The sequence below is a fragment of the Siphateles boraxobius genome, unplaced genomic scaffold, assembly GCF_051911475.1.
Source record: "Siphateles boraxobius isolate OS27281-9 unplaced genomic scaffold, OSU_SipBor_1 19, whole genome shotgun sequence".
Taxonomy (NCBI): Eukaryota; Metazoa; Chordata; class Actinopteri; order Cypriniformes; family Leuciscidae; genus Siphateles; species Siphateles boraxobius.
The window spans coordinates 34,386,214-34,458,302 of NW_027508799.1; the positions used below are offsets into that span (position 1 = coordinate 34,386,214).

Consider the following 72,089-nt stretch of genomic DNA (forward strand, 5'->3'; position numbering starts at 1 on the left):
GAGCAATATTTTTGTTTTTGTGGATTTTGCAGTTGAAGTAAATGCCGTTTGCACGTGCTATCCCTCCAAATACACGTCTGAGTACAGAAACCGACATCCGCATATTTAAAACATATTATGAAATACTATTATAACCTCTCAATCTTTTTAACAGGTTCTCTCACTGGTCAGCAAATATATGTCTGGATGTTAAAGTCTTCATCGAATTTCCCCCGGGATCATGAGCCTATATCTATCTGTCTGTCATTCAGTGTGTTGATGTGTTTTTCTGGTCTCTCTGCAGATATTTAGAGAAGTATGAAAAGGTGCATCACTTTGGAGAGGAAGATGAAGAGGAGCAGCCGGGGAATCCTAAACATTTGCTTCCGATTGGTGCAATACCCACGTCATACAACTACCAGCAACACACTGTATCAGGTACAGATGAGCCCTGTCTGCTTCTCTGAGGCTTTAGATTTATATATATATATATAATTACATACACATACACACACACACACACACACACACACACAGCTGGCTCAGAGGGTTAGTGTGAACTGGCGTTGCACCTGTGAAAACTGAATGCCACAAAGGAAATAGTATTTCTGCCACCACACTCATTTCAGACAGATGATATTTCCCTTTATACATGGATTGGTGTAGGTTGTATATTTTTTTATTCTTCGATACCCTTTGTAAATGCCATTTGCTAAGTCACTCATATTAGACTATGGACTAGTTTCTGTGACTATTTAAGCACAAAAGACTGTTTACGTCTGAAGTTTGCATGTTCTTTCTTTATGCGAATGAGAAGAGTGGTGCAGTTTGGTCTACTGCACGTGCTCAAGCATGTGTGACGTTCGTGTATGAGGAAACTACATAAGAACTTCACCAGTATTTCACAATTTGATTTGAGAAACTATCATCACATACACACAGAAACTCAAAGCTCGGTCTTCACTACAACCTGCCAAAATAAAGGTTTGGTTTTACTTCAAGAAACTATGACAGGAATATATTACTGTTGAACAACAGAATGTAGTTCACTTTGCTCTGCAAAAAAAAAAACGAAAGGAATTTCAGGTTTCATTTGATAATATTTTGAAAAATGAATTACATTGTTATTTTTATGCATTCATTTGATTACCATCATTTTTTTTAACGACTGTTTGAACAGAATCTGGAAATAATAAACATTTCATAGGGCAACTTATTCTTAAAATTAACTATTAATGTATTATGAATTCAGTTGATTAGATATCCTTTTTGATTTCATTAAACTGTTTAAACAGAATCCAGCAAAATGAACACAGAAAACTGATTTTGGGGGAAAATAAATATTCCTAAAGCCCAACAAACACCTAACTTCCATATTCTGATGTAGTGAGGAGTGAACTTTACATTTATGGTGTCTAAACAACCTGATGGATTCACACTTGACTGAGTCTGGTTTTGTATAAATCTCTGAGAACTACCTCTTTTTTGCCTTTTCTTTTTGACAGACTATCTCCGCCAAAGCTATGGGCTGTCGACGGATTTCATCCCTCCATCCGATTACAACAAACTGGTGCTGTCTCTCCTGTCCGGTCTCCCAAACGAGGTGGACTTTGCCATTAACGTGTGTACGCTGCTGTCCAACGAGAGCAAGCATGCCATGCAGCTCGAAAAAGAGCCCAAACTCGTCACGCTGCTGCTGGCGCACGCAGGAGTCTTCGACGACTGTACGTTTGCCTCTACGGTTACTAGAGTATTTACGCTTCGGGACTGCACGTGTTTTAACATTACATGTGTGTTTGTCTTTCAGCATTAGGCAGCTTTTCAGCTGTATTTGGGACAGACTGGCGGGAGAAAACGTCACGAGACTTTGTGAGGGTAAGAATTGCATATTGGGATGCATGCTTTTTTGCTTGCTTTTTACTGTAACAGTATAAAAAAAAAAAACAAGGAAATCCCGCACACTATAAACACTTGCACACGAGTATCAATTTTATTAGCAACGTTGTGATACTTGTTTGCAAGTATTTATAGTGTGCGGGATTTGCTTGTTTTTTTAGATTTTTGACCTGACTCATTTGGTCTTTTCTCCTACAGGTGTGCGATGGTTAGACATGTGCCGGTATTCGGTAATACGATAAATCGCGGTAATGAATATGCACGATATTGTTATCGCGGGTACTTCAAAATACCGTGAAAAATAATAGATCTGAATTTAGATTTTTAGATCGCGCATTAGCTTATTTTCCATCATTTTGCTGCGCAAAACACTTGCGCACTCTGATCTAAACAATCCCCACATGGAGAAGAAGCAGGCTGGGCTGCCAAAACTCACGCAATCGACACTTTTCACAAGCTCTCACAAATCAAATCAAGAATTGAACTGAAATCGTGAAAATTGTGTTAAGCAATAATACAAACAGTAGCCATGTAAACAATGTAACATAGTGTCACTAAACTTAATAAAATTCTGTTTAGTTACCAAATGTTTTGACAATCACAATTACACTTATTGTGATGCAAGTTGGTTTTTTTACAAACCAATTTTTTTACCCCCCCCCCCCCCCCCCCCCCCAATCCATCCGTTTCTCTTGTGCAATTAAAATATTGTGATAATACAGTATACCATAAAAGCTCACTCAATTAATCGCAGCATGAAAATTTGATACCGGCACATGCCTAGCGATGGTGATTGCTAATTGATTGATACTGCAATGGTATAACTCTCTTGTTGTATAACTCCTAACTCTCTTGTTGTCCTGTCTTCGTAGTTTTGGAAAGATGTCATTGAAGACAATGAAGTCAAAGATCTCATCTCAGACAAGAGCAGCACACCCCAAAGTATGTGTTTGTTCACGTGTCGGCTACTCTTGTTTCCTTTGATGTGGTGATGGCGTGGTTTCACTTTGATTTGTCGAGATGTTTTAATCGAGCATTACTTCACACTAAGCGTGCGTAGTTGTTTTTTCAGGTGGATCGGAGACGAGGGACGTCTGCACTTCTCTCTTCCACCCGACACGAAGCGTAGGCATCGGAGACGTAGAGGGCCAGCGGGTGTTGCAGGTGGCAATGATCCTGAGGAACTTGTCCTTCGAGGAGGCTAACATCAAACTCCTGGCAGCTAATCGCACATGTCTGCGCTTCCTCTTGCTGTGTGCGCACTGCTCCTTCATCCAGCTACGGCAGCTGGGTCTCGACACGCTCGGCAACGTTGCCGGAGAGGTCAGAGTTCACGATCTAAAAGATACATCCTAGTGTTGTTGTGATGACACATTTTTGTAGGCCAAACTGGAAGTTATTTTCATGCTGGTTCCATCAACAAAAAGCTAATAGGATTTTTTTTCATTGACTTTTGGGCCACATTTACACATAGCCGGGTATTTAGAGAAACATCATTTTCAAAAAAGTTGTCATTTACATCAATCCGCATAAATACACCGTCAAGCGCCATCATAACTATGCCAAACTGGGCGCTCACATGACGTTAAGCATTTTCTGGCTCATAATGTGAGGTTTGAGAACCTAAAACCCAGTTGACACGGCAACACATAACCGGCGTTATCAGTAATCTCCACTTTGGTCAGAGTTTTTAGAAGTAATCGTTTTCTGTGATAAAAATGGGGGTTTCCTGTAAATGAGAGGCCAAACCGCAGGGAAATATCTGCGTCTTCCCTTCGTGTAAACGGGGCTTTGCATTATTGCAGACAAATGAATACATTTACATATGCACTGATACAATGATAACTCCCAAAAATCAGCTTATTGAATTAACCTTTTGTCCTGGATTACGTGCTAACAAATAACCCGGCAACTCGAGTAAACAGCGTTAACAAGAGTTTAGATGCGTCCCAATTCGCGTACTTGTGTATGAAAGCGTTTTGTAGTATAAATAGTGTGAGTAGTGTGTTCACACTGAAAATGCCCAAAAGACTTTGCACTTTAAATATCTAGATAATGCACTTAATAAATTGAAAAAACAAAGTGTGGCATGTTGGACACTTCATGCACTCAACAATCGGACTCTGATGCTGGATGACAAATAACTGTAAAAAATTCATACCGTAGATGGTTGAGTGTATAGTGTGTATACAACTTTAATATAATAGAAAAATCAGGTTATTCCCTGGTAGTGATGTCAACCTAGTCATTATTGACAACCTAGTATAGTATTGCATTTTTTATGTGAGATGTGGTGTTAAAAAATGTAGCAGTATTTTGTCTGTACACGTTTTTATTGTTTTCTTGGGTCAAAAAAGAGTCAGAGTTTGCAATATATTTCCACCTCCCCTACCGTGCAAGGCCCACTCTGTCTGGATGAGCTTAAATCCTCAGTGTGTCTCACATCACAGATGCGCACTTCAGCAAGCCAACCGAACGCAGGTTAATACATGCCAGGTGCATTAATGGAAAAAAAACATTGACTTCAGGATGATTGAACCGGAATTACTACAATGCTCATTTCTAGGTTTTGGCCTACAAAAATCGGCCATGACTCTGTGCGGTTTTGTGGGCTGTTTGTATCAGATCTTTTGTTAAACAGTCTGTTTGTCCTTTTTCAGCTTCAGTTGGATCCAGTTGATTTCCGAACAACACATCTGATGTTTCACACAATCACGAAATGTTTGTTGTCACGGGATCGTTTTCTCAAAATGAGGGGTAAGTATCTTTTTGGGTGAGCCGTTCGTCCAGTAAAAGCTTGTGGTTTGCTGTGAAAGATGCTGAATATTTCCATTGCCTCCTGCAGCCATGGAAATCTTGGGGAACCTGAGCAAAGTGGAGGATAACGGTGTCCTGATCTGCGAGTATGTGGATCAGGAGTCGTACCGAGAAGTCATTGCCCTCCTGACGCTGCCGGACATCATGCTGGTCATCTCGGCTCTCGAGGTTTTGTACCAGCTGGCCGAGCTCGGGGAGATCACATGCTCAAAAATCTCCTCCGTGGAGAGAAGCATAGGTACCCGTTTGATATAATGATGTTTCTTCTTCAGTTTGTCTGTCTTTTATATATATAAACTTAAATGGTGGCGGTAATAACTTGATTTCATGACAGGTTTATTAAAAAATACTTTAAATTGTGAGATGTCACTAAAATGAATATGTAAAAGTGCATTTATTTAGCAAAATGATCCTCTGAGGTAAATGTAATGTTGCATTATTTGTGCATCTTTCTGCGGTTGAAAGACTGATTGAGGGAGTACATGACACATTTTAGTTGTACTGTTTATTTCAACATGCCTTATAATATTCATCATGTTTTTTTCAAGCTACTAACTGCAAGTAAAGAGGAAGAAATGATTGGTTTATCTGCTGCGCTACAGCGATCCGTCACGCAACATTAAAGAGCATGAAAACATTTATTGTTTGTTTTTTGTTAAACAATTGACAAAGCTGAGCCTTTTTCAGACCGGAAGTTACAAAGCTTATTGCCATTTATTGGATGACGGGCATTTATTGGATTTTTAGTGACTAAAAGATCACCCTTGAGATTTAAAAATCAATATCCAATTATCAAAATGAGAATCAATAAAGAATGAGAAATTGATATTAACCCAGCCAGAAGTGCTAAATAAACTTCCCTTTTACGGTCTGTGATTTCAGCCCTCCAAAACGGTTTCGGTTGCAGAAATTTTGTTGCATCCCTAACCATGATGAGCAGTGAACTGAGTAGTTTGTGTTCATGCATGTCAGATCTTCTAGTGCGGTTGGTGTCAGTGGACCTGCACACGTTCGGACCCGACGCCCTGACGGCAGTCAAACTCATCGAGCATCAGGCCTCCAGCTGTCAGGTCTCAGAGGTTCGACCGCAGCTCGTAGAGCACGTTCCCCCTCCTACGCAAGGCACTCCTGGCGCTGGTACGTATCATATGTTGTAATATTTCAAAAAATGTCCCAAGTAGTATTTTTATTTCTTTTATTTTATAACCATTGGGAATAAGTAATTTACATAATAAAACATACGACAGTAACAAAACGAAAAAAGTTTGTGTTTTAATAACTATAAAAATAGACAAAAAAGCTGGCATGGCATCAAAAAATATACAAACATCAAATATACATATTAAAATCAACTAGACAGATAGTCACTAGTCATTCATCCCCTTCACTGTGTCAGATTCTGTGATTTTTGCCTCCGAAATTCGTGTCGTGGACATGACTACATGTTGCTTCCAACCAATCATCGCTTGCCTTCTTTAACGACGTGCATGATGTCATTAAGAAGGCAGAACTAGTGACTTCTGTAAACAAGACAGTAAACAAACAATGGCTAATGAATTGGCGTGTTAGCTCAATGCTAATTCCAGCACTGCACTTTCATTCACCTGTTTTCACTCTGTCATGCTTGTCCCCCAAGGAATCCTCATAAACGCAGGATTATTGATGCCATAGCGCCATGAACCTTTCCTCCATTGCATAATTCAACCTAGATTCAACCTTTCTTTCATTGTGCCGTGTTTGAAAGCTGTGATACAGACACGGAGTCGGTTGAGGTCGACAACAACATGCTTTACGAGATAAAACGATCGATTCTTGCATCCCCGATGCCCATTGTTGTTTACGAATCAACATGACACTACATCAAACGGATTGTGCCTAAATCGTGTAGTCTGAACGCAGCGTAATGATGTAGTGTTGATTTTAAGCGCAGCATTGTGAACTAGTGCTCTTTTTAAGTCTTAAGATAGTTTAAAATGTCCCACAAAAATGGGTGAGTTAGTAAATTGAGGAATACACCTACAGTGAGCAGTAACTGTTAATGAGTTAATGTAATTTGTATTTACATTGTGTTTGTGGTTGTTTCGTTGCAGTGAACAGGGCAACGGTGCAGTCTACGCCTCCTCCTGGGATTGTGGAAGTAGATGGAGAGAAATTCACAAATCAGTGGTAAGACTGCATGTCTCTCGTTCTTGCACTTCTCAAATCTGTTAAATGTTCGGGTGATTTATGAATGCTTTCTGCTCTTGGTAGGCTAAATGCTCATTTCGAGGTTCATCCTGACTGTTCGGTCTCTCGCTCTGAGATGTACTCTGAATATCTGGCGACCTGCAGCAAGATGGCGCGGGGTGGTGTGCTGACATCCAACAACTTCTACAAATGCCTGAGGTGAGATTAATGGAACTGTTGGGCAGACGATGCTCTCCTAAATGGTATATGTTGAACTCAAACATAAAATCAACGCTTTGCTTTTGTGTTTCTCAGGACGCTGTTTCCTAATCACACGGTGAAGCGTGTTGAGGACACACGGCTGAGTGGGCAGGCTCAAATACATGTGGTTGGTGTGAGGAAGAGGTCGATTCCTCTTCCCGTCCAGCTTTATTATCAGCAGCAGGCCAGTCCTGCACCCGTTCCTAAACACGAAGCCCCCTCAGAAACCCCTCAGGCCCAGTCAGGTAGATATACAGTTAACTGGATTAATTACATTTCATACTTGTCGTTTTGCAGTGGCTGGCAACAACCTGGCTTATGAAACACTGTTTTTGTGGAGCTAACACAGAATTCTGGTGCCAAAACTGTACAACATGAAAGTTTTAGAATGTTATAGTGAGTTGCTTAGCAACAGACAGCCAATCATAAACTGCCTCAGTGCTAAACTCATTAAATATTCATGGACTTTGAACAGTCAGAGAAACTTTCACACATTTTTTTTTCAGTGTTATAATGAAAAACAAAAATTCAAACTAGTGATGCCAGTGATACAGAGAGAGTATTACTTCTCAGAAGCCTTCAGACAACAATTTGTTTATTAACCTTGTAAATATGTATAAAAGAATGTTAACATAGGGTCTTGTGAATTTTTTTTATTTTTCTGGGTTCCTTTTTAGTATTAAAAAAAAACATTATCAAACAGGATGTGAAATCAATTAAATTCATAAAACTTTAACAATTCATTAATATATTTAACATTTTAACACTAGTAGGTCACTATGAAATGGTTTATCTTTTCAGAAATTGTCTGTTTTCTAATTTTTCTGGATTCGGGTTTGATTTCCTAATACAAAAAGGGGTTATCAAATGTTAAATGCATAACTTTTAACAATTGAATTCTTTTTTTTAAATGAATCAAATTAAATTTAAATAAGTACTGCACAACAGGCTTATGGTTTAAATTAAAACACGAATGAAAATTGTGTGAAAGTTATACATTAAATTCCTGTATTTATGACTGGATTCGGGAATTCGGTCTGCCACTTTTCCATTGCTTAAATCATAGGCCCCTAGTTAACCCAATAGTTAGAATGAAACAAAAGTCCTTACAGTGTTGAATGTGATGATAACCCAGTTGCATCTTGTCTATTCATGCAGCGCTGCCCCCTGGTGTGGGAGTGCAGCTTGTCCGGGCACCAGCACCAAGCCTTACTGCCGGCCCGGCATCACCACAGGTGGCCTTCACCATTCACGGATCGTCACACGCGATCGCTCCCAGTGCTCCTGCGCCATCCATGACTGTTCCACGACTCCCCATGAACCCACCAGGAATAGCAACACTTCCCCCTTGCCCACCAGCCACAACCCCAGTTCCCATGCGACCCAATGACATCCTCAAAACAGCCATGATCCAGAGCTCCATCCCCACGGCATCTGCTGCACCTGCAGTTCCTAACCACAGCGGCACACCTACCCAGCACCCCTTGCTCCATCACGCCCCTCTTACACTGATCCAGCAGGGGCCACCACCCCAGGGACACTTATTTACAGGTCGAGTGCAAGGAGTTTGTACTTCATTGGCACAGCAACGCTCCCAAGAGGCTGTGGTTCTTGCACCGCCTCAATATGTGAGTGCGCCATGCACTTCCCTAATGGCAGGAGGGCAGGTTGTGACCGTTGCAGGCGTGACGAGCACTCGTGTCGCATTTCAAAACATCGCCCCCAAACCAGCACCTCAAGCGCAGTCGCCACAACCTCAACAGCAAACACAACAGCAAAGCCTAGTCATTGTCAGTCCAAATCAACAACCCAACACCGCATTTGCCCCAGCCATTCATCAAATTGTATTAACCAACCCCACTTCTCAGACCATCCAGACATCTCCCTCTTCTCCAAACACGCCAATCCCCAACCCTGCCCCGGCCCAGCCACACACAGTCAGTCAGATGCTGTCCGTCAAACGGCAATTTCAGCAGGCTCCGCCCCCTCCTCCACCCCCAACCCAACCTACCTCCACAGAATCCAGTCTGATCAAACAATTACTGCTTCCGAAACGTGGTCCTTCCACCCCTGGTGGAAAACTCATTCTCCCCGCTCCGCAAGTTCCCACTCCGGCGAGCACCAGGGCGCCAAGTCCGCAAGTCGTATACCAGGTGACCAACAGTGGTTCGGTGCCACCTCAACCGCAGTTGAACGTGCAGCTTATGCAGAGTCCTGGTGCCGTTCCCATCTCAATCCTACCAGGCCAGATCATTTCCACCTCTACTCCTGGTACACTCCTGCAGGCTGCGCCCAACAACCAAGTTACCTTCACTGTTGTGCCAAACTCTGGCTTCCCCGGCCAGGTAGCGCAGACTCCGCCCACAATTGGCCTGCAGTTGACTCCGCCTCTGCCAATCGCAGGAGCCACGCCCATTCCACCTTTCCGAGGTGACAAAATTATCTGCCAAAAGGAAGAGGAGGCCAAGGATGCCACAGGATTGCACGTGCATGAACGCAAGATCGAGGTCATGGAGAATAATTCGGTCCCCGATGGTTCGGCCAAAGCCAGCAATGGGGAATCGGCAGAGGTGGACGGACCGAAGCTGCTCAACGGGAGGAAATTCGACTCGAGTCTACCTCCATATCACTCAGGGAACAGCCAACCAGAGGCTACACAGGCGCCGAACGGCCCCCAGGGCGGCAGTGAAGGCCCTGGAAAGCAGACGCCCTGCGACCCTAAAAAGCTAATGGTGAACGGGGTGTGTGACTTAGAGCGATCGGACGCTGGTTCCCATCCAAGCAAAAGCATTCCAAATCATAAGGCTTCCAAACACATGGGGAACGGTGAGGTGTTGTTGCCTCAGAAAGCGCACGGGCTCACGGACTCTCTCATGGACACTGCCAAAGCAGAGCAGGCAGAACGCCTGGCCAACGGGCCCAGCCACGGCGCTGAGATCTCCAACGGCCCAAACTCAGAGACATTGGGCGTGAGGCAACAGCACCCACCTCATAACCACTCCCCACCTCCACCTCCCGCTAACGGCACTATGGAGAGCCGGCCGCTGAAGAGACCGCTGGAGGACGGGGAACGAGGTAACTCCGGCATCCCCACGAAAATGGGTGTACGGATAGTGACCATCAGCGACCCCAACAACGCTGGCAACAGCGCCACCATGGTGGCCGTGCCGGCGGGCGCAGACCCAAGCACAGTAGCAAAAGTAGCAATAGAGAATGCAGCACAGCAGAGACCAAGTGTGCCCTCGCCGCTTCCTGAAACCAATGCTCAGGTAATGTGTTTTTGTTTATTCTGAAAACAACATTTACCTGGCTTTATACAATATTCAGGTTTCCTTTCTGGAAATGTATGCAAATTAGTGCATATTTAAAAATATTATATTTCAGAGAACTTGTAATGCAAAATAATGTCTTGATGTGCTTGAACTACTCAGTCGGGATATTTGGGTGAATCTGAAAATTGCTGAAATAGCAGTGAGATTTTTCATTTGTTTCACATAGTAGAAATGAGAACTTGCAGGGGGCAATGGGCCATAATGCAAACATTCTTAAATGGGCTTTATTTTCTGTATGCAAAATGTAGTGTAGCTATTTTTCTGTTTTTGGACTGACATGTGACCTTTTTTGCCCTTGTATCCTTTTCTCTTCAAATCATTTTTTTGTTTGTTTTTTTGCACTAAATGTAGAAGTCCTGTACAATACTTAAACTTGCATCATCATGAATTTTTATTAGCAACGTATCGGTCATCGGCCCTCCTCAGGATTACAAATCATGCAAAAGTATCTGGAAATTTCAAATCACTTGTTACATTTGATTAAAACGAAAAAGCTTAATTGAGCTTAAAAGAAATGTCCAGTTCGAGTGGATTTATACATCTCGAGTTTATATTGGATTTTTATCCGACGCACACATGAATAATTCAGATGTGCAAGGCACTATATTTTCTATTTCTTGAATTTCACACAAAGTTAAACATGCACATTTATACCGTGCTCATCTATTATTATTGTTATAACTATGTGCCATAGTTGATGTTTTCAGACTGCATAATCAAATTGAAATTAACCTTAAGCCTTCTACACGCTGTACAGCAGCCTGTGTCAGTTCAGACTCCGCCTCCAGTGGATCAGGCTTCACAGGGAGCCAATCAGAGTTCTCCAGCACCCGCCCTCTCTCCAGATCAGGCACGCAAACCTGGACAGAACTTTAAATGTCTGTGGCAAGCATGCAAACGGTAGGAAAATGTGTGATGCGCTTTGTTTTAGAGATGCTGTTCTTGTCAGTAATGGTTAATGTGACTAACACTTTTTTTTTTCTTTAACATGATGCGTTTCAGGTGGTTTGACACGCCATCACAGGTGTTTTACCATGCAGCTACCCAACATGGCAGTAAAGACGTGTACCCAGGGCAGTGTCAATGGGAAGGCTGTGAACCTTTCCCTCGACAGAGACTATCCTTCATCACACACCTGCAGGTGAGATCGTGTCTTTCTGTTTAATTTATTGCTGTGATCAAAGCTGAGTTTTCAGCATCATTACTCCAGTCTTCAGTGTCACATGATCCTTAAGAAATCATTCTAATATGATGATTTGATACTCAAGTAACATTTCTGATTCTTATCAGTGTTAAAAAACAGTTGTGCTGCTTCATATTTTTGTGTAAACTGTGATACACTACCATTCAAGATTTAAAAATATATATTTTATTCAGTGAGAATGTATTAAATCAATCAAAAGTGACAGTAAAGACTTACAATGTTACAAAAGATTTCCATTTCAAATAAACGTTCTGAAAGTTTTGAACTTTCCATTCATCAAAGAATCCTGAGTTATAGTAACACTGTAATGTCAGTATTAAAATAATCACAATTCCACAAAAATATGAAGCAGCACAACTATTTTCAACATTGATAATAATCAGAAATGTTTCTTGAGCAGCAAATTGGAAAGATTTCTGAAGGATGATGTCATTTTAAATATATCATTTAAAAATATATTAAAATAGCGATATTGTAAAATAGTACAACAATTTCTGTTTTTACTGTCTTTTTGATCAAATAAATGCAGTGTTGGTGAGCATAAAAGAAATCTCAATAATTACAAACTTTTGTCAGGTAGTGTGTATGTGTGTGTGTGTGTGTGTGTTACTAATCTGAGCGTGTGTTTTGCAGGATAAGCACTGCTCGAGGGAAGCGCTCATAGCTGCACTCAAACTGGAGGAGCAAACACAAGGCAGCAACCCCAACACTTCCAAGTGTGTAGAACTACTTTAGCTCTTTTATGCTAGCTTATGGTCGTAGATGATTGTGACAGACATTTTCCCTGTGTGTGTGTGTGTGCAGGTCTCCTCCAGCGGCGGTCAGCAGTCCTCCTCCCAGACCACAGAAAGCTCTCGTCAACCACCCCAGTGCAGCTCTGATGGCGTTACGTCGGGGCTCCAGGAACCTTGTGTTCAGGGACTTCACAGTGAGTACAACAACAGGGGCATCTCTGCTGCTTTCAGGCGTGTGTAGACAGGAACTCTAGTTGATGTGTTTTTGTTTATATTTGTATTTTTGTAATTTAATTTTTGCCATGAAAATAGCTTTGAATGCATTAAATAAAATAATCTGGATCTAATGTGTTTTTGTTTTCTCTGTTCAGGACGATAAAGAGGGACCAATGACCAAACACATTAGACTAACTGCTGCCTTAACATTAAAGAGCATCGCCAAGTACTCGGATTGTGGACGGAAGTAAGTAAACCGTTTGCGTTCTGTGGCATAAAAGCATAATCATGTATGCCAAAATTGGGTAATACTCTGTAAGATAATGTTTACATAAAAAGAAAATCTAAACTTTTGTGTCAAGTACATTTTGGGTCATAATTCACACTAAAATAAAAAATAAAGATAAAAGAAATTGCGTTTTGTATTTGAGCCCATTGCATTTACTTAGAAAAGTGTTCTCCTAATTCTCTTTTCTGCATAGCCAAAATATATATTTAAACTAAAGTATTTAATTATCATTCACTTTTTACTATATAGAGAATCTGATCATTCATTTTATATACAGTACAAAATTGCTAATTTGCAGACATTTTGTTAAAAAATCCACATTACTCATTAATGCATTAACTAATATTAACAAACGAGAACTTGTATAGTTTTACCCATAATGCAAAAATTTTTGAATTAGTCTTAAGCCCCATTCAGACGGGATTAACTTTACAAGGGTAGATGGAGTAATGTTATTTTACCACAGGACGTCTAATATTAATGCCCAATTCACACGGGATAAGAGATCTCAGTAAAACTAGCAGAATCGGGCGAGTAACTCGATTTACACACCGCCGTCACTCCTGTCGTCATGTGTATTACGTTGCTTCCTCATATCAGGTGTGCACACATATACACATATAACCTATATTTATATATATATATATATATATATATAACAGTTATGTCCAGGCGAACAATGTATTAATTACCTTCAGATTGGATTGTGTTTGTAATAGGCACTTAGCTAACGCTAAAAGAGGTTTCATGCTTTCGATCTTCTTTCTGATCTGAATGGTGTGTGTAAAACACTTGAGTTTTGCCAAAGACTTGTCCCAGCGTCTAGAACGCAACTGAATGCTTTTTCAAGCGTCTCCATACTTGAAAAACCGCAGAAAACTACTTTTAAACACGAAATATTTACGTACATGTTTACAGCGGGTCTATTCGCACAGGATTATTATTACCTGAGGTAATTTTTCCAGACCTTTTTACTAAAAGTAAAAGTCGCCGTAATCTTTTCTGACATTGTCCGTAATGATAACTGAGATGCACATTCGGACGGGACTAAAATCACAGAGAAGCTCTGGTAATTATTACTGTACCCCACCTCTCCACGTTAAACTAGTCCCGTCCAAATAGGGCTTTACTGTATTTATATTTGTATTATTATTAATAATACCATAAGAAATGTTGTTAATGTTATTAATAATAATAAATATTTTCATTTTTGTGGTGTTGCATGTATAGGCACTTTATGATTTTATTGTATCTTTTTTGTCTGTCTGTAGTGGTTTTTGATAATGGGCCCAAAATGCAACATGAATGTGAATTAATCATGTGTTTGGAAGCTGTCTTTTTGTTAAAAATGTTAAAAATAAATAGACAATAAAAAATAAATAAAAAATATTTTCTATTTTGGTGTGAAATATGATTTTTGATGTTGAAGATTCAACTGTTCCAGCATGTACATGTATTCCAGCATCATGAAGCAGACTTGATGAATGTAATGTGTGTGTGTTTGTGTTCAGGCTGGTGAGGCGGCATGAGAATCATCTGTGTGTGTTGGCGCTGAGCACTATGGAGGTCTCCACCACGCTCGCTAAATGCCTTTACGAACTCACGCGCTCTCTGCAGGCCTGAGCTCAGCTCAACCCAAAAACCTTGGGAAGCAGATGAGAAGAATCCGGTTTCCCCGTTCTGCTGGTCGCCAGCGTTGTTGGGTCACGGGGCGATACCTCTCGTCTCCCTAAAACACCTCCCTCTCTCTCTCCATTCCCAGTCCCTCTCAAACTGCCACGGGTCTTCCACCAGCCACTCAGAAACCAGCGCCCATTTCACTCTTCTAACCGCCTCTTCACGCCTGGCCCAACGAGCACATTTTTATAGTCCCGAACGAGCGCCTCTGATTGGATGGGGGGTTTGTGGGCGGGGCAAGTGGACAACGGGGCGGGGCGGGCGGAGGTGTGGCTAGATTCTTTTTCTTTGTAACTTGATAGCTTGGTTTTCTTACTTGAGCCGATTATATTTTCACTTATTTATTATTGAAATAAATACCAATATGAGTAAATGAGAAAAAAAAAAACGTGTAAATATTTGTGAATAGATATAAAGTTAAATCACCCTCCTTTCATGCCGCTGCTGCCCACTGGTATCAGAAGCATTACGTTAGTAGATTCAGACTCACTTTTTTTATTTCCACCCTCTGGTTACTCGTCTGAGATGTGATTCTGTACTCAGCAGTGGATGAATGTACTTAAACCCTGTAAATATTCTGCGAAGGTACTGATGCTGTAAAGTTTTGGGAGGGCTGGCTGAGGGCTACAAGTTTTTCTTTGTGGAACTGTGATTTTGTTTTTTTTTCCTCCCCTTTTTTGTACTATTATAACTTGTAGAACTCATTTTGCTGGCTGAAAGAGTATGAAATAATATATCATATGTCATTTTGTAGAAGAGACAAAAAACAAATATTGAAGGTATTCCCCTCAACCTGTATTCACTGTAACCGTCAGAGTACGAGCCGCCCGCCCGTACGTGAATCTTTTTGTATTTGTAAATTGGTTTAAATACATGGAGTTTTATACAGGTTTTCTCCTGTGTTCTTTGCTTTCTGTGCAGGTATGATATTTTCCTCCAGACCTTTTTTCTATCTTAATATAGTGTGGGATTTTATTGTACTATTTTGCGTTTTTCTTTTTTTCTTTTTTTTTCATCCATTCTTACGACCACGCCACATTCCGGCTCCCGGACCCCAGGCTGTCCTCTCTGCTGTGTGTTGTGTAACCTTTATTACTGCCTGTTGTGTTTAGCATCCCAGCGGGGTCGTGACCCCAACACCCCCCCCCCCCCCCCCCCCTCCATCATTTCTGCAGTGTCTGTAGGGTGTGCGATGATACATATATCTAACAGTCTGATATAGATTGGCTTCATTTACTTTGGTGACTGTTTATAGTTTTTAAATAAAAGACTGAACATTTTTGACACCCTGTTGACATGCCTTTTTTTCTTCAGACCCCCTCCCCCCCAATCATTGTTTCAGGTGTGTTTGATCTCCAGGAGCTAAACTGAGAGCCAACATTATGCAAATGGAGGAATTCGGGTGCAAAAACAGCTGGGTAAAAAATATAGTGCACAAAAATCCTGAAAAAGATTTGGTCTGCCATGCTGTAATATTGATGTTTGATTTGTTGAAAGTGATTGTGCATTGTTTCTCTACTGGTCCAGGTCATGGAAATGTAAAATATCTCTATTTATAAATATATATAAATATATATATAATGAAGCACCAAATACACCATGATAGTTGCCCTCAAACGCGCATTATTATCATTTACGGTTCGCGGTTCATTTACGGAGTCATTTGTTAGAGCAGAAAACATGTGCACTGTCAAAACTACATTGTTGCTGGAGGAACGAGTCTAGGAAACACGTAAGTTTATGAATATTGATTAGGCTTATTGTAAAGTGAACGGCCAGAGATATTAAAAATTGTGCTGTTTTATGATATACCCGTCACGTGATGCGGTTAATCTCTGGCAGGTGCACGTGATTCCGCCGCTTCGTCTCGTCACTTCCGTGTTTTCCAACGTTTTAAAAAAAAAAAATTCGTTGTACTAAATATTTTTAAATAGACTCATTATAACTTAATTTTTTTTATTTAATAAGCTAACTAAAATGAAAATTTGACAGTTATTATTTTATGAAATATTGCCGTGTTATTAAGAATTTATCCGAAAGAAATTTTAGAAATATTAAAAAAAATTACGTGCACTCCAATAAAATAAAATACTCTGCCTCTGCACAAAATAATTAATAATAATATAAATGGGAATTGGTATAAAATAATTTAATGCAAGATTTCTTCCAGTAGACGTAAAGTTCACAGAAATGTAATTCACATAATTCACAACAGGAGGACGTTCAATAAGAACATATTTCTACAAAACAAAATAGTTTTTTATAAAATATTTAATAAAAAAAAATATATATATATATTGTTTCCCGTGGTCATAAACAGTTATATAAAAAAATATATTAAATCGCAAAATTTTGGCTAGTTACAGTTGCAGAAATAAATTGCATTAGTGTTATTCCTACAAATCGCCACAGGAGGGCGTTCAGGCTCGCATTTTTAAATGTCTATAATAAGAATGTATTTCTACTTAACAAAATAAGTAATTTTCCAGGTGTCTTGTTACTACACATGGTCATCAACAACTTATTATTTAATATTAAGTCAATGCAAGATAAATGACTGCAAGGTTTTCCTCTGACTCGTTTGCCGTTGAAATAAGATGGTGATTGTAATGCACACAATTCACCACAGGAGGGCGCCTGCCCTTTTCTTTAAAATATATGAATAGATATAATAATAGATATAATAGATGAAACGCAGTAATACACAAGAGAATGATACAATCGATGTTGTCATATTTTCCCCTCATATCTATCTATCTATCTATCTTATGTAAGAATAATATTTATGAATCAATATTAAGCAGTGTAATTTACACAATTCACCACAGGAGGGCGCTCGGTTAAGTTCTTTTGACTCGCAAGTTTTAAAAATATATATATTTTCTAAAGATGTTTTACAATAATAGGAACGTTTTCATTGCATAGAATAATCAATCGTTTAAAAAAATGTGTGAATAAATGCAAAAGAATTTAATGTCAGGTTTTTCTCCAAAAGTAACAGCAGTGTAATTCACACAGTTCACCACAGGAGGGCGTTTAAACTCGAAATTAAAATGTATTACAGATGTAAAAATATATTCCTATTAAATAAAGGGTGTAATTTGACAGATGTTTTGCTGATTCACGAGGTAATGAACAATTTATTAAATATTAAATAGATTTAAATTAATTTAATGCAATATTTCCCTCTGACTCGAGCTATAAGCTAACTGTAGAAATAATTAACAGCAGTGTAATTCACACATTCACACACGGTTAAATTCAACTTGCTTGCCTTTTTAAAAATGTATTATTTATTTTAACAAAACACGTGATTGAAGGCAACATCACACAGCGATACAGTCCATGAAAGGACCTTTACAGATCTAACAATATACTTCCTTTGAAAATACATGTTTGCCCGATGTTTTGTGACTGCACAGGACATTAAATGAGTTGTTAAATAATTGTGAATAAATGTAAAATAATAATTGACTCGGGATAGGCATATAGCCGTAGAAGCAAATCAAAGCAATGTAATTCACACAGTTCGCCACAGGAGGGCGTTCAGACTCGGATTTTTAAATGTTTACAGATATAAGAATATATTTCTACTTTACAAAACTGGTACTTTGACAGATGTTTATGATTATGAACAACTTAATAAATCATATTAAATCAAAGCAAAATAATTCCGGCCTTTTGTTGAGTCATTTATATATTTTCTTTTTTTATCCCAATAATATTGTTGATGCTGCACCTAATGATTAATCAATAAATAATGCACGGTTTGAATGTGGGTCGAGTTACTGACGTAGAAATAAATTTGTGTCATTCCTTCAGTTCATAACTGGAAGGAGTTCTGACATACGGTCTTTGGTTCAGATCATAGATAGGCTGTAAAAAAAAAGACTAGTGTTTGTTATATGCTGCAGCAGTGTAATTCCCGAAATTCACCACAGGAGGGCGTGCATTTGCATTCCGCTAACGCGATTTCTATTTATTTTTAATTGTCTATTATTTATTTATAATTACTATTATTTTGCATACTAGTCCTCCATAATCCACTGCAAGTCAATTGCAGCTCTGACTCCACTGAACATGATTCATCCTGAATAAATAATTAAGATTTAATCCTTGTCAAACATCATAGTCTCTTTTCATCTGCTCTGAGACTCGTTTTTTATTTTAGTTTTAGTGGTTCTGAATGATTAAGATTAAAATCCACACAAAAAGAAACACTGAGAGGAGAAGCCCCACTGGCTCAGAGGTTTAAGCATCACTTCTTCAAGAGGGGAATCCTGGTTCAAATCTCACTTTGGTGGTGGAAAACGCTTTAGTTTAGATTTATTGGTTTGAATGATCAAATGAGACAAAACTCCAAAACATGGTTCAAATCTCACTTCAGAGATGGCAAGCTCTTCTCTTTAATGTGGAGAAGCCTGGTTCGAATCTCTCTTGTTGTTAAATAGGCTTTAGTTTCACATGTTTTGTCAAAATAAAAAAGACAAAACTCCCAAGAAGTGTGTTGAAGCTTCAGTGGTCTAAGTTTGAATCTCACTTTCATGGTGTAAAATGCTTTAGTTTTTTCACAATAAAAAAGACAAAACTTCGACAACAACAAAAAGCAGGGTGAGTGTGGAGTTGCAGAGGCTCAGTGGTTTGAGCCTCGCTTCTTCGTCTGGGGGATACTGGTTTGAATCTCACGGTAGAGATGACAAGTGCTTTTCTTTCATTGTCTCTGAATGATCAATTGAGACAAAAATAAACCCCTAAAAAACACATTATGGGTCTCTCTGCTCCAGTGGCTCAGTGGTCCGACAGTCGCTCCTTGACGTGGAGAATCTAGGTTCGAATCTCATGCCATTCCTAATGAGAGGAAATCTTTAGTTTCATTGGTTCTGAACTAATAAGACAAAACTCCTCCCAAAAAGAAAAGCTTATGAGGAGAAGCTCCAGTGGCTCAGTGGTCTGAGTGTCGCTCTGTCGTGTGGAGAATCCAGGTTTGAGTCCTGCTCTATGTGGTAAAAATGCTTTAGTTTCACAGGTTTTGTCCAAATAAAAGACATGCCCCCCCAAAAAAAAAGAAGTGTAACAGTGGAAGGTCCAGTGGCTCAGTGGTTTGAGCATGCTCTCCCTGTCGGGAGGTTCCCGGTTCGAAACCGGCCTGGACACTGAAGCGTGGTTGCGTTGAGGAATGGTCTCCTGATCTGAGACGGGTGTGAGGAGTGATTGGATCAGACAGGAGGACGAGAGATGGTTGGAAACGAAGGGGGGAGGCAATATCCTAACTCCTCCCCCTGGGGATTTCTGGGAAGACAACCAGCAGCGATGTTGTTTTACACCAAAATGTTTACTTAACTTAAAAAATATCCAGTTATCCTGAGACTAAGTCAACAATTTTCCAGCTGGTTTTCCTGGATAACCAGTTGCTCATCAAGGATCTTGTCTCCAACTCCTCTTCATTCCTTCATCAGCTTGTCCTCCAATCACTCATTTCTTGAAAATCTGACCAGGATTCAAACCAGTGACCTCTGTAACCATGAGGCAGCGCTCATACCAGTGAGCCACAGATCTCTAGGCTTTGACTTGCTGGAACTTATACTTCACCTTCACTTTAACCACTAGCCCATCAAGGCCTGGGACTCATGAGTGAATATAACACATGTGATTTCACAATATATGGTAAAATTGATTAGGTCAGGTTTGGTTAAACCAGTTTTTCTGTTGGATGGTTGTCTGTGGCTATAGAAACATCATCATAAAAGCGCTGGGATTGTCATTATCACGTTCATTAGCATCATGATTCAGTTCACTGACACTGACGGCTCAGCGAGTGTTTTCTTTCTGATCTAGAATAACCAGTGTCTGAAACAGAGAAGATTTCAGATGCACTATAGATTTGCTTCTCTTGATATGAAGTTTAGGCTGCATCTGAAATGGCAGGTAATTGTTTTGAGAAAGTATTTTGCGACTGCTATAAAAGTATGTTCTATGTATGTAGTATAAAATGTGTTCTATGAATGTAATCCAGACATACTTTATCAAGTTGTCATCATGTGACCTATCAGTCGCTTCACTGCCATTCACAAATCCTCTCCTGTGAGCATCATGTGTGCACTTCAGAATCTCACAGGTATCCGCATACTTTATCCCTACTCTTTTTGGAGTATTGTGCAAAAAAAATATAAAAAAATATTAAAAAATTATTATATATAATACAAATAAATATAAAAAATATAAATTTTACTGTAATTTCCATAATAAATAATAAAAATAAATAAAATATAATCAAAATAAATAATATTAAATATATATATATATTAAAGAATTTGAAAAACAATTATGAGTACTTTGAATTTGGAAATACTATTGTCAAATACTGTTTTTCACCTACTATATGTCTTTTTCAGCATTTCTGAGAGCTTTAATAACTTTCCACTTTTGCGCAAGTTAACAAGCCCCTTAATTAAGTTTAATGAGAGTGTTTGAGGAAACGATCCTCTGATCTGAAGTCAGTAAATGGACGCAGGACGGGATTCTGAGAGCTGGTTTATTTCATTGCTTCTGGGAGGATAAACAGACACAGTGATTGAACTGCATAAACAGAAGTACAGGACTTAAACCTGGATATGACAACAAAATCATCTCAGCTCACCAACAAACTACCCGTGTTCTTTCCACGTAAGATTACGACTGAATCACACACACACTCATACACACACACACACACACACATTCAGCTGGGAATAATAAAGCTAATGCACATGTACTCCAGATTATTTCTATGCTTCTAAAAGAAAATGGGCTTAGGTCTAAAGGATGACTAATGAGAGAGAGAGAGAGAGAGAGAGACAGGACAGGTCCAGTCGTACCACTTGAATCATTAGCCTTAATTTTTTTTTTTGCTACTTTAAACTTAGAAGCAAAATGCAATAATAGCAACACCATTACAGACCGTAACCTCCCCCCCCCCCCCCCCACACACACACACATACACACATATACCCATAAGACACAATCCAATAAAGGGCATTTGCACTATATCAAATCCAAATTAAACAAAATATGTCATCTCTAGAAAAATCTTCATTCTTGTATGCAAATGTGTTAAGAACGGCTCCAGTCAGTGACACCGCGGTGGAGGAATTGCACTTGTGCATTCAGCAGAACAGAGACCCTCAGCTCTACTCAGATTTGTTTTTGCGGGTGCGCTTGTATTTGTCAACGTATGCTTTCACCAGGTTGGCCACTTTGTCGGCATTCACCTCACCACTCTTGCTGTGGCACACCTGAGAGAAGGAGCAAGACATTTGCTGTGTGCATTTTTGAAGCCCCGTGTGCAAGATTCATCATTTTAATGCACATGCACATGAATTTAAGGAATAGATACACTAAAATCAAACTGAATATGCAGAGGTGCTTCTGTGATTTGAGAAATGCGGCAGCGAGAATCAGCGAATGTGACTACAATAACAAAATTCATAATAATAAAATTAATAAAATATATTAAAATAATATAAAATGTATATTACAAAAAATATAAAAACAATATATAATAGAAATAAATATATTAAATAGATTTTACTATAATTACTATAATATTTTTTTTAATAAAAATCTAATAAATAATATAAAATACAAATAATTAAAAAAAAATTAAAACAATAATATATAATATTATTTTAGTGTGACCTATATAACCTCAAATGATCTACTAAAAATCTAAACTTACTTTTTCCACAGCTTTGCGTACAATCTCTTTATATTCCTCCTTGTTGATTTCGTTCTTCTGATAATATGGCTTAATCGCTGCTTTCACCTCATTGACGGCCCGCTCTTGAATCTGCAATTTCTGCTTGAAAGGGGAAAATGTACTTTAGGGAGTGCAGCGCAGGATATGGACATTAGCATGGAGCTGTTAGCTTGATCATGAACTCTTGCCTTCTCTTTCTTTGAGCTGTCGGCGTGGGCCTTGCTGTGAGTTGGTTGGGTGGTGGAGGACGGCTGGGACGCACTGACCGTCCCGATAGGATGAAGTGGCCCTGCAACTACTTTGGTTGGCATGGGCTTGAAAGAACCTTTGCCTTGTATAGAAAAACTGGGCATCACCTGCTGTAAAATATGGAAACGTTACAACCAAATCAACTAAAACAGCACAAAGCATTAAAATCTTGATATTCACAATGCTGCCTAATTTGATATTACTAGCACAATCAGTGCATTTTTTTTATGTCATTTTTATGGTTTTAGTTTTACTTATGGCGAGTTCACACTGCACGATTTTCAAACTCTTCAGATCACAGTTCTTTTCACACTGCATGACTATCTGTGGCAGCATTCAGTTACTGCCGTGTTCACACTGCACCTTGGATCAGCGACTGCGGGTTTCACAATTGCATTACTTTAAAATAGGAAGAATCGCGACAATTCAGTCTGGTCCGCAAACACAAGCGAGAAGTGATGAGGAAATAACGCAAGATCAAGTGTGCACAAGACCTGAATTGTTATTAAAAATTATAGCCTGCAAGATCAATGCGATCCAAATTGTCTGTGTGCTGAAAAGGCGGAGAAAAAAAAAGATTATGGAGGAGGAAATAGTTGGGGAGACGAGGGGAGCAAGGATTGTGTGTTCTGCAAAGAAAGTTGGGGGTAATTAAATAACTTTGCAATGTGCTGCTGGTCCAGCAAATGTTTGTGCTTTGTTTCTGTTTTATACAATTGTAAATATATATATTAAAATTCTGATATTCTTGTCTATAACTCCTCCCTGAACATCTCACTCCACTGTATCTTGCTCTCTCATTGGCTGTAGGTCAGAACACATTTCACACAGCAGGATTCTGAATCACAGACAGGTCCAGATATTTAGCATGCCAAATATCTCACAGGCGTCGGCGACTCATCGGGCGATTCTCTCAGATCGCTAGCCTGGCAAGCCAGACCCACATCAAGATGTTAGGTCTGGGAACTCACCATTGGCATACTTCAATCCGAGGGGCGGGATAAACGGTTGTCTTTCAAATTCCCTCTGCACGCAATAGGACAGCGCTACAACCAACCAGAGCAACGAACGGTTGTGGCTGAGTGAGTCCCATGCGTTTTCCCACCAGCGGAGCTAGATGATATATTAAACTTTTGCCGTATCCAGGCGGCTAAACTACGAACCATCTTCCTTTTTTAAAAATGACTTAAGTGCCAGTCTTTGTTCTTTTCTCAAAGAAAAGCTTAACTCCAAATCCTCCAGAGACACGGCCAAAGCCGATTCGAAAGCCCGCAGTTCGCCAGCATCTTCTTTCTTTTCAAGTAGCAGGGAATTGACGCGGAACGTCACATCTCTGCCATCATTATGTTAAACCCGCCCACCACCTCTATACACAATGTGATTGGGCTGACTAGAGTTTGGTTTTTCAAGCTGAAAAGCCAACGGAGAGCTGCTAGACTACACTGGCTAAATAAATGCAAAATAAATGTTGCTGCCGCTGTGGTGCGTCTAGATTTCTAGGCTATCAGATAGCATCTTTGATATTTCACAGTGTAAGATTGTCGCGTAAACGAGCACCGATTTGCCTATGATTTCGGGCATTTGTCGACAAATTTAGCAAACCTTTCGGTGAGTAAAAATAATCGGGCCTAAAATCCTGTAGTGTGAACTCGGCTTTAACGATAATAACCCTGGCGCTCACCTGAGATGGGTGGCTGTCAGCCGGTACTATGGTGAAGCCGGCCTGCACTGGTGGAGGAGGTGGAGGAGGCGGAGGCAGTCCCTGCACGGCTATGGATGGGACATGTAGGAGCGGGCCGGCGGGGTGCAGCTGTACTGGTCCGGGAGGGGGTAAACTGAACTGAGGAGGCTGTAGACCCACAGCTGGAGGTCTCGGCAGAAGAGGACCCATGGGGTAACGCAGGACCCCCATCACACCGAGCTGATGGGACATCAGGGTGGGGGGCAGAGCTGGAACAGCCTCAGTTGGCAGGGGTGCATTTGGCTCATTCTGTGGGTGATCTGAAATATAGAAAATGGACATTAATGTAAATATGACCAAAACATATTAACCCATTTGTGCCGGATGCTGCGCGGCGAAACATTACACCTAATGCCGGTTACTGCGTTGCGTCATCCTTTTCATGACGCGTGCAGCTTAGAACGCACTGTTATTGGTTCAAATACACATCAGGTGGGTCTTGTTGATTTTTTAAAGACCACGTGATCACCCAAATGTACTGTGGTTCGCTGAAAATCACGTCAATCAATCAGACATACACGTGCATTTGTTTTGGATCGCGAGCGAGAAAATGGCAAAGACAGAGTGTGTGTGTGTGTTTGTGTGTTTGTGTGTGTGTGTGTGTGCGTGCGTGCGGGCGCATTGGGACATGTTGGTGATGGAAACTAATCGGTACGCTGAACAGACGCGCGGTCAGACTCCACCAACACGGAGATGAAGACATTTGTCGGGCTGTGTCTCGCCTTCTGTATTTTTAAACTGCCAGCACGCAGGGATCTCTGGAGGCAAACAAAATGGTTGTACCAGACCAACGTCCCCAAGGCCATGGCAAGGGACCGCTTCGACATGATCTGGAGGTAATGATTTGTGTATTGTTCTTATAATGAATAACTAGCATAATAAATAGTAATACAATAATGGCATAATGAATAAATAGCATAATAAATAATAATATAATTATGTGATGATGGTTGATAATGCTAATAATAAATACAATAATGTTAATATATAGATACAATACTGGCATAATGAATAAATAGTTAACGTAGTGTAATAGCGTAGTGCTACGTCACACGTAGGCTCACTATTTGCCGACGCTGGTCATGTGTGTGATGCTTGTGACGCACAACAACAGAAGCTTACGCTATTACACTAGTGAACACACTCAAGGTCCACAGAGAAGGACATGAATAGTTGAAATAAAGTCGTTTTTTTTTTTTTTTTTCGCACAAAACGTATTCTCGTGGCTTGATAAACTTAAGATTGAGCCACTGTAGTCACTTGGACTATTTTAACAATGTCTTTAATAACTTTTCGGGGCCTGCAATTTCAATCCTTCAAGAAGCCTATGGAGGAGTGATCCAGCTCTCAGATTTCATCAAAAATATCTTAATTCGTGTTCCGAAGATGAACGAAGGTCTTACGGGGTTGAACAACATGAGGGTGAGTAAATACTGTCAGAATTTTCATTTTTGGGTGAACTAACCCTTTAATTGTATCATATGCATTTTCAGATATCTCCATCTCCAAGATAACATCGATGCATGAGCCAGAGATGTGAGCCATGGAGCTCAGAGACTGAGACTGTTCCCAGTTCTACCTCAGGACTTTCCCCACCTCTCTCTCATAACAAGATGCCTTGTTCAGTGTGTTGGCATATTTAAAATGTTATTTGTTATATTTTATATAATTGAATTATATATTTTTTCTTCCCCATATGATTTTGAGAATTTAAAAAAAAATGTGTTGTTATGTTAGTGCTAAGGGAGCATGTTTTAATAAAACCAGTGATTCTTACCTTTCAAATGTATTTTATTTCATGTTTCTAAGTGCTACAGAGGCTTAGATATTAAGGTTTTGGTAGACGTTGACAATTCTTAGTATTTTTTCAGAAAACCCACAGGAGATAAGGATATTTATCCTAGAATAACATAGGTTTTTATAGGCGTTCTTAGCAGGCGTTTTAGGAGTAAATGGGTTAAAGGGGAAATTCACTACTGGAAAGATGGGCTTTTAATTAAAGGAATAGTTCACTTTAAAGTGAAAATTCCATCATAATTTAATCACCCTCAAGTTGTTTCAAACCTGTATGAATGACTTTTTTCTGCTGTACACAAAAGAAGATATTTTGAAGAATTTCGGTAACCAAACAGTTGATGGACCCCATAGACTTCCATAGTAGGAAAAAAATATTGGAAGTCAATGGGGTCCATCAAATGTCTGGTAACCGACATTCTTCAAAATATCTTCTTTTGTGTTCAGCAGAAGAAAGAAATTCATACAGAGTGAATAAATTATGACATAATTATCATTCTGAAGTGAACTAATCCTTTAAACTTGACTGTCTATGTAATAGAAATTTGTGCTACATGACTAGAGAAAAAGAGCTGAAGAACACTCATAATGCACTTTTGAAAAGCAGCATATTTATGCTTTAAGGATAAAACTAAGGATATTCACACTGATGCAAAAATTCTAAATGTTTTAATTGGAATGAACTATGCCTTGGTGACGCTCATGAACAGAGCATTCTTTATAAACAAATAATTAAATCGATAAAGTTTTATGATTTCAATTGATTAGACATGCTTTTGGAAAAAAAATCTAATAGAAAAAACTGAATTTGAGAAAAAATAAAACTTTCATAGGGCCCTACATCTATTATCAGAGAGTGAAAGTACATTTCCATTCAACCCATCGGCCGCTTTTTTATGCATTGGCGTCACATACAAATCATATGTGAAAAACGTTTGTGTTGGTGAGAACAGGCTATTATTTGTATAAAGACATACCTGCTTGTTTTGGGACACCTGGTGCACCTTGATCCTCCTCTTGTCTGTTCCAAGTATTGTTTCCGCCACCTCGGTCCCTGCGCGAGTAGTAGTTCTGCACATCGGCGGGAAGAGTTCGCCGCACGGCCCAGCTCGACGCCGACGACCACCCCGACCGATCCATCGCCGTCTCGCCGCCATCAGACTCTTTTCTCTTTCCTCCGGCTCTGTTTTCGTTGAAGCGGCTATAAGAATCCGTGTTATTTGCGGTCCCTGAGAAAGAAGTGCGTTGCCTCCAATTATCTGCTGGCTCGCTCTGCTGGCTGGCCGACCAGTTTGAACCTCCTCTCCCGCCGCGTCCAGCGCTCCAGCCCCCCCGACACCAGGAATCGGAAGGTGGATCTCCCGAATTTTCATCCTTTCGTGGCTCACGCCCTCGAGAATCAGCATCCGGCCAGAGTTTCTCCCGGTCTTTTACCCAGTCCGGGTTCTCGCTTCTGCTCCGATCAGGCGACGCCTCATTGAAGTTGCCGTTGTCGGATGAAACATGCTCTCTTGATGACGAATTCCCAGGTTTTTCCGTATTGTTCCTCCAGTTTGAACTGCGGAAACCTCGTCCACCACCTGTGCTCCGCCATCCATCCGTTCCCCAAGACTCCCTCTTGCGAGGAGAGTGCCCGCCGTGATCCGAGCGTTCCTGGGACGGGCTCCGGCGTCCGGGTCGGGTTCTGTTCCTGGAACGGCTACGTCGCCTGTGACTTCGCTCCCGGCTACGACTTCGGCTACGGCTTCGATTCCTCCGGCCTTCCCGCTCTTCCTCTTGCCTCTCGCGGCTCCGAGATGTGGATCGGGTCTTGATGCTACGGTCCCGTGATCGAGACCTTGACCTACGTGACTCTTCACTCTTAGACTCCTTGGTAGGCGACCAAGTGGTCGTAGGCGAGTGAAAGCGAGACCTACGGGATCGTCCATCCCGGTCCCTTTTGTCGGAGCCTTTCGCTTCTTTACAGCTGTCAATCTTGGGCTTTTGATCGGCAGTCTGAGCCACGTTCGCAGTGGGATTTATTTCAGCTTCAGCAGCATGAGCTTCACTCTCGGATGCAGGAGAATCGCACTCCATGGGGATGAGGTCAGTGTTGTCCTGAGGACTCCTTGCATTAGTGTCCTTAGTTTCTGGAATAGCTTTCTCTTCAAGTGCTGACGGACCAGCGCTCTGATCCTCTTGGAAGGTACTGGATTCCTGCTTGTCGGCATTGTCTTCCGTGGTGTCAGGCTCCGCTTTTTGATCCGCAATCTCTTGGAGAGTTGGAAAGCTACTCGATTCTTGCTTGTCTGCATTGTCTTCTGTGGTATCCGGCTCTGCTTTTTGATCCGCAAACTCTTGGAGTGGTGGAAAGTTACTTGATTCCTGTTTGTCAGAATTGTCTTCTGTGGTATCCGGCTCCGAATTCAGATCCACAATGTCTTGGAGAGGTGGAGAGCAACTCGATTCCTGTTTGTCGGAATGGTCTTCCTCGGTGTCAAGCTCCGGTTTCACATCCACAATCTTGTCAGAAGTTACTGTAGGTGGTTCAGCTGTTGATTCAACTTGCAGAGGTGATTCAACGTCCTGGGAATCAGATTGAGACTCTTCCAGTTCAGCAGAGGAACGAGATTGGCAATCGTCCTCCACAATTGGTGGAACATTCTCCAATTCAACTTGGTCTGAATCATCTGTCTCCACTTCTTTCTCGCTATCATCTCGTAAAAGTATCTGATTATCTTCATCTACAACCATACTCTCAGTTGCCATTTCTTCTACTTTTACCGTTTCATCATCCTGGTTATTGGCCTCAGTAGGACTCGTCTCATTCTCCACCTCCATCTTCTCCTCTGTATCCACTGGGTCTTGGTCGCTATCGATCTGATCAGGACTTGCTTTCCCGTCTGTTTTTGGTTCCTCAGATTCTGCTTCCTCATTGACTCCATCTTCTTCATGATTCTCAACCTCCTCATCTTCAAGTCTCTCCACAATCTTCTTTTTTGGACGTCCTTTCCTCTTTGCTCCAGACCTCGGATTGTTCCCCTGCTGTCCTCTGCTAGTAGAAGCAGGAGTATCGTTTATGGTTTGTGGTGTAGAAGAGGTTGTGTTCGAATCTGTCGGTTGCAACTGTGCAGACGAGGAATCCTCTGCCTCAGCGCGATTGTGACGAGAGGAACGTCTGGTCGCAGTAGTTTCTGGTTTCACAGAGGTCTTTGACCCAGAACCCCTGGTTCCCTTTCTCTCCTCACCTTTGGGACAGGTGACGGCACAAACTATGCCATGAGGACCTAAGAAACAGGAGATAAAATAAGTGTTAACTGTAATGAAAATAAAAAACTAATAAATAACTGAGGGAAGAAAAATTAGAAACTGAAAATAAACCCGGCCACAAATTCATTGGAGTTTACATTTCGATATAATAATATATAATAAAACTTCTACTATTATAATTATGGAAAATTTACAACCCACCTGAGAAATTTAAGAGCGTTAATCATTTTTAAAGAACACTATTTAGCACATTAACTTTGGCAGCCCTAACACACTAAAACTGAAATAACAACAAAATAAGCTGAAACTCGATAACAATGAAATAGGAAATTAATGCAAATTAAATAAACTAGGTTTCAAATTCAGTAAATTTCAAAATAATAACCAGATTATTATGCATGTTTTTTAATACAACTAAAAAACAACTCTGTTTCAAGTGAACTCACCTGTGTGTTCAGAAAGCAGCAGATTCAGAGAGGAGGAGACTGCTGACAGAAGCCGATGTGAGTGGAGTAACACCCTAAAAGTCAATAAACAAATGTTCATAACCCAAAATAACAGACATGCACACAAAGGAAATAGCAGCTAAATGGTACAAATTCTAAATTTCAGATTTTCATTTACACCCATAGAATGAGTACTATAATTGGTACTTGTATGTAATATCAAAACAAAAGCTGAATCAGAATAAAGTAGAACTACCCTAGTAAACAGGAAGAGATCATCTTAACGTCATGCATGTAATGAGATTCAAACTGGCGGTTTCAGCAGCTCTTGCCATTTTTGAGTGCACTATCCATTGGATTGTCAGTGAACAGACTGTTTGAAACATGCTTCTCACCTGGGCACACCTGTAGAGAGGACAGGTACAGAGGCAGAAAGCAATCTGCGTTTTCTCTCTAATCTCCTCCACTGAACGCCATCTGGCCCCTCCTCACAAACCTCAACAGATCCTGCCCTACAGCGCAAAACAGAAACGGTGAAACACTGTAACCTTTTACAAAGTCTTGATGTTTTCAGGATCTACTATAACAGGTTGCCCTCCTTGAATGTTCACTATTTTCCCCATATTCTCCATTCTCCTATAAGTGTGTTTGGGAAATGTCCCGCCCCTTACCATAACAGCCAGTTTCAACACATTACTATCTAACTCAACCAGGCCAGTTTCCTTTATTAAAAGACCTTTATTCTGCTTTTGAATTATTTAAATGAGGAATATTGAGACGTGTTCATTACCAGAAAAAAACTCAAGACTACAATGGAGGAGTTTCAGGGAGCTCAGAAACACTGACACTGATATAGAGAATAACTCCCGCTGGAGGGACTTTGTAACTTTACAGAGCTTTTCATGCTCAAACAGCAACATTACACACTAAAAAAAGATGAAGATGGAAAAGCATAATAGGTCCATTTAAGAGACACTGTTCAGTCAAAAAAGAAACAGAAGACACATGATGTTCACTTACATGATCTGTGTCAGCGTGCCGAGCGTCGCTCCCTGTTGGCTTGGCAGTGATGAGTGAAAATGCTGAGTGAGCAGAAGAGAGTGGCATGAGTCTCCACTCACCTGCACACATAAACACTGTTTAACACATTTCCCCTGTCAATCATATGCAAACAAAAGACCAAAAGGAGGAACACAACATTGCAATACTAACCTTTCTGTTTTTATTCACAGCATCCGAGTCACCTGCCGGGGAATAGAAGACATTTATTTTGGAAATCTCATAATTCACTAAATGTTTATCAGTTCTGTTATATGGAGCTCAACACTGCAACCAACTATTAAAGAAATCTGAGTAAAAAGCTCTACACCTCAAACCAGAGCTGCATGATTCTGGATAAATTCAGAATCATGTTTAAAATAGAGATCATGATTCTCCCACGATTCTGAATAAACAGTTAAACAAAACATGGAATTTACTAGAAGTTCTGGCAAAATGTTAATTTCTGCAGAATATTTAATTCATTTTGATAACATTTTTTAAAACTCTGTTTGAGTGAATGATTCAATGACTCCACCTGTTGCATTACTGGATGAATCAGCGTTTTTGAACGAATCTCTTGAATGAATGATTCAATGACAAATACATTTTAACAGTCACTCGTCTCCACCTACTGGAGTAACGATGTAATGATACAATCTTTATTTGAAGCATTAAGTTACATTCAAAGGTTAATTTATTCTATTTTTTAGTGATTAATCATGCAGCTCTCCCTCAAACATAATCTAATGTGAGTCGTTTCTACGGGAAATATTCTGGTTTATGCAACTTCTCCCGGAAGGCATCTTTGGCAATATCAACACGTCTCATAGTTTGTGAAAAATTAAATGAAAACATTTACGATGGAAATATATGGGTAAATATATTGTGCAGTACAATACAAAAAACATTGTTGCAACACACATTACATATACCAATAATTTAAGATTTCACGTTGAAATTTACATTAATGTTAAATTATGTTCATGTTAATTCACAATAATGCATTAATGTATTATATAACCAGTCCAATGTAGTGTCTGTTCAATCAACAGAAATGTGTTGTATTAATTATGCTGGAAGGCACTTTGATCAATGGCAGTTGTTTTAAATGTGCTATAGAAATAAAATTTGTAATATATTGTATTGTAGCAGAGCTTAAGTTAAATTTTACCTGGAATAACCTTTCATATTGAAATATCAACATAAGCAACTGTCGGAAAAGACAAGAATCAATATTTAAGCACATACCTTTTCTGTGGCATTTCTGTTTGGCATTAGCATTTTCATCTTGCGTTCTCTCCAGAGTTCCTGTCTCTGTCCTGTTAACGACACAATTAAATATTAAATGTGACCCTGGACCACAAAACTAGTCACAAGTCGGATGGGTATATTTGTGGCAATAGCCAACAATACATTGTCTGGGTCAAAAATATCGATTTTTCTTTTATGCCAAAAATTATTAGGATATTAAAGTAAGGATCATGTTCCATGAAGATATTTTGTAAATTTCCTACTGTAAATATGTAAAAAAAATAAAATTGTGAGTGAATGCAGCACAATCACGAACATAAATGAACAACTTTAAAGGCGATTTTCTCAATGTTTCAATTTTTTTGCACCCTCAGATTACAGATTTTCAAATAGTTGCATCGCGGCCAAATATTTACTTCTGCGGCCAAATATATTATTTATTCAGCTTTCAGATGATGTATAAATATCAATTTTAAAAAATTTACCCTTGCGACTGGTTTTGTGGTCCATGGTCACAAATGATTAGATGAACAGCAAAATGAACAAACGCAAACGCAGCACTTACACACAGACACGACGCATCCGTAGACCGTCCGGACTGGCGCACGTGTTCAGCTCTGGCAGTCTGAGCGCCTTCACGGGAATCTGAAACACGGAGGAGAAGCTCGGCTGAGTTTGATCAGGAATAAGAGGCTCTTACAGGGACGTACAGGACATCAGGAGGACGTCTGACCTTGATGCGCTGCTGCGAGGAGCTCTGCAGGTAGATCGCGCTGAAGGGTCTGCGGTCCACCGGGCAGGACTGAACCATCTGTGTGGCCCGACACACACAACATCACACATTTACATTTAGTCATTTAGCAGATGCTTTTATCCAAAGCGACTTACAACTGAGGACTAAAGCAAGCGAGTCATCGTGAAGAGGGAAGAACAACGCAAGAAGTGCTCAAAATACAATGTTCAGGCATTGCTCAGAGTAGCAAAAGCCAGATTACAGTATGCAGTGTATATTCCTTGGGTAGTATGCAGATTATATATAAATACACACATACACTACTGGTCAAAAGTTTGGATTTCTATAAGTAAGTCGCTTATGCTCACCAAGGCTGCATTTACTGGATCATATGTAATTTAAAACAGAAAATTAAATTAAAATGGTTAAAAAACACATTAAAATAAATAAAATACAAACAAATTATTTTATGTTAATAAATACATGAGTGAATAAATAAATAGAAAGATAATTAAAGCATCTAACAGTACAGTACTATAATGAGGAGAAGAAAATTATGTAACTATTTCTTGAAATTATTTGTCACATTATAAATAAAATTGTTGTGATTCATTTTAAGGATGATTCTTAGATGAACAAACTTCAAAAGAACAGCATTTATTTGAAACAGAAAGCTTTTGTAAGATTATAGGTTTTTACTGTCACTTTTGATTAATTTAATATGTCCTTGCTAAATAAAAGTATTTCTGTCTTTATCCTTAGAAAAAACTTTTTATCACAGTAATCAGAAATGTTTCTTGAGCGTCAAATCATATTAGAATGATTTCTGAAGGAACGTGAATACTGGAGTAATGATGATGCTGAAAATTCAGCTTTGATCACAGGAATAAATTACATTTTACAATATAGAATGTACAATATATTGTATAGCCTATTGAATATTGTATGTATACAATATTCACATAGAAAACAGCTATTTTAGATTGAAATAATATTTCACTGTTTTTACTTCAGTTATGATTAAATAAACGCAGCCTTGCTGAGCAAACATTATAAAAATCCAAACTTTTGACCAGTAGTGTATGTGTGTGTTTATAGATAGATAGATAGATAGATAGATAGATAGATAGATAGATAGATAGAGTGTGAGTGTGAAAGAGTGCGAGTGTGTTTTGAGTCTGTCAGCTGACCTGAGCCCAGCGGAGGATGCAGGCTGAACAGTAGACGTGTCTGCAACAGTCGGGTACGGCTCGATCCGTACGTCTGGGGCGGTTCAGACAGATTGGGCACCGCTGATCCTCCTCATCCTCCAAACTGCCCTCTGAAAATCACACAATAAGTTTTATTAAAAAGCTTCAACAAAATGCAACCACATAATTTTGCATTAAAACACGCAATGCATAACAGTCAAATTTAACTACTCAGTCCTATTAGCCTTGTTCACTTGTGTGTGTGTGAAGTCGATGAGTATGAAGACACACTCACCCTTTCCTGGCCCCTCTTGCATCTTTGGCTCCGGGTCACAGCAGCTCTGAGCCCTGATTTACTGTACCACCACATTAAAGAAGAAACAAAATAAAGTACAATTCAAATATATTAACATCAATATAACCACCGCGTAACTCTGTCACTGTGTCTTTATTTGCTCTGTTTATTTACTCTCTCTAGCTCTGTCTCAGCACAGCTGAAGTTTGAGTAGTTCATTAGCCATCTTTAGAGATAACAGAGGCCTTTAGAGCGTTTTATACTCATTTAAATCCGTCTCATATGAATAATTCGTAAGAACAACACACCTAGACACACACAGAAATGTTTACATGTCCTGTTTATAAGTTCAGACTCTTGTTTATCAGTGTGACGCGGCTAGCTGTGTTAGCATCTGCTGTCATTAGCGCGCACTCACCTCCGCGCACGTCGCTCCACTGACTTCAGATCATATAATATCACGCAGGACGCTCCTTAGTGCAAAAACATACACTTTTCGGGCACTTTCATGAGCACTTACGCTCGTAATTGCGATAGATTTAAAGGCGCCCAGCCACATGTGGGTCAGAGGCTGCAGTTCCGCCTCTTCACCGCTGTGGGGCGCTGCTACGGGGCATGATGGGAGACTCACTGCGTCATCACGCAGGGTTTAAGGTTCGCAGAAGTAAAATTCAATAGAACGGCGGATGCTGAACTTCTTCTAAAAAACAACTAAAAGTCTTAATTAAAAACCAAACCATGTTAAAACCCTACTCAATACAAAAATATAATTAAAACACGTCACAAAACAATGAAGGAAAATAATGGAAGCCTATTTCCGCCACATAATAAAAAAAATGCTTTTGTAAATCATAATAATGAAATAAAAGTCAAAATGTTCACATTCTAAATCATATTTATGAGATGAAAAGTCGGAATTATGACAAACTAAGTCATTTATGAGGTGAAAAGTCGATATTATGACTTTAAAAGTCATCATTGTGACATACTAAGTAGAAATTATGATTTAAAAACAATGACAACAAATCGAAATTATGACAGCCCACTAAGTCAAAACCGGTCAAAACCTTTTTTAAGTAAAAAAATAGGTAAAAACATAAAAAGTCGAAATCATGACATGATAATCATAACTATGACAGACTTTTCAATCTCATAATTATGACTTTATTATGTTGTAATTTCGAAGTTTTATGTCATAAATACATTTTTAAATGTATCAATAGAGCAGATTGGTCCCTTAAACATAAATGACTAAATCTGACCAATCAGAGATGCCGTCGCTCCCGCAGGGATCTCCTCCATGATGTTCAGTTCTTCCTTTGTTTCTTTTCCACTGAATTATTTTTCTAATGTTCCTTGACCTCGCAGCTCGAAGCGCGTGTCCGTCGTGTGACTTAAGAGTAAATGTGGTTACTGATGTCAGCTTAAAGTCTTAAGTCTTTATGTTCAAAGGATTGGGTGATTACACTTCATAATATAAACTGTATATCATAACAGTAAAATTAACGAGTTCGGTTATGTAACGGAAGAACAACATTCATGCAGTACACAAACTACCCAGCAGAGGGAGACACTGTCCATAGACGCGAACAAGCAAGTTCTCGCTCTGTCTCATTTCACAAATCCCCTGTTAAACTTCCACTATCCTTATATGCGAATATAGATTTATAGATTTGTATGACTTCTTCATACATTGGTTTTGATGAAACTTCAGCTGTGCATTTGTAGTAAGGCAAATAACATGGATGTGACTACTGTGAGTCAAAGTTATAGCGCCACCAACTGGCAGAAGGAAGTGTGTCAATTTCAAAATGCTTTTCAAGACCCTCTTATTTGTATCCGATTTTCTTCAGTCTTCGTCAGAATAATGTCAAGACATCGCAGATGTACACATGTGAAATAATTCTAAAACACTGTTTTCATGGCAATACATCAAACTTTAATATTTTTGAATGCTTTTGCGACTCTTAGCATGTTTTATTTTATTTATTTATTTTTTATTAAATGCTTGAAGAAGAAGAAAACGTTAACAACAATTATCATCATTGTCATAACATAACATAATACAACTATACTCCAGAGTCCTTCAGTCCAGATTAAAGTGCCAAACATAGCCATAGAAATATACACTAGATGTCGCCTTGGCTACGGCAGTTCATTGGAACGAATGCGTCAATAGAGCCGCCATATTGGAACAGGGGAGCCCCCGGGAGCCCCTCCTCTTTAATACATCAGCGTCAATGTAGGAAAAGGTCTAACGGAAATAAAATCACCATAAATCGTCATGAATGCGATTTTCTAGTTTTTTTGGTTCGTTCCAACGGTCAGACATGTATTTATCATTGAGTCCAGAGAAATTATTTTTTTATATATGTATATAAAATTTCACATTCTTGTGAAACGTAATCCCCTTGCTGTCTGGTTTTTAGATTTCGTTCTTGTGAACATCCATACGCAGCACAAAAGTCCGGCATCATCCATGAATTCGAAGTACAGGCGGAGATAGCAGCATTACCTAGCCATTTAAATTTTATGTTACCCATAGACGTTACCTAGCTACTTCCGAGCTACTTCCTTTGACTAGACCCACTAGACCCCTGTTCCAAGATGGCGGCGGTTCACTGTTCTTGTAGTGTTTAAGTTTTTTAGAGAACTCAATAGATTCAAAATACATTTTCCAATTCAAATTTAAATCTTTCAAAAAGAGGATTGAATTTAGAAAATTTACATTTATGAATGTGGTATTTAGCTAACAGAAAATAAGGTTTATAAGATTCTTTTCACATTAATGAAAACCAAAAATTACATTTAAATTCAAAGTTAGGATTCACATAACATTTGGTAAAATCACAAACGCCACACCCAAATGTCACTGTGAGACAGCAGTTCCTAAATAAATATAAAGTAGTGTCAGGTTTCTCTAAACAGAAAGAACAAAGGATATTAATATCATTCTCAAGATTCTTAACATGCTTCCAATTGCATGAAACTCGACACGTGTAAGCAAAGCCTTAGAACATTTTTAACGTACTCCTAGCAAGTTTATTTGATTCACTCTAAACTTTTCCAACATGATGCCAAGACATTAAAGATGCTGACCAGATATTGGAAATCTGGAACAGTGTTGCCATGGCAAGGGATTAAAGTAATGTCAAAAAGGGGAAACAGGAAGAGTCTCATTCTTCTAAATAATTCATTATACACCAATTATTTCTATATAAAACAATACAATACAAAACAATATAAAATACACATTTTCTTCTTCTTTTTTTTTTATTCAAGAAGTATGTATAAATGAAACATAGGCAGATTAGTGCAATTTGGTTATTTTTACATTTACATTTATTCATTTAGCTGACGCTTTTATCCAAAGCGACTTACAATTGCTATATTTCAGAGGTTGCACGCCTCTGGAGCAACTAGGGGTCTAGTGTCTAGTGTCTTGCTCAGGGACACATTGGTGTCACACAGTGGATTTGAACCCGTGTCTTATCCACTGCGCCATCACCACCTCTAATGTAAATAATATACATATTTACATTTTTAGGTTTCTTTTTTTAACTGATTTTTAATTGCTGAAATCATAATGTTCAGACTGATAATAAAATTGTTCAGACAATCCTTTTATCAGGTATTGCATTTTGATATGTATTTAGACATGATCAAAAACAACTTTCTGTAACAATTTAGATTTTATTTTTTGTTTAAAATGTTGTTGAATCTCAACTACCTGTTAAACAGTCTGAGCATTTCATCTCTCTCTCTCTCTCTGTGTGTGTGTGTGTGTGTGTGTGTGTGTGTGTGTGTGTGTGTGTGTGTGTGTGTGTGTGTGTGTGTGTGTGTGTGTGTGTGTGTGTGTGTGTGTGTGTGTGTGTGTATGTGTGTGTGTGTGTGTGTGTGTGTGTGTGTGTGTGTGTGTGTGTGTGTGTGTGTGTGTGTGTGTGTGTGTGTGTGTGTGTGTGTGTGTGCGTGCGTGTGTGTGTGTGTCAGTTACACTTTTGATGGTTTAGACTAGAGTTTATCCCTTTCGTATTAATACATTTTATCATATACATATTATGAATACATAATAATATACATATTTACATTTTTAGGTTTCTTTTTACTCTCATTATGTGCAACGCCACTGACAAAAACACATCATTAAATTAAAAAAGTAAATAAGTGTAATTTTAATATCCTAAAATGTTTAGTGTGACCTTGTATGAAATAAAGATCAATTTATAGCACAGTAGGTTTGATCTGTGCTCATGTCTGAACTTGAAATTATATATACACAATCCTTTACAAATAACACACACACACACACTCTCTCTCTCTCACACACACACACTCTCTTTCACACTGACACTCTCTCACACACACACATCTATATAGGTTTCTTTGAACTCTCATTATGTGTAACCACTGACAAAAGCACTTCTTTCAATTAAAAATAAATGTAAATTCTTTCTATAAAAAATATTAACGACACATAACTGGGTTATCTTCAACCTTTAATAGACATTAATTACATGATATACATAGTGTTTCATTGAAACAAGAGCGTATCATTCGCAGGAATGGCCTCTTGTACATGAGGAGCGCTTCACCCCTCTCGGCTTCGACTACAGCATTTAGTAGTGATGTAAAAGGTATGTGAGAGTGTGTGTGTGTGTGTGTCGAGGCCGACTACAAACCGAATCTTGAGCTCAGTTTGACATTCACAGCCAGATGAAGAGGGGCCGATCGGGGCCCCGACACACACCGAGCGACATCTAAAGCCATTTTCATATTTCAAACATGTTGAGCAAAAGTTTAACAAAAGAAGAAGAAAAAAGAAAAATTGACAGCATATATACAGTTCATTTTGTGGTATATACACATATATACAATATATATATATATAAATATAGTAAAATAGATTAAATTACACTGATGTTTTTCCATAAATAACGGCTGGAGAGTAACAGGTTGGATGACACATGAGGTTTGAGCCGTTGGAAGCACAGTGAGGTGTGTGTGTGTGTGTGGCCTATCAATTCACCACACTAATAACGGCTGATAAGTGGACGACACACACTCCCCGTCTGTTGGTCTCTCGTTCAAGCTGCCGATGGCAAACACTGAAATGGCAAGTCAAGTTAAAAACGAACGGTCTCATTTCCCCTCACCAACAACGTTCTGACATTTGATTCTGTATGTAGTTCATCCGAAGCAAATGACAATCAGACCGTGAAGCTTTAAAGTCAACGTGAAACACATTAGCAGCTCATTCTACTTCTGTTATGTGCCATAAAACAGGATATTCAACTTTTTTAAAAACCATTAGTCGCTATTATTGTCGTAACCTTCAGTTTATAAGTGTTTAGAATATCCTACAAAAGTCTAAAACAGTGATTAAATAGTTATTCAACTATCGCAAACATCATTTTGATGTGATGTCAGTTGAACAGTGATTTCAGAGAACGTGCAATGATGAATCGTTGACAGTTACACTGCAAAAAAATTATTTTAGTCAGTATTTTTGTCTTGTATCTTGATTTAAGAATGTTTAGATATTTGTACTGAAAAACATTTGCTGGAGAAGCAAAATTATATGATTTTTCATTGCTTTATTTAATGAAAAATATATACAAATGAAGTGAGTTTTTTGCTTAAAACAGGGTCAGAAAAATAATCTTAATTCAACAAGATTATTTTTCTGACCCCATTGGCAGATATTTTTAGCTATTTTAATGCATTCTCAGTAAACAAGACTTAATATCTGAAGCTCTGAATATCAGTAAATGCGTCTTGATTTAAGAATGTTTAGATATTTGTACTGTAAAACAAGACAGAAACACTGAGGAAGAGCATCATGTTTTGCAGTGTAGATCAAGAACGTGTAGTTTTTGAGCTCGTGTTGACTTTAAGGCACCCTTCGCTGTCGTCTGGGTTTGAATAAGTTACAGCAAATTCATACAGCCGTTCCACCTGCCTGAAATCACCAACTAGCGATCAATATTTGTTCATTAGTAGATCTACACGACAGGTAAAGGTGACTCAAGTAGTACAGTATAAATGGCATTGTAACAAATGCGTTTAAAGCACAGCCGAAATGTGCGGAATAACAGTTTTTCACATTTGCTGAAAAGGAGTAAGTGCTTTTCCACATACAAACACCGATATTTTTGGCAAAGGTACAAACGGATGTCGAACACGCGTGCGTCTCCGTTTGGTGTTGACTGGTTTTGGTTTGCGAGTACTAAACCTGGAAACGGTGAATAATGCACACGCTCCTGTAAGACGTACCAACGAAACTCAACACAATAGGAAAGCAAATCGACAAAAACAAAAAAAGAAGCAAAACAATACGAGTGGATCACCATCTGTGTGGCCTAACAGCATACTGTACAAAGTTCAGGACATTCTCTCAGAATGGGATGTTTGTCTTTGCTCTGCGCTGATATTAGAGCAGCTTCTTCTAGTTCTCAGTTGCAGAGTCAGCGGATAGGCTCCGCCCCTTCTGCATGTCAATTAGCGTTAGGACACGCCCACTAGTGGCCGTCGGAGTGGTCGTCTGAAGACCCTGCGTTGTGGATCCAGTCCAGGATGATCAAAGTCATGCTGCAGATCATCACCACGATTCCCATGATGAGGAACAACAACGCCTGAGGAGAGCGAGAGTGTGATGAGAGTCTGTCATCCTCAAGAACACACACACACACACACACACACACACACACACACACACACACACACACACGAGTCTCTTACCCCGATCTTCTGCACTGATCTCATGGACTCCTTCTCCACCAGTCGGATGTAGAAGGCTGAAGGCAGGATGAAGATCAGCATAGCAGCAGCAGACGCACCTGAAGAGAGACATGAAATAAAATATGCTCAACTCAATTTAGATAGTTGACAAGGCAACGTTTAGAACTTTTAAGTTGAAGTACTAAAATAACTAAAACAGAAATTAAAATTAATAAAAACTATATTGTAAAAAAATATTTTTCAAAGTTGTAAATAGAGTTGTAAAATGAACAAGTTTCATTTTTAATATTTTAAGTTGAAGTACTACTAAGTAAATTTATATTTATATTATAATTTATATTTTTTAAAATAAACTATTATTTTTAAATAATTTTTCAAAGTTGTAATTATACAATAAATTCACAAGAAAATCCTATTTTAGACTTTCTACTTCAGAATTTCATGTTTAATTCAATCTGTTATTCCTTTGATGCAATTTTCACTCAGAAGATGCTAGTAAATTTCACAAATAATTACAAAGTAAAAACTTTATACACAATTTGTTTGTGGTTGTATAGACGCAGAACCAAATGACTAGAACTTCAAAATAATGATGAAAACCGCAAATAGTATATTAATGACACAAAAATGACACATCATATCCTGTGTCCCACTCACCGATGAATCCAAAGATGTCCCTGATGGTGGGAACGAAGATGACGAGGATGTTGACGCAGACGAGCAGGGCGACGGTGATGCAGATGTGACGAGGCCAGCTGAAGTCTTTAGAGGCTCCGAGCAGATGATTGACTGAGGTGCGGATCTGAAGTAGAGAACACACCTTACATCAGCACACCTGCAGCGTTTGTGTGTGTGTGTGTGTGTGTGTGTGTGTGTGTGTGTGTGTGTGTGTGTGTGTGTGTGTGTGTGTGTGTGTGTGTGTGTGTGTGTGTGTGTGTGTGTGTGTGTGAAGAGCTGGGAATGTGTGGAGTACTCACTGGGAAGAGAACCACGGGCACGGTGAGAGTCACGGCGGTCAGCACGGCGAAACGCACGATCAGAAGCACCACGTCGAAACTGTAGACCTTTGAGTAAGTGTGCAGAAGCTCGGGTTCAACGGCCTCTGTCAAACACAAAAACACCACATCTTTACTTCAAACATCACTGAGATTACATTGTTGTTTTATGATTAGATTTTTAATTTTTGTTTTTGTTTCAGTAATTTTGTTGTGTTTTTGGCCTTTTTTAGTTTTAGATTTTTTTTTAAATATGCATATGTTTGTATTAAATTTGAATCAACTTAAGTTGTTTTAGTATTTCAAGTTGTAAAATAAAAAATAAAAGCACTGAATGAAATTGATAAATGTTGCCTAGGCACCAAGCTGAAATAAAATAAGCTTTTTTATATTTTCCATTTTCATTTTAGTAGGTTTTAGTAATTTTGTTGTGTTTTTGGCCGTTTCTTTAGTTTTAATTTTTTTTTATTATGTATATACATTTTTAATAGGTTTTAGATGTTTTGGTAATTTAAGTTCTAAAGTAAAACATAAATTAATAAAATAACTAAATGCAAATGAGAAATGTTGTAGTTTAAACAAAATTTACTTTTTAAAATATAATTTTATTTTTTATGACCTTTTTTAATTTATTCATTTAGTCACTTTTCATTTGAGTTCTTTAATAACAAATAAATTTGGGGGGGCTCTAAACTAACAAGAAAATAAAATAAGCTCTTTTAAATATCTTCCATTTTCATTACAGTAATTTTGTTGTGTATCTGGTTTTAAGATTTTGATTTGTTTTTAAAATATGTATATTTTTAATAAGTTTTAGTTTTAGTTATTTTAGTACGTCAAGTTCTAAAATAGAAAATAAATAAAGGCACTAAATGGAAATAAGAAATGTTGGCTTGGAAACTAGCTGAAATAAAATAAGCGTATGTCAACAACAAGTTTGTGCAGAACATCAAAGAACTCATCCCACACAAATGTTTATTTTTCCTTCGCTGCGTCTGAGAAATCCCTCCGTTGCGTAACATCTCCAGCTTAACGTCTCTCACTCGTTCCCAAAACCTAAAAACAGGTTCACCGCTGGCCTTTTGCCGGATCAATCCGAAGCCATTTAATGGACACACCTCCGTTTAAAACAAACAGCCTCACTGTACATTTCAACCCAGTGCTGGACTATCAAATGTGTCGTAACGTGTTTTGTAAGCCGTTCAGGCTCTGATGTGTGCGTGCGTATGCGTTCTGCTCACCGTTGAAGGTCAGGTATCCGAACAGTGCAGCCACCAGATACATGATAAACATTCCCAGGAACGACACATTTGCAACGTTCTGCATCTTCCTTCGGGAGCGGCTGCAGATGGAAAGTTAGAGAAAGTGTTAGTTTGTCTTAGCGTTTCCATGATTCATACTATAAAAAATGTACAGAGGTTAAACTCTCAAAAAGCATTAAAGAGGACATATTATGCTGTTTTCCATGAAAAAGTCCCTCCAGCGGGAGTTATCCTCTATATCAGTGTCAGTGTTTCTGAACGAGCACGTCACAATATTCCTCATTTAAATAATTCATACATAAAATAAAGGGGCGGGGCCTGGTTGAGTTAGTTAGTAGTGTGTTTAAACTTGTGGTTATGGTAAGGGGCGGGACATTTCCCAAACACACTCGAAGCGCTCGACCAATCACAACACACTGATCCAGCTGATCAATCAGAGCACAGTGTGCTTTTCAGAAGGAGGGGCTTCATTCAGACAGGAAGTAAACAGAGCGTTACTGACAGACTGAGAAGAGAGGAGCCGCAACAATGGAGAATATGAGGAGAACCTGTTCTAGTAGAGCCCAAAAACTACATCAAGAATTTGTAAAAGGGAATAATAGGTCCTCTTTAAATGTGTAATATTTAAGCGTAAATGTTACTCACTCTTTGAGCTCCTCATACATGGGCAGGATTGCCGGGTGGCACACAAACGCAAAGGTCAAAATGGGCACCGCATACACAGTCTAAGACAAAACAATAAAGTTAGATCCCACACACTCCTCTCACTCAAATGCAAATATGCCAATGCAAATATCCGTGTCGTACCTGCGAGTTAAAGATGAAGTACTTGGGTTTGCAGCACTCTTCTTCAGTGGTGTTGACCTGTGGCTGAGAGACGTTCACTGTGATGTTAATGAAGTTCTCAGGTAGTGGACACGGGATCTGGAACTTCTTGTAAATCACCTGAAGAACAAAAGCAGGAAGGAACGTCTCATCAGACTAACAATAGCAGCTCGAATGATACTCTTGCTCTCATTTGCATGTGTTCACTAGCATTTTGTGATGAATATCTCAGTACTCACCACAATGACGAAGAACACCATGCACAACAAGGAGAAACCACTAGTGTAGCCTAGATAACCTGAGAAGAAACACAAACAAAAACCATGAGGTTGGATGTAATTATGCACAAAGTATATAGTAACTACATGTAACAAGGAGATTGTAAAATAAAGTATAATCTAATACTAATTTGACGCATCTTAATTTTCTCTATGCAAAATATAATCCCTCAGTAATGATGGTTTTGTGAGTTTCACTGTCCTGCGAGCACACTTACTTACCAAGGTTTTTAAGCAGCGAGAGAGGCAGTATGATGCTGACGGTGACTATAAGCACCAGGTAATCTCCATTAGTGTACCACGCGCTGCAAAACACATCACAAAGATTGATATCAATGCTGAGGAAATAACACGCAGATGTTATGCAACATCCTGGTTCAAAAACACATTCTGTGAGTTTGTTTGCGGTGTTTCAGTTCTGTCTGGGGCCGTGCATCATGTTGCTTTGTGTGCAGGGGCCTTTGGGCTCCAAGTAGGGGTCTGAATCTTAAATGTCAGTGTTTGTTGTATTAGGTCACTGTCACAAAGCTCTCAATCGACGTCTTTGAACAGACGTTCAGTCCCCCCCGGCCAGACAGCTGTACAATGAAGCGCTCACACTGTTCTAAGCAGTGCTGAAAAACATTCCAGTGCAACAACAACAACATCAGCCTGTGAAATCTTACTTGTCATTGGTGTCTAAGAAGGCCTTAATGACGATGGGCAGCTCGTACTTCACGATGTAGAGGTAGCTCGCCATTGCTGGGATTTAAACAGAGTTTGAAAACACTTTAGTGCCTTAAAAACTAAACCAAACTCAGTGTTATCTGCACGTTCACACTACTGGTCATACCTCCAAAGTTCTGCATGGTGATAGAGCAGGACGCGGCCAGTTTTCCTGGAATCCCGAAGGCTTTGTACCCCAGCTGTTCGTACACCAGAGAACCTGGACAGAGGGAGTCAGGGCGTTAAAACTCACACTTATCACAGGTAAAAATAGAAACATGGTCACAGTATCACAGAGAGACGCTAACCTCCTTCATTGGCCGTTTTGAGCAGCAAATGGACTGAGTACAGCGAGAAAATGGCCACCGCGACCAGCAGGATCCTACAGAAATTAACAAAAACACAGAACACCGAAAGTTTAAGTCTTTTCTCTGAGACAAGCAGAATTTGAACTGCAATTGTTTTTTCCCATCTTTGATGAAAATAAAACCCTTTTAACCATCTAATCAAACACATTGTGTGCACAGAAAGATCTGGAATATCCCAGCTAACAGGGAACGTTCTGGCAAGGTTCTCTGGTCTTTAATAATGTTCTCAAAACGTTAGCACAAAAACATTATAAATACATAAATTATGAAACGTTCTTTTTCTGACACGTTTTAGTTCATCTAAAGTTTTTTTTTAAATGTTACTTGTTTTCGGAATGTTCAGAGAAGTAATATTTAGTAATAGAAGTCCTATAATGTTTGAAAAATGATCAAATGGAGTGTTCCATTAACCATTTAAAAAACAACATTTTCAACTTAGTTTAGTTGTTTTTGTTAGCTAGGATGCATTAAGTAAACCAGAAAATTCATGTTGACTTTAGATGTTAAATGATTTGTCAATGTAGACAAGATGGCCTCAACTTAAACCTAGCGTTTGCTCGCCCCACAAATGGACATAATGGACTCTCTGTAATGCGTCACGTTACAAACACACACACACACACACACACACACACACACACACACACACACACACACACACACACACACACACACACACACACAAACACGCGTGTGTTAATAACAGAGGGAGGTGACTGGATTAGACCTGATAATATTCTCACACACTCACTCATTCCACTGTCTGCAGCTCGACTGATCCCATTATAACCTGCGTGACCTTCAGTAGATTTCCATTTCACGTGCATCCATCTTTACTATTTAGCCCATTCTTTAACCTAACAGTAAAGCTTTCCCTCCAAACACTTCAAGAAAACCAGCCATGCCCCTTTATTTCAACGAATTTCCTGGTTTAAACTCAAATTCCGGTTTAAAATCATTCGGATTACATTGTCCACCCTGATTTATCGGTCACTGGAAATCCCATTTCGGTTAACCAAGAAATCATTTAAGTCATTCTTTGATGGACGATTTGGCATCCAGACGGATTAACAATGCAGTATGACTCCACTTGCATCCATCACTTTTATATAACCAGTGGAAACTCACACACGGCTTTGTTTATAAACACTAAGAAGAAGCACGACTTCCATTTACTTCATTGATCAGAGCCGAACTGACTGATTCAGATCAGCTACGGTAGATTTACACAAACCAGAATCTGGGGCAAATTACTGGACTCATTAACGGAACTAATTATCATAATCAGGTAATTTGCAGTCCTGTTAATTGGGGACAATTGTGAACATACTTTCAGCTAACACAAATATGAACTTTCTGATGAACTAGAAAAGCGGGTGGTAACCAGGTCTAGTATCGGCTCATGCAAATGTGCATGTAAATTTTTAAAACTGAGGTGTTATCGGCAGTTCGTATGAGGTGAAACAGATCCCGCACATGGGAAGAACCTCAATACTCACACAAACATGGCGATGCCAGTATTAGCCATGGCATACGCAAGTCCCAGTATTCCACTTCCCATGATGGCATTGCCCAAGTTAAACACTGACATCCCGAAAGACGCCGAGCCATGGCTCTGAAAAACAAGCACAGCGAGATTTATAATATGATGTTTAAGTGCACTATCTGATTAAACCTCTTAGGCTAAATGAACCACTTACATATTCAGCTTCATATTTCTTCTTGCCCAAGTGATCAGACAGGAAGTTCTGACTTTCGGCGTCCACGTCGCTATACTGTATTCTGTAATCAAATAAGTGCATTAGAAAATGCTTTGTTTTATATAAGTTGACCTATTAACTAATAGTGACTCAAATGATGCAGGTTTTACCCGTTGAAGGGGACTTTGTTGGAACAATCTTGATAACTTGTGTACTCGCTGTTGGAACTATTGCTGTCCATGTCTGGAGCTATGTTAAAACGACTCATCTTTGGATTTGCAGGGTCTTTGTTCATCCTGTAATAAAAAACAATGAAATATAGTCTCCTTATTTTGTAAGGATTTATGGTTATCTTGAACATTGTGGTGATTAGTGTTGGGGATGCAACCAATGAGGCTTTAAATCTGTGTTATATATAGTTTACTAACATTCACACTTATCTGTGTAGTTGGTTAATTGCTTATTGTAATATTATGTCAACTAAAATATTAGAACAGCACTCAATAAACAACATTACAGAAACACCTTTACTATGGTGTTCACAGGAAAACGTGTGGCCCCAGAAATCTTTGAACGATAATCAATGCGCGCTCCATTCCCTGCTTTCAGACAAATGCGCGCCACCGCAAAGGAGCATCAGGTCATGTGACCAACCAGAGCCGAGTGGAAAATTACAAACCGGCACAACAGATCAGCACGCGCTTCGTCCGTCGCATCGTCATCAACTATTTATACCGACGTCTGGTCAGTCTATATTTATATAGGCTGAACAAAATGATTAAACAACACATTTAGGGTATTTATTCTTTTCGGGTGACTCGTTTAAAATATTTATACCGATTCTGATAAACATTTAAGATGATAAACGTGAACTAAAATCTTGAATTTCCATTTAAACTCCCAAATCATTGAATAATTATATAAGATCACATAATAATGATAATAATTCATGAATGACAAAAATGATGCAGATGCTCTGAGTGTGAAGCAGACGCCCCCGCGTTTATCAACAATCACCGGTCAAATTAAACGACATCGCCAAAAAAATAAAAAAAAATAATCATGTAGCCTAACGTTAGCTAATTTATTATGCAGTCGTTGACAGAGTTGTCCAAAATATTAGTGTTTAAGGTTATTAGAGTTGCACAGGCGTAGGTGTGTTTGATGAATGAATGAATGACTTCCTTTTAAACGGGTGTGTAGAAAAAAAGATGATGAAACACGAATGAGTTACGTCGTAAAACTGATCTTATAGCAAGACAAACCAGAGCAAAATGAATTAAAAAAGATTTAAAAAGACAACAGTGTTACCTGGATAAATAAAATAAAAAACATCAGAAAATCTTAAAGGTCTTGAAACAAAATAATGTCGAACCGGTATGAAATCTTACCTCAAGAATTAAAGAAGAAAATCCGTTTCTTCAGCTCCCGTATGAATGGGGTAAAAAGAGCAAACCCTCCCAGTCGTAAAGAATTTTCCAGTAATCAATTACAGAACCGATAACAATTGATCCTTCAGGAATGTACCGTAATAGACAACCAATAAATATTAATAAAGTAAATTAATAATAAATATAAACACTGTAATAGCCTAGTTATAAACCCTACAATTTGTAATACTAATATTATTGTTAAAGATAAACGGAGATGTCCTCTAGGCGCGTCCGGTATCACTGTCGTGTTCTGATGCTGAATGACGGTTTATATTCCAAAGCCGGTCGCATTGCATCAGCCGGAAAGTGGGCTGAGCCTCTGCGTGGATTGTATACAAACACTGAACAGCCTTTCCAGCCCTTACTGACCCGAGTGAGTATCTTTCCATTCCCCGGGAAGGCGTTCAACATCATACAATTTACCGAATTAAACCGTTAATATCACAATTGTTTCTCCTATACAGCAATGAGATCAAATGCAGAATTTCTCCTGGACTCTTAAAAACAAGAGTTCCAAAATGGGGTTTTCACAGCGATGCCAAAGAACCTTTGAGTGAAAAGTTCTTAAAAAAAAAATGTCTTATTGTAAAGAACATAAACAAATAATGCAAGAACCATCAATGCCAATAAAGAACCCTTCAGTGATCTCTCACATTACAGTCTAATACTCTAAAATACAAAATATCTCAATATCACATCTAAATTTTCTCAAGACCAAATGATCACAGCTGTCCACATTCATGTTATTCCTCTGTACGCTGGTTGTCCCTTGAAAAGTCATTGCTGTGATGTCTTAGTGTTTCTCAGTAGACAGAAATTAGATTCAATTGAGTGAAAAGAAGTAATCTCACATGTCTTCGTTTACTATGCGTCAAGGATTGACAAATTTATATCTATTTAAGACATGTCATTAGAAACATCTAAATTTGAAATGTAGAAACTAAAAAAAAAAAATTTCCATGAGCAATGAAAGATTTGCACAATAAAATATTCTTAATATTCTGCGTGGTAAAGGAGAATATATTGGGGGTCTATATCTGTGCGAATCCATTGGAATTATCAGGAATGAATGTTTTCTAAATTGTGGTCTAAAAATGAAAAATATTTTGACTTCAGAGAAACCAGATATAGGCCACAACCCACCGTATGCCCTACATTACATACCCACATCAGGTTTAGAAGTTGCTGCTCAGTCTATGATTTAACTCATCTTTGTCTCAAAAGTTCCCCCTAAAATGTGTTAGGAGAAATAGACATACTTTTAGTCAATTCTTGACATACAGTAAAAGTGTAGATGCTCATTTTAATAATTTCTGTCTACATAGAAACAGTAGACTTTTCTAAGAGAGTGAATAAGATCATGAAACCACATGACTGTGATGCCGAAGAGAGGGTCCGCGAGGAACAAAAGGAGGCATTTTCCTAAAAAAGGAACTTCTGCGATGACGTTAGACACAATGACAAATTAAACAAGTCGGGAATGATTCGCCCCGCACTGCTTTGGGTCACTGCAGACAAGGGCAACGAGTTGAGTTTGTTGTTTCACTCCCAGCACAACTCAAACGAATCACTCGCCTGACCACCTTCACACAGAAGTTGTTCGTCACCCCCCCAATCAGCCAAATCCCCCAGTGGAAGTGGAGCAGGGCCGTACGGGACTCCGATCTACAGTGATTTACCCTCGGATTAAAGGCCACTGCGGTCTCTGAGCTGGAGTTCACAAAAGAACATGGATGTTGGAATGTCTGACCCATTGAAACGGGCCGTGGGCCCCCGGCGACGCCCCGACTCTATAGGTAAGACTCGATCAACAAAAGCATTTTTCTGTCTACACACTGTGTGAAAAAGGGATGGAAGAAATCCCAACTCTGCTTTTGAAACGATAGCATCCATTGAGAAATGGCACGCTTTCCATAGTACAAAATATGAGTACTAGTAGTTACATTTCAAAAGCATTTGTTCAAAGAACAACTTTAGGAGATAGCTATTCAATGTAAATCCAATTGGAATAATCTGGATTTCTAAATGATTGGTTTCTGAAATGTGGTCTAAAAATGTTCATATCTTGATTGAACTAATGCTTTCATTGACCAATATGAGTTATAATGCAAAAAAAAAAAACTTGAGAGCCATTTTATCAAGTAAACGAGTTTGCATGCAGTCAAATTTGATAGCGTTTGTTCACTGCAGAACAAGTCAACAGATTTACAATTCATTCAGAAAGCTTTTCAATGTGAATCCATTAGAATAATCTGGATTGCGGAATGAATGGTTTCTGAAATGTGGCCTAAAAATGTAAATTGAACTAATGCTTTCACTGACCAATATCAGTTTTAATGCAGAAGAAAACTATGTGAGCCATTTTATCAAGAACCTTGTTTATTAAGTCAGAAGAAATACAAGTTTGCATCTGCAATTCAATTTTATAGCGTTTAGAACTGGTCAACAGAGATTTAAAATTCATTCAGAAAGCTTTTCAATGTGAATCCATTGGAATAGTCTGGATTTTGGAATGAATTGTTTCTGAAATGTGGTCTAAAAATGTTCATATCTTCATTGAACTAATTCTTTCATTTACCAATATGAAGAAAACTACAGTATGTGAGCCATTTTATCAAGTAAAACACTTGTTTATCAAGTCAGAAGATAAACAAGTTTGCATCTGCAATCAAATAGTGTTTGTTCAATGCAGAACAGGTCAACAGATTTTAATTCATTCATTCAGATAATACCAATTCACTGTGAATCCATTGCAATCATCTGGATTTCTGAAGTAATGGTTTCTGAAATGTGGTTTCAGAGTTCATGTTCCTCATTGAACAAATGCTTTTACCAAGATCATTAAAAATGCAGAACCCCTTTTAACCTCTATTATTGGCAATAACCTCAAACAAACATTTACTCACCCTCATGTCAATCCAAACCTGACTTTCAACACATTTTTTTGGATTGAAACTACATGAGGAGTTTTATTTTATTAAACATTTTTTGGTGATGGTGGGGGTTATGCATCTTTACAAGAAATTAAAAGTTACCAAAATGTTCTCTTGCATCTCATCAGTCCAAAGAATATTTTTCCAGTAGAGCATCAGAACATCCTGGAAGGTTTTGTGCAAACTTGAGATGGGCAGCAATGTTTTTCCTTCAGGAAAACAGTTTCTCTCTGATAACCTCCCATGAACACTGTTCTTGCCCGTGTTTTCCTTGCGTTATCATGTGTCGTGATATCCTAATTCTGTGTCACCTGTTGGAGGTTTTTACAGTTTACCATCACACCGATCTTTGTAGGACGTCCCGTCCCATGGAGAGGTATAGTGGTGCTAAATTTCTTCCTTTGGTAAACTATCTGCCTGACTGTGGACTAACAGAGTCCCAAATATATAGAAATCCTTTTGCAAAACCCTTTTCCAGCCCTCTGAACTGGTTCACCTCTTCTCCTGAGCTGAAAAAAGCAGGTAACTGAAATGTTGAGTGTGTGAAAGGGCAAACTAAACCCATGGCTTTTTCTGTCCTGTAAATTAAACATCTTGTTCTGTAAATACTTCAGTGAGGTACTGTGTTTACCCATTCGTTCAGGTAGGCTTTTTCTTTTATTAGACTTTTATTAGTCCAAATTATCTGCCCTTTACTAGCCTTTATATCCGGGAAATGCTCAACTTTAAATTGTGAAAGCTAATTGCGTCAATCATTTTTTTTTTGGTTTTAAAGTTTTCAACCTTCATCCTCTATTGTGGGTGACGAATGGCTTGGAATTTCTTCTAGGTAAAGTTCTGAAACTCATATAGCTGAAATGAAAATTAAAGCGTAAAAGGAAGGTTCTGGAGATTTTCTGAGTATTTCTTGGTTCTCAGAGCACAAGGGTCCGTGAGAGAGAAGACATCCCGCCGGTCTCCTGCTGATCAGGGGTAGAGGTCGGCTCATCTTCCCCTGGCTCCTGGCTCACTCTTATATAATCATTTTATCCCCTCGAATTAAACAAACAGCCACCCGCTGTCCGCACTCATGGGAACCTGCGGAGAGTCTGACACAAAGATCACGCTATGCACATCACTTCAATAGCAAAATGCCTCATAATAATAGGCCCTGCTGAGGACACCAGTGCTGGAAACCTGTCAGACGGATATTATGAAATAATATAAAATCTAGTATCTGTGACTATTGGCATTGATGATTCAATGAAGAACCTTTAAATAGCTTCTTTTTTCCTTTTTTGTTGTTGTATTTTCATAGTTTCTTGTTTGCCTGACATGTGGACTTGATAAATCCTTATCTTGAGCAAAATAAGGAGGCTGACATTCAGAACAATCTTTCATTTCGAATATGTACAAATTTAATTCTATGTCTTTTACTTTGTCAAAAGAATTAAAAGACCGTTTTTGAGGAATGTGCATCATCTGTATGTGCTCTAGTGCACGAGAGCGAGCCTATGATTGAATCTAGAAATAAAGCAAAATAAAAATGAGAATTAGTCATCAGATGCCATTTCCGTAATCTATAGTAAAAAAAGCTGGCATTAATTCGATATAAAACGGATTAATTAAAAGAAGTTATTGCTCCACCACCTGCGTGGCATCATTATCCAACGTGGTTGAACAACCAATCTGCAAACGACAAAAACAGTTCAAAAACATTCAAGCACGAAAACATGTACTAGTACAACAATGGTCTGAAACAAAGTTTCTGAGGCGCCAAAGCCCTGCAGAGTTTCGCTCCAACTCACTTGCTTGGATGTTTTTGAAGTAATATTGAAGACCTTGATTAGCTGGATCAGGTGTGTTTAATTAGGGTTGAACTCTGTGGCCCAATCCCAATTCGCCTACTTATACTACGACCTAAAATTATGTACTCTTTTTGTGAAGAAATAGTACATACTTTTGAGTGTGTAGCAAAAGAGTAGGTAAGCTTTGGCACATACTATCACGTCATCTTTAACGGACTGATCTGTTGCGTGCATCACCGTAAACTGACCTGTTAATCATCTTGTCACAGTTAAAATCCTCCATTCAATCTAATTTGATTTCCAACCGTTTCGGAGAGAAATGTTGTAGCACGTTCATCTGCAGTCGTGGGTCTCTCATGCGGAGACTCTCCTCATGTGTTTGCAATTTGAATATAATGATGCATTTAAAAGGTAATGGCTAAACATATCTTTACAAAAGTTCACAATGTTGCTGCAGATGCAATATAATGTAGACAACGTTGAATAAATACATTTTCGTCAGGTTAGATACTGATAATTAATCACTCAAACCCCTTTATCTAAACCTCTCTACATAACCGCCGAACTCGCGCATCCTCCATGTCTGTAGTTTTTTTAAGTTTGTAGTTCTAACCGAATCCTCGTCCAATGTGCGATGGGTTGTGGGCAATATTAGCCGTTAGCTAATATGCATCGATCTGCACTTCGGATTCTGACCGGAAATAGTAAACCATCCGGGTGTCTCTGGAACACTCATTTCAACATACTACGATTTGGGACGTACTAATTCTATTTTCGAATACTATTTAGGACGGATAGTATGCGAATTGGGACTGGGCCTACAAGTCTGTGGCCCTCCAAGAACTGAGTTTGAGACTGTTCTAGTAATTAACACCACAAACACCAAATATCACAAGCATAGCTTTTGACTTAAGTCATGATTAAAACACAGCGATTCTTGAGTGCACAAACTTGAGAAACAAAAGAAAAAATAGGGAATGGTTATACCAGGAAGATAATGGTACGCATGTCCTCTAGTTTATGGACTCGCATTAAATATAGTCAGCACTATCATCACATCTGATGGTGTTATGTTTCCGATGTGTACAGATGAGGCAGGAGGCTTTGATGTGTTTATAACAGAGTCATTAGACTGGAAAACAAACGCTCTCGACACAGACAGGAAGTGAAACTGTGAAAGTATGTGCATTTCACTGACCCTGATGTTTTGTGCAGCCTTACTAGTGTGTGTTTCTGAACACCAAGCCAAGTTCTACACCGAGTGTCGCAGTAAGATGAGATTTGAAATATATTTAAGGTCAATGTTATAGGAGGTTAACAGAACTGCAGAACACTCAGAATCTCATCATCAGCATCTGTGACAGTATAAATTTAAATTTGCGAATGCTTAAGTCCCGAATGAAAAGATAAACCAGCAGGATGATGAGCATTATGATGCTGGTCTCACTGGTGGACTTAATGTAATGAAAATGATGCATATTCCCCAGCAAAACTAAACCAGCATCCAAACTATCATACCAACACACAAGACATAATATAATCCAGCCGTCCTGTAACTTAAACTGTACAGCTTGGCGCTAGCAAAGCCAAGGTCATGGGTTTGATTAGTGAACATTGTAAGCTCTAATAAGTTTTTAAAAAGTTTAAAAAATTCTGGTAATCAGCTGCATACATTTTTTTAAGATAACAAGCTCAAAGATTATTTTCATTCCAATTACCAGAAATGTTTTTAATAGTTTTAGTTAACGATAATAACCCTGGTCCTAGTGAAGGTCATCACCACCACCACAACAACGCCAAGAATGTAACCACAATGAGCCATGACATAAATCCAGGGAATTTTCCAGATGAACAGCAGAAATTAGCCAGGGAGGAATACGGCCATCTTTTGATATGAAGCTTTGGACCTGTAATCCTCTTACAGCTGAAAGACCTCTGAATTCCTGGACCTGCAGGAGTAGCTGACGAACCTCTAAAACGCCATCAGAACTTTCCATTAATATTGTAAAAGACAACCCGGATCCAAAGCACATGAACCCAGTGACTTGTAGAGTTTGTGTCTACAGAGAGCTGGGGAACGGTATTACAGCGATCAGGATTCCTGGGTAAACTCCTCACTGGCACTGCATACTGTACATGAGACGCATAAAACTTGCCACAACAGACTAATAAAACATATGCCATCATAATATTCTGCTGTGAGATTATTGTATTACAGGAATGGAGCGTGATTTAATCGCCACGCCAAACATCTAAAGCGCATTCCCTTAATTCCCCACAGGAAATCAGGTCTGAATACGGTTATAAAATACAGTATCTGTCGGCACGGTTTACATAACTTGAACAACAATGTTACAATTTCCTGTGCAGGGACATTGGGGGTAAAGAGACGGAAGTGACAGGAAGAATAACACATACCAAAGCTCTGTCTCACACTGCATTACCTCACACTATTGACCAAACATACGGTCACATGCTCTATCTATAGTGCAACAGTGCCCATCTCCTTTTATAGCGGCGCTTGTTCCGGAAGTATTCATTTCTCCCATAGACTTTTTTTTTTAAAAAGTCTTCGTTAAATATTTAAAGCCATCAAACTTTGATTTGAAGCAAAAAACGATTCGAAAATCGGAAAAAAATACAAACTCTCTGTTTAGTTCCTGTCTCTATGAAACCCTTCCTTCTGAAAAACACACTGCGCTCTGATTGGCCGGCTGGACCAGCGTGTTGTGATTGGCCGTGTTGTGTTTGTTGTGAAGCGCTTCGAGCGTGTTTGGGAAATTACAGCACTAAAATGACTAACTCAATAAACTCGAATAAAAATAAACCAAAATAGCAACATTGATGACAAAAGCACAACGAAATGACAATTTTTTTTTACTAAAATTACCATGAAAACTAATACAAATTATTAATAAAACTAAAATAAAAACTGGTTTGAAGACAATGGTTGTATACAGCTCACTTAGATTTATTAAGCAGCTATTGTTTTCCAATAGCTACTTGTATTTTATCTCAAATGTGTGTTTCTGAAGAGTGTCATTTATCTCTTTGTGCACAAAGACAAAACCAGATTGGCGTCATCAGCTAATAAATGTGACATTGTAATGACCAGGTGCTGCTCACACAGATAAAAAAGGGCTGTGTTTCATTTTCATCTGAATCACATGACAGCGCAGCTCAGCCCATCCCACCCTTCCCGATGCATTTGGGAAATTTCCATTCCCCGTTTTGCTTTGCCTCAAGGTTATGTTCACAGCGATCCACTGAGCGTCTTTCTGCCTCTTTATGTTTTTATAATGCAATCATCACCCACGGCTCGAAAGAAGACATGATGTTACTGTCCTGTTCTCTAGGTAAATGTAAAAAAAAAAACACACACTGGGTCACACTTAAGCCTATTATACAGAACTGTGGATTAACTGTATCTCTCTTCCTGTTAAATGAGGCCAATGAACGCCTTGATCAGATGCTTACTGTGACATTAAGAGACGGCTTGATCAGGATTCATCCCGCCTGTATCTCGCAGTCTCATTCTGGGAATCTGAGCAGTGAGAGTGGAAGCAGAGATTTAAAGGAACAGTTCACCTAAAAATTATAATTTAGCTTACTCAAAAATGTTCCCATTGCTCTTCTCCATACAGTTAAAGAATGAACAAAAGCACACACAAAAAAAGTGCATATTATAATTTTTTCATAGACAAACATTTCCAGTTAATGAACGATAAAAACATTGACAGCCAATCAGAATCCATCCTGTTTTAATGGGCTTGAGCATTTAGGCCGTGTGTCCACCAAAGCGTTTTTTCACGTGGCTGGCGTATTTTTCCAATTGTTTTCAAAGGGAGCGCCGCGTTTTTTAAATGTCATGAGCGTAACGAAGAGCTGAGCGTTTTTTTCACGCTGAAGCGCTGAGCGCCCGGTGTTTTAAACTGGTCGCCGAGAGTTGAAGAAAGTTCAACTTTGGGGTAAAACGCACCGCTCATCACTGTCACTTTTTACCCAACCGTCCAATCACAGTGGAGGAGGGGCGGGACTAATACCACACCGATCAACCGCCACATTCCGCTTGTTCAATGTCAACAGATAACAACAACAAGCATAATTACGGAATAAAAATAATTTAAAACAAGAGCCAGAGAAAATACGTTACATTGTATCGACATTTTAATATAGAATCAACACAGAAACAAAATATGTGTGAAATGAGATACTAGTAACACTTTTGCGGAAGTGTCTCAACTGAAAAAAAAATTGCTGTGCTGCCAAAACGCTCTCAAGCGCCCATAGCTAGGCGTTTTCAACTGGCTAAAAACGCTTTGGTGGACACACGCGGCCTTAAAGCGTGCAGACGACAAAAATACAGCACACTTATAATAAACAGATTTGTCGTCCGCTGGTGTGGATGCAATATAGTTGTCCTTCTTTGAGTGAATGGACCTTTAGGTTTGTTTTCAGCAGGAATTCTCATATATGCCAAGCCTTTTGAAGCCTAATCTTAGGGTTATTTACCTTTTATGTGGTTTAACTATGACCTGAACTCTGGCTGGTTTGACTCGGGCCTTAGAAACAACACCCTGGCAACAACTTAAGTTGCATTTTGTATAGATAAACACATATTTTCTATTAAAAAAATAGTCCCCAATAGGTGGCATCTTGATATTATCTTTACACCATACACCATTCTGTTTTGCCCACAACTTTAAAATGGATTTCCTTATATATTTAATTTATTTATTATTTAACCCCATAACCTCATCAATTGCTATATTCATGGCATAATCAAATTTTAAATTAATCATAACACTTCAATGAATGGTATACAATAATTTAACAATCTTTACAAACAAAACAAAAATAAATAAATTCAAATATTTTTCAAGGAGAAACTTTTGTAAATGCAATTCCTTTATAAAAGCGTCGCCTAATGTCGTTTACAGAAGGACATTACGATAAAATACGCAAACAGGCATTCAAATGAAAACAATGTTAGATAATAACTGGACCATAAGCTTCAGATGTTCCAGCCAGTTTCACTAGGTAATCAATTAATTAATTGAAGCCCATAATTTTCTGTTCTGTGACAGTTTGTGATTAGAAAAACATCTCCAGTTGTTGGTTTCTCTAGAACAGCAACATGCCAAAAAACTCGATCATTTACAGTGTAAAAGTACGCTGTGTTCCTGCACGCTAACCGCAAACACAAACAAATATGGCACTCCGTTTTGCACTTGAATGTTAGATGTTTGATTTATGCGTTTCATGCATGGGTGCCAAGTGAGGTGTTCAACCCTCTAGCTCAGGTGTGAGTTATTGACACGGCCATCTAATCAGAGTTTAGAAAGTGAGGAGAGAAACTCAGAACACGTATCCTACATGGCAAGATATATGCCTCAAACCAGTGAAAATACAAACCGGAAGACAGAACACAACAAGCACAGAGATGAAATGTGGGTGCTATATTTTTTGTTAAAAAGTGAAGTGAAAGTGACATAGCCAAATATAGTGTTCCATACTCAGAATTGGTGCTCTGCATTGCACCTATCCAAGTGCGCACACACAGAGAAGCAGACATTTTTTCTGCGGCGCCCGGGGGCTAACAGTAACATTACAACAACAAAAAACCTACAAAACACCTCAAAACTTACATTAAAGAAGGTACTTGAGCCATTGGAGACTTAAAGATAGACTGTTGTTCTCACTTGAGACCAACCACCCAACGACCATCAACACTATAGGCCGCGTTCACACGGTCAACAACAACAACAACAACAACAACCTTTATTTATAAAGCACATTTAACACAATACAAATTGATCCAAAGTGCTGTACATAATGCATAGCAGACCTACGCTATAAAAACAATTACAAGTTTCCAAAAGCTAAAGAATAAAAATGTGTTTTCAGAGTAGATTTAAAAATATCCAATGAAGGAGCAGACCTCACATGATAAGGAAGAGCATTCCAAAGCTTAGGCCCAGCGACAGAAAAAGCCCGATCACCTTTTAATTTGTAGCGACATCGTGACATATTTAAAAGCAAGTGATTTGAAGATCTAAGTGCCCTAGCAGGACAGTATGGCACAATAAGATCACAAATGTACCTTGGTGCACAGCCAGACAACGCCTTATATACAAACATAAGGATCTTAAAAAGGTCATTACAGTTCGTTAATTACGTGACTACCGCATTCTATTACCGAACGATGATCTGTTTTTGTACGTGTTTTTGGTAACTTACAGAGTGAAGGTTTTAATTTAATCACCGTCTTCCATCGGAGTTGCTCCAGTCCGTTTTGATGTGCGCATTTGCCGCGTTTTGATTGGACGGATGTGTTTTGTGACTTTAGTTTGCAGTGATATGGACGTCGCCATCTTTGATATTTACTTCAGTCTTGCTGTTTTAAAATTGACACAAATCTGTTTTATTAATGTATGTTATAGATCTTATTGTGAACAACATATCAGTGGGGGATGAAGTAGGCCTACACAAATCAAGTAGCCTACTCGAGTAAAGGTACAGACATTACTCCAGTAAAATTATGTAGGCTTCAATTTTGCTTGAGTTTCACGAGTTCCTTTGCCCATATTATCTTTAAAGGTTCACCCAAAAACGAAATGTATATGACATTCTTCTTTCAAACGAATACAATCGGAGTTAAAAAAATGTCCTGGCTCTTCCAAGCTTTATAAATGGAGTGAATGGGTGTCTGTCTTTGGAAGTCCATCAAAGTGGATCTATCCATCATAAATGTGCATCTATTCATGATAAAAGTGCATCTATTCATGGTAAAAGTGCATCTATTTATGGTAAAAGTGCTCCACGCGTCTCCGGGGGTAAAAAAAAAAGGCCTTCTGAAGTGAAGCGATGCGTTTGTGTAAGAAAATATCCATATTTAAATCTTAATCGTCTAAAATAACTAGCTTCCGGCAGACTGCCGTACGCATCGATTTACGTCAAAAGAGTAACACTTGAGCTTGACACATAACGTAATGACGAACACGGTTGCCCAGCCCTGTTTGAACCTCGAGAGGGGTCAATTGCCGTAATTATGTTGTGCGTCAAGTTCAAGTTCCAGACATTTTTTAATTTAACTCTGATTGTATTCGTCTGAAAGAAAAATGTATACACCCATGGCTTCAGGGTGAGTAAATCATGGGCTAATTTTCATTTCTGGGTGAAATATCCCTTTAAGCTAATAAAGATAAGCGTATCTGGCTTGCTGTCCGCAGTGGAGGGGCTTGAGGAAGCAGCTTTAACTCGAGCTTATTAACCCCCCAGTGGGACTACTAATGCTTGGATGATGAGTAGGCCTATGGTAGCAAGATGCCTAAATTATGTTGGTGGAGTTAGGGAGGTGGAGGGACGCCAAAACAGCTGATGCCAGAGCAAGGTGAGCGGCTACTTATATGCTCCAGCAGTTCATTGAAAGATTAGATGGGTTCACGCTCCCCGAAATTACGCTGTGAACTTCACAAAAAAGTACTTGATTTTTAATTTAGGCTTAAGTATTAAAAGTAAAAATTACTTACTGACGGATGTTTATTCTGCTATTTTATATCCTCTATACTGTTCAAAATATGTATTGTATTGTTAAAAATAATTGACCTCATAATTTTTAATCAAAATTGTAGGTCTAAATGGGTCTCCCAGAGAAAACGACAGACTTCTCTATGGTGTCATATGCAGGACTTATTCTAAATCTCACCCCTGGAAGCTTGCATTCATCTCAACTTTTCCCAAAATCAAATCATTCGGATGTATAAACTGAACAAAAATTGGTAACCCAAAAATGATTAAGCTTAGTCGCATTTTGCATGGATAAACGCATATTTAAAAAAAAAAAAGTCTGATGGCATCTTTACACCATTCTGTTTTGTCCACAACTTTAAAATGGATTTCTTCATGTATTTAATTAATTTATTATTTAACACCGTATCAGCATCAGTGGCTATATTCATGGCAAACTCAAGAGTAAAACATTTAAAATAATCATAATAACAATAACACTTCAATGAACAATACAATAATTTAACAAAATTATCTTTACAAACAAACAAAACAAAAATAACAAAACAACAATAAACTCTAATATTTTCCAAGGAGAAACCTTTGTAAGAATGTCCATCAATTCAATTTCTGAAAAAAAGCGTTGCCTAATGTCGTTTACAGAAGGACATTCCGATAAAAAAGGCATTCAAATGAAAACAATGTTAGATAACAACTGGACCACAACCTTCAGATGTTCCTGCCAGTTCCAGTAGGTAATCAATTAATTAATTGAATTTTTTGTTCTGTGACAGTTTGTGATTAGAAAAACATCTCCAGGTGTTGGTTTCTCTAGAACAGCAACATACCAAAAAACTCAATCATTTACAGTGTAAAAGTACGCTGTGTTCCTGCACGCTAACCGCAAACACAAACAAATAATACACTCAGTACATTCAGATGCGTTTATGACGAATATACACTGGGGAAAAAATGGTAACCAAAAAAATATATTTGTTTTTTCAAAGTCATAAATATGACAAAAATATTGCTTAATCGCCCTATATGCATTAATTTATTCCAACAAAATAAATTTTAATGGGTTAAATCAAGTAAAAAATAATGACCTTTTAAGGTAACAATTAGCCTACCTCAGTGTAGCATGAGTGTAGCACCAACAATAACAAAAAAAAGTACATTTATTGTGAAAATAGTGTGCAAACTACCTAAATACCCACTTACAAATAGTTAGTTCAAAGTCACAGACAGATTAATAAACATCTGCATCGTGAAATGACATTCAGCTTCATTTAAAAGTTCCTGAGTCAACCTGACATGGCCGTCTGCTGCTCACGTGACCACATGTTTCTACAGGTGAAGCATTGAGTCACACAGAGAACCGTAAGCTGTGTGTGTGTGTGTGTGTGTGTGTGAGAGAGAGAATGAGAGAGAGAGAGAGAGAGAGAGAGAGAGAGAGAGAGAGAGAGAGAGAGAGCGAGCGAGCGTGAGAGCGTGACATTGCAGGCTTCCCTCACGCATGATGTTGTTGTGGGGTTAAAATCACCTTAGTCATAGTGATCCTATTCATAAATTAACCATTAACATAGTATTGATAATTAATGATTGATTCTCTTTTGCTCCAGGATTCAGCTTTTACACTGGACGTCAAGTGGTGACACAACACAGCACCAACATTATTTATCATACAAAAGTCAACAAAAACACCCTACAAATCAAACACAGAAATCGTCATATCTTCACATAGTGGTGAATGGGAGTGCAAAAGATATTTTTGCACTCCCATTTTCTCCAATAGCAAAAGAAAATATTTTTATACAAATTTTATTTAATGCAAAGGTAATAAAATACAAAGTATACTGTAAAAAGATGTACATAAAATTTTTACTTTTTACAAGAAAATACTATTTTAGTCTACTTTAAAATGTCATGTTTAATTCAATGTGGTATTTGCCGTCTCTGTAATTAATTGTCAAATGTAATAGTGAGTTTTTTTCATTCAAATTCGGACTTTTTTTTACATTTTTAAGAATGAATATATAAAAAAAATCTTTTAACACGTCATCACAGTCTATGAAAAGCTTCCATATGTAAAATAAAGGTGATATTGGCAGTGTTGTTTTCTAAATGTCTCTAGTGTGTGGACATTTATCCTCACGTGTTTATTGAGTGTAGTGTGGGTCATTTTCTGTGAGCTTGTGCACACATGTCCTCTGACACACCCTGGAAATGGAGGAAACACAATCCTCACATGACCTCATCAGTCTCAACACTATCTACAGCAGATTCCCTGTGGATCGGGATATTTGTGATGTAAATTAAGCTTTCAGTCTGGCACAGTTAATGTTTCGCCTATCATTATTACATATTCGGGTCGTTAATGACCCAGATCTATAACTAATGCGGAACGATCTCTAAATGCAGCAATAGTATAAAACTCTCCTGATATTTGAATAACAATGAGAAAAGAATAAAATAAAGCATATTTCGTTACCTTTTGGAAATTATAAGGGTTAAATTTGAGCAGATCCTTTTTGCCATAATGACTTTTATCGTCGATAACAAGTAAATCGATAATATCTCTGATAGTATACTTGATGTGTATATTGAATTGCACTTATTGAGTCATCAGAGATTCAATTATTGTTTCATAAAAATAAGAAAAACATTTTTACATACCTCGGGGTTACTAGCGACTATACACTTTTTACAAAAAAGAAAATGATCAGAAAACAGACATTCTTTTCTCATTTCAGTTGTTATAATGTTTATAATGAATACATTGAGGAATACTATGAAGGTTGATGTGTATGATCTCGTCCCGGGTCGATAAAGACCAGAGGCAAGTGTTTAAGGGTTAATGTGTGCCAGTCGCACTACAGTGACTCATCAGACACCATGATTAAAGCACAACTCACTCATTGTAGGCATAAAGCCATGCAAACTCATCACAGATCAAATTCATTCCACTTGTGAAAAAAATGCCATTTTGCTTGAGTAATTAGCTTAACTAACAGGTGTGGTTTTACCTCGGCATCTCTTTACAGGCCCCAGAGCGTCATCTCTGATGATTACAGCATGAATAAAGGGATTGTGTGAAGATAATAGAGGTGAAGGTTGTGTTTTGCAGGTCATTGTAGGGTTGGGTGCTACTTTTATAGGACTTATTAAAAAAGTGCTACTTCCAAACATGAATCTGCCCATGAAATGCCTCACTTTCCTTTCCTGTGTAGACATGTCCTTTTAAAACAGTGTTTTAGACAGTGTTTAATTGGACAAAAATGCATCTGTTTGTGTGTTATGACTCAGCAATATCTCAAAAACTTGATTCTTGCTGACTTTACACACTGATGTGATGCTGTGACGTCAGAAATGCACAGAACTGCCATCTTCTCAGTTTTAGCTTCAATAGAGCATCTTCTCTGTGATGATGAACAACGTTATTATGATCCACAGACAGTCCTGGTGTTTTTTAAGTCTTGTGTGATTTAGGAGAGTGTAAATGTTCTAACACTGCAGTAAATCCTATTATTAATCAACATTAGAGAAAAAACACCATTATGCCTTATCAGACATAATAAAATACATTCTTTACAGTATTAGAACTTTCTCTCTCACAATCTCTTCCTTAATGTTTAACTTTTCAACAAAACACTCATTTACATTCCTCAAAATATTCAAATGGAGAGTGTTTTCCCTCAGGTCCTCTTTAAATAACTAAATAGAGTCGCATGTGACATGCAGATCACCAACTCAATATTATGCATTTTTACCTGTCTCCATAACACAGATTTCATAGGTTTATGTGTTTATAATGTTTGTGTAATGTGTGCCGGATAAACCCAGTCAAATTTCTCAAAAATGTTTTATGATGTCTGTTTTAAAAATGAATTGTGTTTATGTTGATTGTTGAATTGTATTGAATAAGAGCTTTTTAACCTAAGAAAAATTTCTATCATCAGTGATAGACAATAAAGTTTTTCTAAATTCAAATTTTATATGCACACACACATATATATGTATAAAGTCACTATTCAGATCAGTTCATTTCAGTTCAATAAATGTGTAGTTCATTCATTTTGAAACAAGTTCAGTTCAGCTGAAGACAATAGTGTCATTATTCAGCTCAGATAGTGTCAGTGGCATAAAACTGATAATTTTGCTGGATATTAAGTGTGCGACTCAAACGAGCCTCATTCAGCAGTCGTGTGATGATCGGCCAGATGTGCTTGTGTGGTGGTCTTACGTAACCAGCTGTTGACACGATTCACGCTGAGACAGTGACCTGCATCCTGACTGAGAACACACACACACGTTTTCTACCTATTCTCTCTTTGTGAGAACATTCCGACACAATGGTTTTTATGTATGTTTGTTGGAATATACAAACTGTTTATTCTGTCCCCTTACACTAACCCGACCTCTAAACCTACCCATCACACAAAACTTTCTGCATTTTTAATAAAACATTGTTTAGTAAAACATTTTTTAATACGAGGACTCGTATAAACGTTTTCCTTGTACCAGTGAAATACCTGTCATTAAACAAATATTTCCTCAAATTATTTAAACATGCACTAACACACACAGAAATAGGACTCATCATGCACACAAAGAAATCTTATTTCTAGGGCTAATTATATAATATAATAATAATATTATTATTAAATTATATTATTTTAATGAAATGTGTTGCGTTCATGATAATTAAGTACATTTTCTCTGTTTCACTATTGTAATTATACAAATATAACTATTTATACTATAATGCATTTATTAACATTTTAGTGAGATGCATTATATTATTTCTGTTCTCATTAGCATAATTTATTTATCTTTGATATTTATTTTCATCTCACATCAACATGGCAATAAAACTACAGTAACACTTTCTCCATCATTGAAAACACAAAGAGTGACGTCGTTTCACATTTCTTTATTTTTCATGTTACATAATATTGAAACCGCTTCAGTGATACAAAAATCCCCTAGTGACGTGGCAGCTCATGATTGGCCAAGCCGCAGGAGGTCGCAGCCGATTGGCTGTTGTTGGCTCAGCGTTTGTTTATGTGTGTATTATGATGGCAGTTTGTGAGCGGACGAGGTTTCACCTCATTTCTCACGACTGTTCCTCTACGCTCATCTACAGCCAGAGAAATACTGGGATACTGAGTTCATTTCACATTACCAAAATACATATAAACTGTTACAGTTCGTACATTCAAAGACAATTTTAATCGTCACAATTCTTCCTGAAGGAAGCGACAGGCACAGAGCTGTAGGACAAGCAGTGTTCAGGAACACGTAAGCATGCTAAAAATCGATTTCATGTTGACTTTAAAACACATAACTCGCTCGTACCAACATGTTTGATACGTGGTTCACAGAAGTAAACAGTGGAAGACAAATACTGCTGAGAGAAAAACACAATCTGATGGTTTCAAATGTTAAATGTGACCAAACGTTCATCTTTGAGTCTCTGTACCATTTCAGCTGATATCTAATCAAGTAACATACAAAAAAAAAAAAAAAAAACGCAACTCCAATTTTCGGTTCGTCATAAAAACCATGGAGAAGGTAAAATAGAAATACAATGGCTTTTCTACAAATTTACAAAAGAAAAAGGCATGATGGCACCAACATCTAAAATATAATACTAAAACTCTACTGGTGAACATCATTTCATCATTTGAACATCAACATGTTTCGTCCCTTCCAAAAAAAACCCCATTATTTACAAACCATATACAATGTCCAAAAAGACCATGTTTGTGATTTAAAACATGCAAAAATATCATACCATTTCATTTGAAATATTTGCTTTATGAGTAAGTAGATCACCAAAGGATCTTTAAATATCGTCCACTTTGGCTGAACCGGCGCACGCAGAAACGGATTTCAGCACGGATGGAGACGGAGACGCGACTGTCTCGGTTCTGTAAACGTCGTTGTGTTTCTCCAGCAAGGCAGTGTCGTCAGATAAAGCACGGAAAGATGGAAAAGGCACAATCTCGGATTGACAGCGCAAGACAAACGTTCTGTTAAAGAGGACCTGTTATGCTCTTTTACAACGTCTTGATGTTGTTTCTCTACTAGAACAGGTTTTCCTGATTGAATGTTGATTATTTTCCTCATATTCTCCATCGTTGCGGCTCCTCTCTTCCCAGTCTGTCAGTAACGCTCTGTTTACTTCCTGTCTCTATGAAGCCCCTCCCTCTGAAAAGCACACTGTGCTCTGATTGGTTGGCTGGATGATTGTGTTGTGATTGGTCGAGTGTGTTTGGAAAATGTCCCGCCCCTTATCATAACCACCAGTTTAACACACTACTAACTAACTCAACCAGGCCCGCCCCTTTATTCTGCGTATTAATTATTTAAATGAGAAATATTGTGATGTGTTCGTTCCCGGAAGAAACTCAAGACTACAATGGAGGCGATTCAGGGAGTTCAGAAACACTGACGCTGATATAGAGAATAACTCCCTCTTTCATGCTCAAAAAGCAACATTACACACTAAAGAAAGATGAACTGAACATGTAATAAAAGCAGAATAGGTCCTCTTTAATATCAGGTCAAGGCCTGCGCGTGATTTAACTGTAATTAATGAGTCAGCGGCCACAAACGTCTGCAGATTCTCGTAAAAACGCAGCACCGCCCCTTTGGTGTGGCATTCATTTGAAAGCCGACTGCAGCTGTGATGGAAAAAAGCACGCAAGAAGATGAAGAGTGCAAGACTGGAGACCCAACATTGTTCACTCACTTTAAAATCCTTGAAATGAAGATAATCGGGTCGGAAATCTCATCCCGATCTGGTTCAGCTGTGCGGATCTGGTTTTATGCATCAGTTGGAAGGAAAAAGTTGAGGAAAAAGCAGCGATTTTGTGGACCGACTGTTCACGCAACCTGTTCACTACAAACATTTGATAATTGGACCTTTTTCCCCCATCTCAAAGAGAAAATGTAATTCAAACGATAAAATTGAACAAATAGTTCACTCAAAAATGAAAAAAATCATCATTTACTTGCCTTCAAGTCTTTTATATCAAGGTTTTTGCTTGCTTTTCCTCACAAAACATAAGGAGAAAATGACTGAAATTTAATTTTTGAGTGAACTATTCAACAAACTAACTATCAGTGACCAAATAAAGTCACCATAAAGGCAAACGTGATTATGAAAACTTTGTTGGCATGTCTTGATAAAAATCCAGAAGTGCTTATTTGATGAACCAATCTCTCTCTCTCTCTCTCTCCATCTTTCACATTCATAAAGAGCGACAGACCATCCTCTCCATGAACTCATCTTCACATCAATCTGAGAACACAGAGATCCGAGTGCTGAGAAAACACACTAGAGAACTTAAAACAACAAGCGAGGGCTGCGAGAGGGAGAGAGAGGTGTGTGTTCTGAGATGATCCCCGGGATGACGAGGGCTTCAGGGTTAGTGAGCACCTTTAGAGCCGGGCGGGTTGTGGATCCAGTCCAGAGTGATGAGAGACAAACTGCCGATCATGAAGAACACGCCAAACACCAGGAAAATGGCTGCCTGTAGATAATATAATAATATAATGTAATATAATATAACATGCGGATCATGAAGAGGATTCAAACAAAGTTATATAATACCATTTAAGAAATAGAATATATGAAAATACCAGCCACAATAGACACACACACACACACACACACATATAAAATATAGTATGAGAAATATAATATTACATGTGATGCCAACCACCATAATATATAAAACATAATATATTATATTATATGAAGAAACCAACCACCAGAAAAAAATTATATATATATTGATGTCTTTTATAATATTTTGTAAATATATATATATATATACACACACACACACACACACACACACATTTACAAAATATGATATAAGAAATAAATATATTATTTTTTTACAAAATGTATATATATATATATATATATATATATATATACAAAATAATATTAATATTATGATACATTTATAAAAATAATATTATTTTACAAATATATGGTGGTTGGCATCTATATATATATATATATATATATATATATATATATATATTTATATAAGAAATATAATACAATATATGAAACAAAATATGGTGATTGCGAAATATGGCGATTAGCATCTTCTTATATTCTTATATTATATAATTATACGATATAGCACAGACACCAAATCATATATTTATAATATGTTGTGCACGTACAGATATCTTCTGAGGAGATCTGAGCGGTAAACTCTTGACTAGCCGCAGGTAAAACGCTGCTGGGAGGATGAAGATGAGCATGGTGGCCGCAGACGAGCCTGCAGGAGGAAGAGTGGCAATATTACACGCGTGTTACACTTTCTTCTCCTCTCAAGTGGGAAAAAGGGGCCACATCTATAAGTGTTGAGTGGAGAAACCACTGACCGATGAAGCCGAAGATGTCTCTGATGGTGGGCACGAAGATCACCAGGAGGTTGTTGAAGGCCAGTATAGCAGCAGCGATGAGGAAGTGTCGTATCCAGCTGAACTCTTTCCCTGCGAAACACAGCATGGTGACTGACGAACGAATCTGCAAACACACAAACAAACAAATCATTCAAAAAAATATCAAATCACACGGTTTATTTTACAATTCTGTAAGCAAAAAGGGATATAAACATGTTTATATAGATTAAAAGATGTAAAAAAAAATAAAAAAAATGATATAATATAAAAAAAGAAATTGACTTAACACTAAACATTTTTATATATTTGTATTATATTAATAAAATATTAATATAATGTAAAACGTATATCACATTTTCAGTTAAAATAAGTTTAAAACATTTTTTGTACATCATTTTTTTTAAAAACCCATTTATTGTTAAATATATATATATATATATATATATATATATATTAAAAAGGGAAAAGTATAAATATATAATTCTTTAAAAAATATAGATTTTTTTTTAAATGTTATAAATATTTTTTTAACAATAACTGTTGTATGGATGCAAGTAGCAATTGTGTGTATGAACTATAATTTCAAATGTAACTACACGATGTGCGCATTTTTGTTGTTGCAATAAATATAGTTCTAGACAGGGATAAAATACATAATATTTATAGGCACTGTGGTCAAAAACCTGAAAACATTCAATGCTTGAAATGTTAAAGTTGCACAGACGCCAAATGAAATCACATTCAGTTCCAGAACAACTGTCCGGCGGCTTTACAGAGGATCCCAAACAAATGAAAAGAAAACAACTACATATATGAACACGATTTTCTTTTTAGATTTAATGGAATTCCTTTGAGAACTAATATTACTGTTATGAACTCGCTCGAGCACTGCACACACACACACACACACACACACACACACACGGAGCAGGTGAGTGAATGATCTGAGCGCAGGTCACAGGACTCGAACTGATCCGCTCAGAGCATGAGAACCAGCTCACACTGGGGCAAAGTTCATCACACACACACACACACACACACACACACACACGTGGGCGGGGCCGGAGACAGGATTACTAGTGTAACTGTGTGGTAGAGTTGCATCAGCCAAAAGCAGCAGAAGCGTCTGCCCGACAGAGTTTGACACGGATCACTTAAATGCACCTGAACTTTCCCCTAAAAACATACGATGTCAGTGAATCCACTAAAATAGATCAAGTGACCCTCCAATGATAGACAAAAAACTGCAATGAGATTTCTTTAGAGCAAATGAAACCAAGTTTTGTTGCTTTTAATTTATGCTGCGCACACCTATACACTAGTACTATAGACATATCAGTTACACAACTAAATGTAACGTTCCTGTAAATACACCAGCATCTGACGAGCGTCTCAGAATAAACTCAAACAATTCTCATCAAATCATCAGTTGCATCTACACTGCAAAAAAAAAAAAAAACACGAAAAAAAAAAACAAGTTTGTCTTGTTTTCCAGTGCAAATATCTTAACATTCTTAAAGCAAAATACATTTACGGGATACAGACACAGACACATCATTGAGAAGCAGAATTAAGCGAGTTTATACTTAAAACAAGAAAGAAAAATGTGCCAATAGGGTCAGAAATATAAACTTAATTCAAAGGAAAAACTTGTTTTGTGAACAATTCATCAAAATTAAGTGAACTTATGATTAAAACAAGACAAAACCAGTCATTTTGCTTCTCAAGTAAATGCATCTTGATGTAATGAAGTTTATGTATTGTACAAAAAAAAAATCAAATTTATAAAAAAATATATTTTTATTTCCGCTCTTTAATACAAGATTAATACAAGACAGAAAAATCTAAAATAAATTCAGGTGAAACTGTGCAATCAGGTAAAATATGTTTAACTGTATATTTATATGTAAATAATGTAACAAAACATTAAAATATATTAAAAAGTGTATCAAAATATATCTAAAATAGTAATATTAAAATATATAGTGTATTAATATATTAAAGTGCAAAATTTTTTACCCATTTTAAATATATAGCATTTTAAAAATCAATATATTTAAAAAAATTACATTTTTTGACAGTAAATGTTGCATGTATGCAAGTAGCAAATACATGTATGAACTGTAACTGCAAAAATAACTAGATGTGGGTGGTTGTTGTAATAAATATGACGCTAGACAGGGATAATATTCAACACATAATTTAAGACCCCCCCCACCCCCACACACACACCCACACACACACACACACACACACACACATCTGAGACGACGTTGATTAATAGAGTTCTCAATTCGAGTTGAGGAACTCCAGGCTGTTGGCCTGTAAAGTCAAGGGAAGGCACGTTTAGGAGCAGACGGAGTCAGTGACAGCATGATGGCGTCTCTTAAAGAGACACGGCTCTGTGACTCTCACATAAAGCTGAGTTTTCTGGCCGTCGCCTGCGTGCCACATTTCTGTCTGACTGCTCAAAGTCTTCGGCACCATGTGTGACATTCCCCCGTGACCCTCGGCTCGACTCGTGTGCGAGTCACTGTGAGGACGCTCGCGTCTCTTTACCTTCATTTCAAAACTAGCTTGTTCTGATTGACATAGCCTTTGTGGATTTTATTTAGGGCTGCACGTTATTGAAGAAAAGTGCGATATGCGATAACTCATTAAATAATGCGATACGATAATGCTTAAAGGGTGTAAAATAAACTTAAATTATCTTTAAAATATATTTAAAATTATATAACCTACATGTGTGTTTCAATTCTTTTTTTAACAACAACAGTTTAACGACAGTACCTGAATAATCAAATGTAAAAATAAAGCACTGCTTA

At 38.2% G+C, this 72,089-nt stretch overlaps 4 protein-coding genes across 15 annotated transcripts in view; 1 reads left to right on the plus strand and 3 right to left on the minus strand.

Moving 5' to 3' along the window:
* Positions 1-15,857, plus strand: part of arid2 (AT-rich interactive domain 2) — a 22,613-nt gene extending 6,756 nt beyond the window's left edge. Inside the window, exons 4-21 of one of the 4 annotated variants that reach the window (XM_077235174.1) lie at positions 284-417; positions 1,485-1,703; positions 1,787-1,854; positions 2,748-2,817; positions 2,936-3,198; positions 4,536-4,632; positions 4,721-4,930; positions 5,665-5,829; positions 6,783-6,858; positions 6,943-7,077; positions 7,174-7,364; positions 8,278-10,388; positions 11,209-11,351; positions 11,454-11,592; positions 12,289-12,371; positions 12,460-12,583; positions 12,761-12,852; positions 14,406-15,857. In XM_077235174.1, coding sequence (XP_077091289.1) covers positions 284-417; positions 1,485-1,703; positions 1,787-1,854; positions 2,748-2,817; positions 2,936-3,198; positions 4,536-4,632; positions 4,721-4,930; positions 5,665-5,829; positions 6,783-6,858; positions 6,943-7,077; positions 7,174-7,364; positions 8,278-10,388; positions 11,209-11,351; positions 11,454-11,592; positions 12,289-12,371; positions 12,460-12,583; positions 12,761-12,852; positions 14,406-14,517 — 4,432 coding nt within the window. In that variant the 3' untranslated portion in view covers positions 14,518-15,857. The remainder of the gene's footprint in view (positions 1-283; positions 418-1,484; positions 1,704-1,786; positions 1,855-2,747; positions 2,818-2,935; positions 3,199-4,535; positions 4,633-4,720; positions 4,931-5,664; positions 5,830-6,782; positions 6,859-6,942; positions 7,078-7,173; positions 7,365-8,277; positions 10,389-11,208; positions 11,352-11,453; positions 11,593-12,288; positions 12,372-12,459; positions 12,584-12,760; positions 12,853-14,405) is intronic. The other 3 variants (XM_077235176.1, XM_077235175.1, XM_077235177.1) reach the window with 3 other exon arrangements.
* A 5,228-nt stretch (positions 15,858-21,085) lies between these two features.
* scaf11 (SR-related CTD-associated factor 11) lies at positions 21,086-34,961 on the minus strand. 7 transcript variants are annotated; one of them, XM_077235181.1, is made up of 15 exons: positions 34,714-34,961; positions 34,296-34,356; positions 34,001-34,131; positions 32,811-32,888; positions 32,643-32,722; positions 32,075-32,145; positions 30,998-31,029; positions 30,806-30,906; positions 30,181-30,297; positions 29,786-29,859; positions 27,068-29,356; positions 24,237-24,556; positions 22,495-22,662; positions 22,286-22,405; positions 21,086-21,842 (listed from the first exon to the last, which is right to left on the minus strand). In XM_077235181.1, the coding sequence occupies exons 2-15, from the start codon at positions 34,315-34,317 to the stop codon at positions 21,738-21,740; spliced, it is 3,708 nt and encodes a 1,235-aa protein (XP_077091296.1). In that variant the 5' UTR covers positions 34,318-34,356; positions 34,714-34,961; the 3' UTR covers positions 21,086-21,737. The 7 variants fall into 7 exon arrangements, with proteins under 7 accessions (XP_077091296.1, XP_077091299.1, XP_077091298.1 ...); XM_077235184.1 differs by having other exon boundaries at positions 30,806-30,867; positions 34,714-34,908; XM_077235183.1 differs by having other exon boundaries at positions 22,495-22,665; positions 30,806-30,867; positions 34,714-34,908.
* Positions 34,962-38,774: 3,813 nt separating this feature from the next.
* On the minus strand, positions 38,775-59,075 carry slc38a2 (solute carrier family 38 member 2). 2 transcript variants are annotated; one of them, XM_077235185.1, is made up of 16 exons: positions 58,968-59,075; positions 47,337-47,462; positions 47,167-47,248; positions 46,966-47,081; positions 45,407-45,480; positions 45,226-45,318; positions 45,059-45,134; positions 44,616-44,698; positions 44,355-44,413; positions 44,098-44,235; positions 43,936-44,015; positions 43,270-43,370; positions 42,011-42,135; positions 41,691-41,835; positions 41,034-41,131; positions 38,775-40,927 (listed from the first exon to the last, which is right to left on the minus strand). In XM_077235185.1, the coding sequence occupies exons 1-16, from the start codon at positions 58,988-58,990 to the stop codon at positions 40,814-40,816; spliced, it is 1,533 nt and encodes a 510-aa protein (XP_077091300.1). In that variant the 5' UTR covers positions 58,991-59,075; the 3' UTR covers positions 38,775-40,813. The 2 variants fall into 2 exon arrangements, with proteins under 2 accessions (XP_077091300.1, XP_077091301.1); XM_077235186.1 differs by lacking the exon at positions 58,968-59,075 and adding an exon at positions 48,558-48,844.
* A 6,671-nt stretch (positions 59,076-65,746) lies between these two features.
* The window catches only part of slc38a4 (solute carrier family 38 member 4), a 32,424-nt gene continuing 26,081 nt past the window's right edge, over positions 65,747-72,089 (minus strand). For both annotated transcript variants that reach the window (XM_077235220.1, XM_077235221.1), the window contains exons 14-16: positions 69,244-69,388; positions 69,040-69,137; positions 65,747-68,369 (exon numbers count right to left, since the gene is read on the minus strand). In XM_077235220.1, coding sequence (XP_077091335.1) covers positions 68,265-68,369; positions 69,040-69,137; positions 69,244-69,388 — 348 coding nt within the window. In that variant the 3' untranslated portion in view covers positions 65,747-68,264. The remainder of the gene's footprint in view (positions 68,370-69,039; positions 69,138-69,243; positions 69,389-72,089) is intronic.

Coding starts and splice junctions, on each gene's coding strand:
- slc38a2 (XM_077235185.1), bottom strand. CDS start 58,990: ATGGCTCAAGTACCTTCTTTAAT. Junction 47,463..58,967: donor GCTCAAGTACCTTCTTTAAT/GTAAGTTTTGAG, acceptor TTTTTATTACAG/GATGAACAAAGACCCTGCAA. Junction 44,414..44,615: donor CTCGCTGCTTAAAAACCTTG/GTAAGTAAGTGT, acceptor GTTTCTTCTCAG/GTTATCTAGGCTACACTAGT.
- scaf11 (XM_077235178.1), bottom strand. CDS start 34,317: ATGCAAGAGGGGCCAGGAAAGG. Junction 31,030..32,074: donor ACAGAAATGCCACAGAAAAG/GTATGTGCTTAA, acceptor ATTCCCCGGCAG/GTGACTCGGATGCTGTGAAT. Junction 29,357..29,785: donor GCTGCTTTCTGAACACACAG/GTGAGTTCACTT, acceptor CCTGTTTCTTAG/GTCCTCATGGCATAGTTTGT.